The sequence below is a fragment of the Hemibagrus wyckioides genome, linkage group LG29 (assembly GCF_019097595.1).
Source record: "Hemibagrus wyckioides isolate EC202008001 linkage group LG29, SWU_Hwy_1.0, whole genome shotgun sequence".
NCBI classification, from domain to species: domain Eukaryota; kingdom Metazoa; phylum Chordata; class Actinopteri; order Siluriformes; family Bagridae; genus Hemibagrus; species Hemibagrus wyckioides.
In genome coordinates, this window is record NC_080738.1 from 19315554 (window position 1) to 19387642 (window position 72089).

Sequence of the window (72089 nt, forward strand, 5' to 3'; positions counted from 1 at the left end):
ATATTGATGTGTTTTAGCAGTTGAGTATTGTGTACGATGGTTTTATGATTAACTAGTGAATTGATGTGACTGAAGGAGTACATTTTATTCATTAGTTTTTCACGTTAATTCGATCTTTAGTCCGTTTAGTCAGTGCCTTTTCTAGGTGATTCTTAAAGTCATCAAATTCAGCCATTTTAGGTAACGGAATACATAACATTCAGCTTAAGCAAATAAGCTAATTTCCTGAAAGAAATGTGGAAGTATAAAATTTGTGGTCTTGTGGTTTCTGCACAATCTAAGCTACTAAAATATTATAGACTGCAGCACGTGCATTCTAGTGGTTATCAGAGATATCCTTGTACATATTCAAATTGTCCGTGTATGTTCAAGACATGGAATGCTTTACTTATTCTTTTAAGTTTAAATTATCCTACATGTGTAGAAGGAGAAGACAGAAAAAGGCCCATCTTTACTTGTCATTTGTGTGCATACAGTGGTCTGTCATCAGAAAGAGATTACTTTGCTCACATAAACAGTCATTTAAAGAAGAATGAAACTGTCAATTGCATGTTTTCTGGTTGTGATTTCTAGTCAAATGTTTATGGAACATTTAAATCACATAAAAACAGAAAACACAACCAACATTCCCTGAGTGATCTTAAGCCTGGTGTAGTTACCATCTCTGACCATTTACAGGAGCCTGAAGATGTTGACAGTGGTGAAGCCAGTGATAATTTTGTACATGATGTTTCCAGTGAAATGGCTGAAGACTTGCCTGATACGATTGTTCAGAATTTAGGTGCAATGTTATTAAAACTAGAACATCTTGTACATGTACCATCTTCAGCCATTGATGATTTTTAGGTGAACTGCATTACCATTTAAAGTCTGTGTCAGTGCCTCTCACAGTTGCCGGAGTACAGCATGTGTTTAAGAAACATAATATCAATGTTGATGAATCTGTCATGAATTAAATCATATCTACCATCATTACAGGTAACACATTGCATTCAGCCATAAGCAGAGGTGGTCCTTTATGTTCTGCCCATAAGCGCAAGCAGTTTTACAAGGACAATTTTAGTGTTATGAAACCTATTGAATTCTGTCTTGATGAAAAACAGACAAGCACCTTTCAGTATGTTTCAATTTTGAAATCTCTGCAGCAGGTCTTTACTAAAAAAGACATTGTTGACAAAGTTGTTGATAATCACAAAACAAGGACTAGTCCAGCGAGTTGTGAGAACCATTATTATAGATCATTTCAGGATGATACCTACTTTAAAGAAAATAATTTGCTGTCTGAGAAAGAATTGACAATTTCATTGACACTATATGCAATTGATTTCAGCAAATCCCGAAAGAAGCACAAGCTTTTTGCTGCTTACTGGATTGTGAGCAATTTGCCCCCTGGTTTCCACTCATGCCTTTCATCAATCTATTAGGCACTCCTGTGCAAAAGTGATGATTTGAGGAAATATGGGTATGAGAAAGTCTTTGAACCTCTCTTACATGACCTCTCAACATTAGAGCAAGATGGGGTATTCATTCCTTTTCTTGGAACCTTTCTTAAAGGTACTGTTTATTGTCTGGTGGCAGACAACTTGGCAGCTCATGGCATGGCTGGCTTTGTCAAAAGCTTTTCAGGAGAATTCTTTTGTCAATTTTGTTTGGGAAAGAGTTCAGATATCCAGTCAAAAGAAGTTGGGTCTGGTGCATTTAACCTCCGTAATAAAGATCTATATGAAGATCATGTGAAAACAGCACAGGAAAGTGGCACAAGGGTGACTAAATGATGAAAATTATTTTTGGGTGAAATATTCCATTAATACACGTGAATTCTGAGTATCTGTATCATTGTAATTGATTCTAAATCTAAATTTTATCTGCCCAGATAATTCACATCGACCATTGTTACTGCTGTGTACATTCCACCAGATGCTAATGCCAAGCTTGCAATGAAAGAACTACATGCAGCCATTAGCACACAACAGTCAACTCATCCAGATGCTGCTTTTATTGTTGTGGGTGACTTCAACCACTTAAAAACAGTGCTCCCTAAATTTCACCAGCACGTTTCCTTCCACACCAGAGGAAATAAAACCCTGGACCATGTTTATTCCAACATACCTGGAGCTTACAAGGCTACCCCCTCCCCCACCTGGGACAATCAGATCACCTCTCTTTGTTCCTCTCCCCCACATATTTACCACTCATCCAATGTGTGGGGGCCAACTGTAAAGACAAAGTGTGGCAAGTGGTGGCAGACTCTGAACTTCAGGACTGGTTTCAACACACCGACTGGAACATGTTTGCCCTGTGGTTACCACTTGGATGTTGAAGGCTACACTTCCTCTATACTGGATTACATTAACACCACGACAGACAGCATCACCACCCAGAAACAGATCACCATGTACCCAAATCAGAATCCTGAATAAAGAGGTTCACCTCTTACTGAAGGCCCGCAATGTCGCCTTTAGATCTGGTGATGCACAGGCCTACAGTACAGCCAGGGCCAATCTGAAGCGGGCATTAAGATGGCCAAGTACTGCTACAAGCTGAAGATATTGAAGAACACTTCTCCAACTCCAATCCCCAGCAGATGTGGCAGGGCATTCAGGCCATTAGCAACTACAGGCCCATCAACCCTTCACCCCTGTCTACTGATATCTCCTTTCTCAATGAGCTAAACAACTTCTATGCTTGCTTTGAATGGTATAATCTGGAGCCAGCAATCAAAATCGAGCTCCCAGCAGACTTCCAGCCACTCACACTTTCCACTAATGACGTCAGTGCAGTACTAAGCAGGATCAATGCACGGAAAGCTGCAGGGCCTGACGGTATCCCCAGGCACATCCTCAGAGCATGTGCTGGGGGGCTGGCAGGGGTCCTAAGAGACTTATTCAACCTGTCTCTAGCCCAAGTAATTGTGCCCACCTGCCTTAAGACCACCTCCATTGTGCCTGTACCAAAAAACTCCACTGCATCCTGCCTTAATGACTACCGCCCAGTGGCGCTCACCCCCATCATCACTAAGTGCTTTGAGCGGCTAGTCCTGGCAAATCTCAAATGAGTCAGCTTATAGAGAGGAGGTGGACCGTCTAGCTGTGTGGTGCGCTGCCAACAACCTGCTGCTCAACACTATGAAGACCAAGGAGCTCATAGTGGACTTCAGGAAGGAGAAAGGTGACACACACACACCTATTCATATCAGTGGAGAGGTGGTGGACCATGTCACTAGCTTCAAATTCCTGGGTATCCACATCTCCAAGGATCTTTCCTGGACTACCAACAGCTCCAGTCTGGTCAAGAAGGCTCACCAGCACCTCTTCTTCCTGAGGGCTCTGAGGAAGAACCATCTCTCTTCAGACATTGAGAGCATCCTGACCAGATGTATCAATGTCTGGTATGGGAACTGCACTGTGTCAGCCCAGAAAGCGCTGCAGAGGGTGGTAAAAACTGCCCAACGCATCATAGGAGTTCCACTTCCTAAGATTGAGGACATTTACAGGAAGTGTTGTCTCAGCAGATCACGCAAAATCATAAAGGACTTCTCTCACCCTGCCCATAAGGCTCTTTGCCTTCCTGCCTTCTGGGAGGCGCTACAGGAGCCTCCGGACCAAGACTAGCAGGTTGAGGAACAGCATTTTCCCCACAGCTGTTTCTTTGCTGAACTCTGCCTCCACCCGATCACACACACATTGACTGAACACATTATTATCAGTGTATATAACCTTTTTCTGTATATAACCCTTTCTGTGTAATCCTTCCATTGCATACATCTAAATCATTGCACCCATTGTACATAACTCCTTCTCTGAATACTGGTTACATATTTAATTATTATCATGGTATACAATACCTTCTTTATTGCACCACTATATTCATTTCCTCATTTGCACTCATTGCATTTACTCATTGCATTTACCTCCCTCTGTATACTGTCTATATACTGTTATATATACAAATTATTTATATATTTTTATATATTGTTTATATATGCAAATTATTATTTGTTTATATACTGATTATATATGCTAATTATTTGCACTGTGAAAATGCACTTCTGGTTAGATGCTAACTGTATTTCGTTGCCTTGTACCCACATGTGCAGTGACAATAAAGTTGAATCTAATCTAATCTAATCTAATCTAATCTAATCTAATCTAATCTAATCTAATCTAATCTAATCTAATCTAATCTAATCTAATCTAAAGGATACAGATGCACTCAGTACTCAGGACTCGATCCAGAAGACGGTGTTGGGATTGTTTGTTATAAAAGGTTCAAAAACTGAAGATTGCCCAGTAGATGTTGGAGTGGTATTGGAGGGTCTGAGAGTTCTTGAAGATCTCAACAATGTAGCGTATGCCACATCCATGCTGATAGGACTGATATATGCACTGAACTTTAGCTACCCTCCTGAACTCAGGTACACTTTTGAGGCACTGCAGAAGTTATTTCTGGAGCTATTTATGGTAACAAGCTATCTAATAAAGTACAAACACTGAAGACAAAGCTGCTCTCAGATGTGTTTGAGTAATTTGTTGTAATTTGTTACTTTTAAATACCAGGTTTCAGAAAATAGCAATACTTGAACATTTAGAAACATTGGTTTCATTCTTTCAGTTGTTTTATAAAGTTTTATAATCTTGTTTCAGTATTGCTACTGTATTATCCAGAGTTATTAATATTGCAGGCTATACCTGAATGGTGTCAGTAAACAATACAGTTTTGTAATGTTACAGTAATGTTTAATTGTAACTATTCACAGTTCTTAAATGTGCATGCTTGTTGTGCAAAGTGCATCTAATTTTCTTTAACATTAAAAAACTGTTTACGACAGTAATGCTTAGTTGTAATTATCCAGAGGCCTTAAAGTGCACACTTCTTTCAGTGAGCTTACATGGTGCAGAGTGCACCTATTTTTTTGTTTCAGTAAACATTCATTTTGTAATGTTACAATATTGTTTAACTGTAATTGTCCAAAGTTGTTCTTGAAATAAACAACAATGAAGTGCTTTAAAAAGAGCTGGTGTCTTTACCAAATAATAACAAAGCAAAACATTTTTGTGTGATGTAAATTGAAATAAAAAACCTTGTGTTAATGTAACTTGAACTAATTGGATCTTAAATGTTAATAAAAACTAATAAGGTTGTGTGGAACCACCGTCCATAATTTATTTGAGTACATTTAAAGTATAATTTTTTTGAGTGCAGACTGCTTTACTGGTTTTTGCTGGAATCTACTTGTGAATCAGGTTTTTCCCCTGCCTGCCATTTTTGCTCCATTACCTGGTTTATTAAACATCCTTTCTCTGCATATGAATCCTAGTAATCCTTCGTTACAACATATTTAACAGAACATTTACACTAATATTTTTTCTAATAAATTGTGATGGGAAAAACTATGCAGACCTACTTAAATATTAAGTGATCGCTTTATTGATATTTCTTACAAAATTTACAACCATAGCTGTGTCTGTCAGCAAAAAACCCTGTTAAATAAAGAACAAATTCTTTACCTTCTCTGCTGCAACAGACAACACAGACATTAACATCATTCTTTGGTTGTATTGCTCTGATATTACAACCTGCTTGTGTGTGAGAGTATAATAATCACACTTGTGAACAAGAAGCATGGTCCAGGGCATCAGATAGGGATTTACCTAAAAATTGACTTGAATTGCACTCATTTTAATGACTTTCGCTGAAACTACTCTGCATGCTCGGGCTGGCCATCCATACATACTCTGTTAACACACCATTTAAATGCTGTAATATTTTACACATGTACAAGGAGATTATTGCTAGCAGCAGACAGCAGCAACCAACCTAAACATGTCTATAAAATGTTCTATGATAAACATGATTGATTAATTATAAAGTTGACATCAGAACAGATATCAACAAATACAAAAAACATCAATAAGTACTCGTTTTTTGAAAAAAGTCATATTGATGCGTAATTATCTTTTCAATTTCCCAGCCATTCACCTTCATGAAAGACTATTCTTTGTCATGCTCAGTATGTGCTCTTCCCATAATTTTGAGTGACTATAAATTATTGTGATCACTGTGATTGGATTGAAAGTCACAACAGCTCAGAAACATCCTATTATATATTATATTTTTCATTTTAAACAAATGCAAAAACCTATGTACATGATGTATGATTTTACATCACTCACAGGTCTTGTCCTAACTGTCATTTCCATCATACAAACTGTCCTTCACAATTATTATATGATTATGACACCAGTGGCGTGGTTCAATGCACAGGATTACTGCAGAGTAATGTACACTGACCTGACAACAACAGAGAGCAGTGATGACTGGGTAAGGCTAAAAAAATTATCAGTAAGCCAAGGTATAACAGCACCTTTCTGGATCGGACTCTACAACGACATCAACAGTTGGTGCTGGTCCTTTAATGAACCACTGCAGAACACCACTTTTAGGAAGTGGGGTCCTGGGGATCCTGATAATAACTATGGCTATGAATCGGGTGGTATTATATGCTCCACTGGATATTGTTGGGATGCTAAACGCAATTATTTGAGACCCTTTATATGCTACAATGGTGAGTCAGTATCCTGATTTTGAATTGCTATTTTGGTTTGTTGTCTGGATTAGAAAAATTTAGGTTCTCTAGCATTTCTTGTGACTTCATTAAAATTTTTAAAAAATTTAATGAGGTTTTATGATTTTATATGATTTTATGTATTGATGTATATTATTTTAATTTTAAAGGCCGTGAAATTTTAATAACGAAATTTAGACACCATTACACATAAATTTAGTGTTTGGCAGTAACAAACTAAATGTAATACTTCATTCATTTTACTTTCTACTCCACTACATTATTTCTTGTTACTGGTATTAATATAAAAAAAACACAGTTGTCAAATTGCAGCACAGTCAGCAAACCGAGGTAAAGCACACATTATTTTTGACCTACGTAGCTTATTGTTTTCAATAAAATCAGCAAGCACAAACATTTCAGTACAGTACAATTGTAGTGTCAGAGCCTGAAATACTGAACCCTATGAAGAAAGAAAACCCTGACCCCATTCCTCCACATGCACACTCATGACCTGACCTGCAGGATTTGTTTGAAGATGTACAACAGAAGAAAGAGGCTTCCATATTCAGTTTCCTGCTCTGCCTCAGTGACATACGATTTTGTCTTACAAGCATTCATTTTCATATTTGCAAAAACATAGAGGTGAGCACGTCTTGTGATAATCATAATGACCATTTTCTTTAATATGAATCTAATGTTAGCCCACAACAGTGAAGGATTTTATTGTGTATGTGAATAAATCTGTCAGTTATCTTAATTATGCTGTGCATGACTAGTTACACTTTACTTAACTAAGTAAGCTAACATAATCAGTAACTCATGAACAGCAGACTATATTAACACTACTGATGTTTACCATCAGGAAAATATTGTGTTGAAGAGCACCACAGTGACCTGGAGAGTGTAGCCAGATGGAACCATATTCCACAAGAAAATGAGAAGCAAAAAAGCGCACCTTCATTCCAACAAGATTACAAGCTGACAGAAATTTTATTTAACCTACAGCATTTAAACTTTTAATCAGTAGAGGGCAGCAGTGGCAAAGTCTCCCAGTGAGGTTCACTTTTTCATTCCTTACGTAGTGAGCAATGGTAGGGAGAACATACTGTAGAGCTCCTTTTAAAACTGTAACCACCTTTAAGGGTTATATTTGTGTACCTTAGATTTCAGTTTCCATTATATTATTGTAAAGTCTATAAAACTTAATACGCAATTTTGAAACAGACGTTATTGCTTTACTTTAACGACACTGTAAATTGCCACATTAAGGACTGTAAATGACTAGAGTGAGCTATACAAATGCAAACCAGGGTAGTGTGGGGAGGGGGGACTCACTGATTGAGAGTGGGCTTATTACCCAAATGTAAACAAAATCTAGTGTAAAAAGCTCAGTCTTATTTTAATTATAGACTTTTAAATTTTTGCTTGAATTTTGAATTGAGATTTGTCTTACACCGTGTCCTAACTACACGCGACGTGATTCTGCGACACGTGATAAAATGTATCTTTTACATGTTAATCAGTTTTTGTCCTGACCAGACTAACCAGTTTAAGAAACTGTTTTTATTTCTGCACGTCGCGGCTGACAGCTCCTATACAGAGATCTCAATGAAAGTTCTGCGCATTATTAATATTATCTATCAAACATGGATGAGGAGAGACGAGGAGATTATAAATGTTTAATAGCAGAAATATATAATAAATCCCTCAAGTTTTATAAGGAAAGCCATAAGAAGTGGAGGGGTGTATCTCTCTATTCGTGTGTGCTCTTGTATATGTGTGTGTGTACTGCGATCTCTTCAGCTGCAGTATGAGAAAGCACACAGAGAAAAACCGTTTGAATGACTGTGTTTTGTGATTGATCGTGTTCAGTATGGACTCAAATTTTCTATCACTGGAATCATGTTGCGTCTCTTACGACACGGTCTTGGGGAGGCAAGACTAATTACCTTGTGCACCACTAAAAGATTAAAACAAACAAATAAGTGTGTGTGTGCGTTATATATAGAGCATTGAAAACATAGATTTTCTTTGTTTTGGTATGGTTGTGTTTAAATGTTGTCTTGTATATATATATATATATATATATATATATATATATATATATATATATATATATATATATATATACACGGGTTGGACAATGAAACTGAAACGCCTGGTTAATAATAATTAATTCATAAAAAAAAAATTCATTAGTATGGTGTTGCGGCCAATACAGCATCAATTGGTCTTGGGAATGACAGATACAGGTCCTGCACAGTGGCCAGAGGGATTTTGAGCCATTCTTCTTGCAGAATAGTGGCCAGGTCACTACGTGATGCTGGTGGAGGAAAACGTTTCCTGACTCGCTCCTCCAAAACACCCCAAAGTGGCTCAATAATATTTAAATCTGGTGACTGTGCAGGCCATGGGAGATGTTCAACTTCAGTTTCATGTTCATCAAACCACTCTGTCACCAGTCTTGTGTATTGGTGCATTATCATCCTGATACACGGCACCGCCTTCAGGATACAATGTTTGAACCATTGGGTGCACATGGTCCTCCAGAATGGTTCGGTAGTCCTTGGCAGTGACGCGCCCATCTAGCACAAGTATTGGGCCTAGGGAATGCCATGATATTGCAGCCCAAACCATCACTGATCCACCCCCATGCTTCACTCTGGGCATGCAACAGTCTGGGTGTTGCACACAACATTATGGGAGACATATCAGAGTTCAAAAGAGGACAAATTGTTGGTGCACGTCTCGCTGGTGAATCTGTGACTAAGACAGCAAGTCTTTGTGATGTATCAAGAGCCACGGTATCCAGGGTAATGTCAGCATACCACCAAGAAGGACGAACCACATCCAACAGGAGTAACTGTGGACACAAGAGGAAGCTGTCTGAAAGGGATGTCCGGGTGCTAACCCGGATTGTATCCAAAAAACATAAAACCACAGCTGCCCAACTCACTGTAGAATTAAATGTGCACCTCAACTCTCCTGTTTCCACCAAAACTGTCCGTCGGGAGCTCCACAGGGTCAATGTACATGGCCGGGCTGCTATAGCCAAACCTTTGGTCACTCGTGCCAATGCCAAACGTCTGTTTCAATGGTGCCAGCAGTGAAAATCTTGGGCTGTGGACAATGTGAAACATGTATTGTTCTCTGATGAGTCCACCTTCACTGTCTTTCCCACATCCGGGAGAATTACGACAAAAACAAATAAATGTGTTTTTTAAAAACAACCATACCAAAATAAAGAAAATCCACATTTGTTAAATGCTTTATCAATTCAGTTTATTTATCTAACACATTTAACAAAAGTCAAGTCAACTGAGCGTTATTGTCATTCCGCTACATGTAGGAACATACAGCGGAACAAAATGTTGTATATCTAAGGACCAAATTACACAACAGAAAATACTTTTTATTGTATACAACTAACAAAGTATAAAGCAAATGATTACATAAAGTAAAAAAATAGTACAACATTTAAGACAATAGTCTGATCCTAACAGCACTCCTAGTCCTCAACCATTGAACATAGTGGCATGACTACAGTATTTTTTTCTGTTGTTTTGCTTAAATGCACATTACAGGCAAATATACAGGCTCCACTGTATAGCTTAATGCTCTTCAAGCTCTTCCTGGTTACCACCTGGTTATGTGACGAGCCTCGGCCAATCAGGTGCTAGGTCACAGTGGCGTGGTATGTTCCTCCAATCACAGACAAGGTCACGAGTCAAAGCGTGGAATCAAAACATACAAACAGAGATGTTATTCTTTCCTGGAATTTGCTTACCATTTTCATTTTCTTCGCTCTTTACATTTTCTTCGCTGTTTAAAATGGCTAGACAAGGAACCGAAGAGGAAGAGGTGGCTGCACAATCCTAAAATCGCGGTAAGTCTAAATTCTTCTAACGACATCAACGTTCTGCCAAATGAAAGCAGGGGTTCATGCTTTCATTTGTCAGAACCAGTGTAAGATTTGTAACAAAGCATTTTTACTTGTATTTTGTAGGAGGCAGTCTGTCCGCTACACAACTCTGTGGAAACTGTAGGCACTATGACCCGGAGCACAGGTACGGATTAAAGATATGGGCTAACATGCACTATGTTGTTTCCGAAGCAAATAAACACGTTGTTTTAACTCCGTACTTTTTGCCTCCACAGATTAAGCTCAGCATATAATGAGACGGTCACCTCATTTTAGTGGGAGAACTGTCCATAAGTCCGGAATTGCGCGATGAAGGCCTGGAAAAAATGACTTTGTTGGTAAGTAATTTTCACTTCTCAATTTCAGTTCTCAATTTGTTGTTGTTGTTACATTTTGTTGTCACCATGTTGTTCTTAATTCTGTTTTTGCTATTTGTCTGTGTAGTTATGTTTGGTTTTAACAAACCCATTCACTTGTTTTTAGTTGTCTGCAAGACATACTATGAGACCATGCACAGAAATTTCCAGTACAGCCAGCCAGAGCTAGCAAGTGTGGCTGCAGCTAATAAGACCTCAGCCCGGAGTCGCCAGAGGAGGAAGAGGGTAAGACAGATTAGAAATAAATTTGTTTTACTTATTTCTGTTGCATTAGTATAAACTGTAATGATGTACATGTTGTTTATTATATGTAATAATTGTGTTTTCAGCTCTTGGACGCGAGGCAAAGTGTACTGGCTGCGGACGAAGTGGACTTCTGGAGGGGAATCACCGCTGATGATGTCAGATGAAGAAGACGGTGCCGTTGATGGAGTTTCAGGGTGGATTGTGAGACCTCCATCATTCCTCAGCCAGGAGCTCAGCAATCTGTGTGCTAAGCTGCAGGCGAGATTAGAACGGGAACTTTAAAGTGTGCAGCACTGCATCACCAGCGTCTGCGAAATGGGCTGCCGTCTAACAGAACACCACCACATACCTATGACCCCGAGGCAGCAAAAAGACATTTGATGCCAAACGTGATGCCATGAAGAAAATCTCTGGCTACTTTTTGTGTATTTATTTTTACTTACTAAACTTACATTTTATCAACATATTTCTCCCAAATGTCTGTTTTCCTAATATTTACTATTAGCCTTTATGACACCTATATTGTTATATCTTTAACGATTTGTATAGATTAATATATTATATTATATTAGGGCTGTCAATCGATTAAAATATTTAATCGCGATTAATCGGATGATTGTCATGAGTTAACGTGAGTTAACGCATGCGCTCTCTCTCTCTCTCTCTCTCTGCCTGTTTTCTGTCTTTGTTTATCTGCCGATTCTACTTCTTTGCCGGTTCCTGAGCACCACAGCACACTTACACTCATCCAAAATGCTCTCATTGCTTCAGACACGTCATGATGTTTATCCCAAGCCCATACACCCCATGGTATGGTTCCGACTGTGTCTGTCACCCAAGAACGGGAACTTCCCAGGCTGTGAATTGTCGATAACTGCTGGTGATTAGAGAAGTCATCAGGCATTCACGGGGATGAAAATTTGCATGTTGCAAATTTTCATGCAGTGACTATCAATCTGATGTTTAATTCTGTTTTATTAGTTATCACTAATACATTATTACAAATATAGCATTGCACAAACTGTCCTCATGACTGCATGAGCAATAATTTCAATATTGTTAATAAACATGCTTTTAATAACATCGTACAGTACAGTGGCTAGATACAGAATTCATATATACAAAACAACAAAAATAATCCACAGGTTGTAAAGTCCAAGGAAACAGGCACTACCTATCACTTCTCTCATTTCTTTATATAATTCTTGAACGCATTGTTTATCAGCTGTCTGACCTCTTGCAGAATAACCTCCATGATCCCAACCAGTCTGGCTTCAAAGCAGCACATTCCACAGAGACTGCCCTTTTGGTGGTCACTGAGAAACTACATGCTGCTAGATCAGCCAAGCTGTAATCTGTCCTCATCCTCCTTGACCTTTCTGCAGCATTTGATACAGTAAACCACAAGACTCTCTTGTCCACCCTCAGGAGTCTTGGAATTTGTGGAACAGCATGGGAATGGCTTGCTTCTTACATGGATGGTTGCTCATATCAGGCAACATGGAAGGGACTGACATCTGCCCATGCAAACTCTCTACTGGTGTCCCACAAGGCTCAGTATTTGGTCCTCTCCTTTTCTCCCTCTATACTCATTCTCTAGGCAAAATTATATCCTCACATGGGTTTTCATACCACTGCTATGCCGATGACAGCCAACTTATCTTCTCCTTCCCTCCATGAGCTCCCCTTCAGTCACTGCTTGCTACCTTGCGGTTATCATGGACAATCAACTGTCCTTCTCCTCCCATGTTGCTAATGTGACACGCACATGTTGGTTTCTTCTGTACATCAGAAGGTTTCAACCATTTCAATCCACACAGGCTACTAACGTGCTTGTTCAGTCTCTTGTCATTTCGAGAATGGACTACTGCAAATCTCTACTGGCAGGACTACATCTGAAGGCAATTCATGCACTGCAAATGATCCAAAATTCTGCTGCACAATTTCTCCCACAGCACCCCACTGCTGCATTCCCTCCACTGGCTTCAGGTAGCTGCATGCATCAGATTAAAGACACTGATGCTTGTCTACGAAGCCAAGAATGGACCAGCACCATCTTACCTCAAAGCTCTTATTACTCCTCTCACTGCACCTTGCTCCCTCAGATCCACTAGCACTGCTCAACTGGTCCCATCATCTCTCAGGGTAAAAGGTAAGTATACATCTAGACTCTTCTCTGTTCTGGCACCAAGGTGGTGGAATGAACTTCCCCTAGATATCTGTACAGCCAAGTCACTGTTTGTTTTCACATTGTGGCTGAAAACCTACCACTTCTAAAACAAAATAAAACAAACAAAAACTCAGTTTTTAGGCTGATGGTATCCTAAGTCTGTGACCTTTTGAAACAGTGTTAATGTATTCATTGATGGAGACTTCAAAGAACTTTTGTACATTACTCTGGATAAGAGTGTCTGCCAAATGCCAGAAATGTAAATGTAAAGAGTGCTGCCGGGTTCCACTCACTGCTGCAGTCCTGAAATCCTTCCCTGAAATCTCAAAAGTCAAAGAAGCTTTACTGTCACTTCAACCATATATACTGTAGCTGATGCAGTACACGGTGAAATGAAACAACGTTCCTCCTAGACTAAAGGTGCTACACATAACAAAAACAAAGTACAGGTGATGCAGATAGACAGAGCTAAAAACAGAGATAAGGCTAAGCTATACTTAAGGTGCAATCTTTAGAAACTAGACATACAACAGAAGTGCACAGGATGACAAGACAAGACAGTGCAGACAAACAAGAGATATAACACCGACTCTGTGCAAAAGGATAGTGTTGACAGTGAATGCAAATATTAAAGTGACCTGTAAACAGGATCAATGTAAAGTGTAATGTAAAGTGACAAATGCTTGCAAACAGGAATTTTGTGCGTGTGTGACTGTGTCCAGCACAGTTCAATTTCTCTGTTGAAAAGTTCAGTCTCTCTGTTGAGATCAGATCTCGGTTGTATGTGTGTGTGTGTGTCCGTGTCCAGCTCAGTTCAGTTCTCTGTTGAGATACCTGATTGCCTCAGGGAAGAAGCTGTTCAACAGTCTGGTTGTGCAGGTCTAAATGCTTTGGTACTTCCTTCCGGATGGCAGGAGGGTGAAAAGTGTGTGTGAGGGGTGTGTGGGGTGTGTAAGAGTGTGTGTGAGGGGTGTGTGGGATCATCCACAATGCTGTTAGCTTTGCGGATGCAGCGTGTGGAGTAAATGTCCATAATAGAGGGAAGAGGGACTCCGATGATCTTCTCAGCTGTCCTCACTATACGCTGAAGGGTCTTGCGATCCGAGACGGTGCAATTCCCAAACCAGGCAGTGATGCAGCTGCTCAGGATGCTCTCGATGTAGAGGTCCCTCTGTAGAAGGTGAGCCTTCCTCAGCCTTCTTTGCCACTGAAGCCACTGATCACACCCTTGGGGTAACCGTGGACAATCAACTGTCCTTTTCTTCCCATGTTGTTCAATTTGTCATCTGAAATTCAAAATACAGCTATATTACTTTTTTTTAACCTGCCTAGGTTGTTCAGCTAGCTGCATGCATCAGATTCAAAACACTGATGCTTGCCTACAAAGTCAAGAGCCAGTACCCTCTTACCTCAAAGGTCTTATTACTCCTTCCACAGCACCACGCTCCCTTGAATCTACTAGCACTGCTCAACTAGTCCATCTCTCAGGATAAGAAGAAGGTACATGTCAAGAGTTTTCCATTCTGGCATCTGGTGGAACTTCCCCTTGATGTATGAACAGCTGAGTCATGGTTTTCATGCGACAGATGAAGACCTACCTCTTTCTGAAACACTTAAACTACCTCGTATTTTCCCTGCTTCTAGAGTCCTGGCTCTTCAGCAAAGTGTTCTGGCAATGTAAGGCAGGTGGGCTTCCTGAGGTTGCGGAACAGAAGCATAAAATAAAATAGCATGAAAAAAGTATATAATTGAGATATCTCAATTTCTCAATCTCATCACCATATTAATCTACTCAAAAATTTGGACACTTGTCAGCAAAAATAAATGCAAGCATAAATTATATACCTGTAATATTAAAGTGTGAAGCTGCTATTTCTTCAGTTCTGTACATTTCAGATATTGACTATCAGCAACAGTTCTAATTTTTAACTAGCCTTGAATTCTGAAATTAAAATCTAAAAAAAAATAAGTATTTCATGCAGACCAGTAAAATAGATTTCAAGTGAGCTGATTTAGATAAAATTAAATTTTTTTGGACAAACGTTTTTGCCCTGATGTTCGATTTTGCACACTCTGTCCTGTCAATCATAGAAACAGCAACCAAGTACAACTCATCCATTAAGAATGGGGAACATTTTTTCTATAACATGGCTTTTTTAGGAGTGGAACATATATCGATTAATATTGCGTTATGTGCATGGTTTTGCCCATTAGAAGAAGAACTGAGGGTAAGATGCCTATTTCAATTTCTTCGCATAACCCTGCTGAGAAAGTTTAGGTCAGAGCACAGGGAGGGTTAAGGGCCTTGCTCAACTGATCAACAGTGGAGCTTGGTGTTGATGGAGCTTGAACCCCGAACCGCTGATCAACAACCCAGAGCCTTAACCACTTGAGCCACCACTGCCCCAGTGTGTGCACTGACATTAATATTAAATGTGCATGATCCCATCTTAGTGAATGCCACAAGTGCATAATGTACATTTTGTGGGCTGTGACATTTAAACTTGTGACGTTCTTCCAGAAAGGAGCGTTAGTTTTTTTGTTTGCTAGTAAAATCTATTCAAACAGGAGAGCTTCTCCCTGTCTCGATTCATGCCTTAATTCTTTCTCAGATTTTTTTCTAATGGCTGCAATAATATGTAGGTCCTTTGCATATGTATGAGTGTGATATAGAGTGTTTCTCTATTGTTCCTGTTGCTACCCAGTGCTGCTTTCTATGTTGTGAGAGCATACATCCCCAAAGGAAACCATTTGAATATTTTATTTTATCTGTGAGGTTATAGATAACTGGAACTACATTTGGGCAACATGCTTTTTAGTTACAGAGCAAAAAGTGAAACTGACTACAACTACTTTCTTTTTTCACAAGAGACAAATCAAATGGACCACAAACTGAGTGACAAATAAACCATACAGATCAACTCAAGAGGTTTTTGCATACAGTTTACTTGTGCTTTAGAGGTGTCTAAGTTCACACAGTAGATGTGCTAATATTCAATTCTACAGAATCAGAAAAAACTAGCAATTTCAGGGATTAATGATGTTAGTATATTATATTAATATTAAAGATATTAATGCAAGCAGAATTTATCATTAAAATACAGAAAACATTTAATATTCATATTTTTTCAATATAAATAATGTCATGTCCTACAATAGTCTTTATGCATGTTAATATAAAAATAGACTGTTGTTGTTTCTTTTTCAACTTATCTACATAAAGTTCCTTGAACCCTTTCTTTTTTTGTGTTGAAATTTAAGAATGACTGGTCAACATTTCCATTCTCTTTGCTTTTGTATAAATAAGGAGATTTGTGTTCCAACCAAAATGAAAATTAGTCTCCACCCCTTTTAAAGGTTCTACTGCATCAGTCATTTACCACAGAAGAGGTAAATGTTGAGAAAATGAAAGAGATTTTGTACTATAAAAGATCAGGAGCTACAACAAAAAAAACAGCCTTCAAATCTGACAAGTACTGTAACGCTACAGTTCTCTCTCAGTCAAATCCGCAGCCACTTGCCATCTACTGAAGTGTCTTAGGCTTATGTGTGATCAAAATGGCAAAAATCTCTGAAAAGTGATGAGGAAGCAGCACACAATGGCTACTATTTATAATACAAAATCCACCTCTGTTTGAATGGACATGTGACCTCTCATAGAGAGTACTAAAATCTGATCCAAAATCACTTGTTTATCTGGTTTAAGATCTGGTGAGTATTAAGCTATCTGTGTCCAGGAGTCCAACATTTGATGTACATTCTGGTAGCAAGGGACAGCAACCTCTATCTCCCTGTCAGGCACAAAAACAGCAGCCAAATACAACTCATAAATAATGAATGGGGGAATCTTTCTTTATTTTTTCTATAATGTGGCTTTTCTGAACACCCTATTCAGAGATTTTTTAAACAGAGTGGAGCATTTATTGATTATTATTAAGTTATAGTATGTGCAGGGTTTTGTCCTTTAGTGCACTGACATTAGGATTAAATGTGCATAATCCCAGCTTTGTGAGTCCCACAAGTGCATAATGTGCATTTTGTGGATTGTTCCATGTAGACTGGTGACTCTTTGCCATGATAAATATAGGGTACTTTGTAGAGGCAACTGTGAGGTTTGTCTCACAGTTTGTCAGACCAGGGGTCGGCAAGTTTGTTTGGATTGGGGTCAGTAGATAACAGGCCAGAAATTATATGGATTAATGACCATTAAATATTTGGCCTATGGATTGATGAAATTAAATTTAAATAGAAGAAGTCAACTTACTCATCAATGAATGCAATAAAAACGCATGAGAGAAATCGACTGACACATAAAAACATGGAGAATTTGATTGAGAAGCTGAGCCTGCTGGGCCTAAACACTTCTCTCTGCAAATGGATCCTGGATTTCCTGACTGGGAGACCCCAGTCAGTCTAGATTGGGAACAGCATCTCCAGAACCACCACACTGAGCACTGGAGCTCCTCAGGGCTGTGTGCTCAGTCCACTGCTGTTCACTTTGCTGACTCACGACACCACATCATCAAGCTCGCCGATGACACGACCGTGGTGGGTCTCATCAGCAAGAACGATGAGTCAGCATACAGAGAGGAGGTGCAGCAGCTAACAGCATGGTGTAGAGCCAACAACCTGTCAATGAACTTCGACAAGACTAAAGAGATGGTTGTTGACTTCAGGAGAGCACAGAGTGACCATTCTCCGCTGTTCATTGACAGATCTTCTGTGGAGATCGTCAAGAGCACCAAATTCCTTGGTGTTCATCTGGCAGAGAACTTCACCTGGTCTCTCAACACCAGCTCCATCACCAAGAAAGCCCAGCAGCACCTGTACTTCCTGAGGAGGCTGAGGAAAGCCCATCTCCCTCCCCCCATCCTGACTGTGTTCTACAGAGGGACCATCGAGAGCATCCTGAGCAGCTGCATCACTGCCTGGTTTGGGAATTGCACCGTCTCGGATCGCAATACCCTTCAGGGGATAGTGAGGACAGCTGAGAAGATCATCGGAGTCTCTCTCCATTCTATCAAGGACATTTACACCGCACGCTGCATCCGCAAAGCCAACAGCATTGTGGATGACCCCACACACCCCTCACACACACTCTTACACACCCCACACACCCCTCACACACACGCTTACACACCCCACACAGCCCTCACACACACTCTTACACACCCCACACACCCCTCACACACACTCTTACACACCCCACACACCCCTCACACACACTCTTACACACCCCACACACCCTTCACACACACTCTTACACACCCCACACACCCCTCACACACACTCTTACACACCCCTCACACACACTCTTACACACCCCACACGCCCTTCACACACACTCTTACACACCACACACACCCTCACACACTCTTACACACCCCTCACACACACTCTTCACCCTCCTGCCATCTGGAAAGAGGTACCGGAGCATTCAGGCCCTCACAACCAGACTGTGTAACAGTGTCTTTCCTCAAGCCATCAGGCTCCTTAACACCCAGGACTGAACTGTACAAAACTCTCTCTCTCTCTCACACACACACACACACAAACTCAGGACTGAACTGTACTAAACTCTCTCTCTCTCTCACACACACACACAAACTCAGGACTGAACTGTACAAAAATCTCTGCCTCTCACACACACACTCTCTCTCTCTCTCTCTCACCTGTGTGGACACACACACTCACACACACACACACACACATAACTTATATTGTTCGATACTTATTGCACTACCTCAACCACTGTGTTTATTACATCTACTGCTATATTTATGTTTATTTCTATTTTGCACTACCTCAGCCGCTGTTATTGTATTTTTGCACAATACATGTTGTCCGGTCCCAAGGTTGTACATCATCTCATTTTATTTAATTTCATTTACATTTCATTGCACATGTTCTTTTTCTTTTTTCGGCACTAAGTGTCCTGTGTTTTTGTGTTGTCTTTTTGTACTTATTGTTTTTGCACTGTCTTGTTGTTGCTTTGTTTGCACTTTATGTGGCTTGGACAAACTTTTGGTCCTAGCTTTGTGTTGTTTTTTGTGTTTGAACTCTATGTTGTATGTTTCTGTAGCACCAGCTCCTGGAGAAACGTTGTTTCATTTCACTATGTACTGCATCAGCTATATGTGGTTGAAATGACAATAAAGCTTCTTGAATCTTGAAATCTTGAATTGCATCAAAGTGACATCTGTAACACCAGACATAGAAAAAACTAGTGAAAGAGGGGAAATTCCAGTATTCACACTGAGTATTTACTCATTTACCTTCCTATAAGGATATATTTTGAGCCGTGTTATCTTTTTCTCAAATGAGCTGTCGATAAGCTTCATTCTGTTTATAATAAAGAAATTGTGCAAAATATGTGTGCTAAGCTTCTGTGTAGAACATGTATGTGAGTGTATGTGCAATGACGAGCAGCTGTTACCGCTGAGAGGACGAGACAGAGAGGACAGAAAGGTGCCATGCACGGTGGCTTGTGCATCTGAATGAATGTGTGTCAAAGCAAGACTTCAATATTAAATAGCGTATAATAAACATTTCTAGGTAGAGATTTCTAGGGTCCCCAGCTTTGCATGTATGCTATCCATGGGACCCACAGCCATATCATTTTCAAAATCATCTGGCGGGCCAGATGTTGCCAACCCCCGTCTTAGAGCTTAACACAACATCACTGAGGAGAAGTAGTTTTTGCTAGTAAAATCTATTCAAATAGAAGAGCCTCTCCCTGTCTTGATTCATGCCTTTAGTCTTTCTCAGATCTTTTCTAATGGCTGCAATAATATGTAGGTCCTTTGCATATGTGTGGATTTGAAATAAGTGTGATATAGAGTGTTTTCTCTATTTTTCCAGTTGCTACCTAATACTGCTTACTGTGTTGTGAGAGCACATGTCCCCAATGGAAACCATTTGAATATTTTATTTTCTGTCATTTATTTATTTTTTAAATATGTGAGGTTATAGATAACTGTAGCTACATTTTTGCCAGCATGCTCTTTAGTTGCAACTACTTTAGTTGTTTTCACAAGAGACAAATGAAATGAACCACAAACTGAGCCACAAATGAACCATACAGATTAACCCCAGAGGTTTTTGTATACTGTTTACATGTGCTTTAGAGGTGTCTAAGTTCACAATGTAGATGTGCTAATATTCAGTTCTACAGAATAAGACATTTCAGGGATTAATGATGTTAGCATATTATATTAATATTAATACTAGCAGAATATATCATGAAAAATACAGATAATATTTTTCATATTAATCCAATATAAATAGTACAAGTCATATACTACAACAGTCTTAATGCATGTTAATATAAGAATACACTTATCTAGAATCAAAATCACTTAAACTCTTTCTTTTGTTGTGATGAAATTTAAGAAAGACTGGTCATCATTTTCTATTCTCTTTGCTTTTCTTTAAAAAAGAAGATTTGTGTTCCAACCAAAATGAAAATCAGTCTCCACCCCTTTTAAAGGTTCTACTGCATCAGTCATGTACCATGAAAAAGCAGAACAGGTTTGCCTAAGAGATTTTGTACTACTTAAGCTATTCAAGAAAGAGCATCCTTCAAATCTGACAGGTATGGTTCAGTACTGGTGTGTTTTATCATTCAGAAAAAAAGGCATAAATGCATCTTATGTTTAATGCATAATTATCTTTTCAATTCCCTAGCCATTCACCATCATGAAGCCCTGCCTTTTTCTCCTGAGTATCACTGGTGAGCCTATTTTTTTAAACACTGTTAAATCAAGAGATTCTGCAAATGCATTTCCATTCTCACTAACACAGTCTCTAAATTGCTAAGAGTACTTTACTGTATGCATTTTGATCATGGGTATTTACACATGTATGTAAGCGAGTTACTTGAGAATAGCATGAGGAGCTATATATATATATATATATATATATATATATATATATATATATATATTTTTATATATATATATATATATATATATATATATATATATATATATATATATATATATGGAGGGGGGGTCACACTCGCTGCAGCAAGTGGAAACACAGAGGAAGATGCTTTATTCAGAAAATAAGAACATTTTGCAGGTGCAGTGGTGCTGAAGGCTGAGAAGGTGCAGGAGACTGTAGCCAAAGGAGGTGGAAAGTGTGTAAAGCGGCAAGAAAGCAAGACACCAAGGCAGACAAAGGAGCATTGGCTCAGCAGAATTAGGAGTGTTGTCTTCTTCAACTTGCTGACTCTGGAAAGTAGCAGAGAGAGAGAAAGATTACGCCTGGAACTCAGTCTCCTATCTCCTGTTAGTACTGAGCCTGGTTTCCTCCAGGAATTTTCTCCTGGAGGGTGAAGAGTTTCAGTGGCACTCCTGAATGATCAGTGAGTGGTGCGCTTTCAGCTTCTCATTCCACAGTGGCATATTTCTTCTCAGCAGGTGTTAGTTTGCGTGATATGTAGAGGACTGCTCCTCTTTGAAGTTCTGGTACAGGACGGCCCCTAACTCTGTTTCAGATGTGTTGCACCAGGTTTACTGTACTTCTTGAGGACAATAGAGCAGTGACAGACTTCCCATTCATTTCTATGGTGAGTTGTGGTTGTGGTGCACTTCTAAGGTTTGTTGGCCTGAGGTAGAGGAGTTAGGTCTGACTCACACAGGCATAGGCTCATCAATGGGTCAATGGCGGGTTGGCACTCTCTTCCACTTGTGAAAGTCCACCAGTGTTTTAACTGGAAACCAGTCACAGCGTACAAGAATATCCTCTTTGACATTGTCATAATCTCTGGCTTCTTCGTCAGAGAATGCAGGATAAGCTAGTTAGGCTTCACCACTGAACAGGGGAGCCAAGAGATCAGCCCACTCACGTTTTGCTTTGTCACCTGACCTACATGAGCTGAGAAATCACACAGAGCTTCATAGACTTCTGCAAAGAAGTGTTCCCATAGTGTTAGCCATGATGGCCAGGATAACTGTGATACTGGATAACAGTAAACATTATTAGAATTTTAGTAGAAGGTCTTTGATCACACTTCTTTCAGAAGTGAAAATTTTCATAAATTTGAGTAACACTTTAAACTGTAAATTACTGTGATCACTATAATTGGATTGGAAATCACAGCAGCTTTGGAACATAATAATAAAGATGGTATTTTTCTTTTCAAACAAAAGTAAATCCATATGTTCAGTAGATTTTACAATATATCACCCACAGGTCTTGTACCAGCTGTCATTTCCATCATGCAAACTGTCCCTCACAAGTATGATCTAATCATGACACCAGTGACGTGGTCCACTGCACAAAACTACTGCAGAGAAATGTACACTGACCTGGCAACAATAGAAAGTGACAATGACTGGGTAAGGCTAAATAAATTATTAGTAAGCCAAGGTATAACAGCACCTTTCTGGATCGGACTCTACAACGACATTAACAGTTGGCGTTGGTCCTTTAATGAAGTTCCACTGCAGAATACCATTTTTAGGATGTGGGGTGCTGGAAATCCTGATAATAACCATGGAAATGAATCATGTGGTATTATATGCTCTGCTGGGACCTGGTGGGATGCTAACTGCTATGATTTGAGACCCTTTATCTGCTACAATGGTGAGTCCTGATTTTGATGTGCTGTTTTGGTTTGTTTTTCTTGTTTTGTCTTGATTTAGATGCCATAGCCTTGTGCCTTTATTAAAAAAAAATAAATGTTTTATTTTTTCAAATGTTAAGTTGCTTAAATAGCATAGATGTAACCCAAGAATGATTTAGAAATTACATACATATATAAAAAATACTAAGTAGTTAGGTGGTTTTATATTTGGATGAAAATGAGACAAAAATTAAATTTTAACAACATTTAAAAAACACATTACCACATTAATCTTGTTTGTTGAATGTAGCAAACAATCTTGTGAGGCTTCACATCAGCCAATACGTCATACAAACAAACCCACTAGCTCGATTATTGAGATTTGAACAAACTGGCCATGACCAGCATGGACCATGAGCCTGAAAGTTTCAGTTTTATCATATGCCAATTCTGTAAGGTAAAATGGAATAACTGAATTGGACTCTCGAAAGACAAACCCAAAGTTTAAAAATGCAAATCATAATTTCTTAGTAATTGGTACTTCTTGCTTTTGCTTTAATAACAGTGTACACTCAAGCTCAAGCTCAACACTCCACAGTTTTGTGTAAAAACTGTTGATCCATGTTAGAGCAAATCCATGTGTCATCTGAACAGGCCCTTCAATGGAAGGGATAAGACTCAAAGAAAACCTAACTGGTTATACACAAAAGAACCTGATCAATATCACAAATTTGCTTCAATTTCAGTAGTGACCTATAAATATAATCTTAAATGCTAAATATTGTAGATTTTTTTATATCTTTTTTGTTATTCTAAAATTTTGGTTCTGATTATTAGAGCCCATTTTTAAAGAATTTTAACAGTTTTCATCAACCTTTTTTTCCCCCCAATTTCACAGGTAATAACAGTGGTGCTGACAGGTTTGTTGGGGTCACAAGTCCTATGCTGTCCTAGACTGCAGCTCAGGCTTACTGCAGAAAATTTCACACAGACTTGGCCACTGTGACCAGCAGCACAGAGAACAATCTGTTAAGCCAGGTTGCATCACAGATGAAAACTCTTTGTTTCTGGACTGGGCTTTATAGGGACACTTGGAAGTGGTCAGATGGGACCAAATTTTCAAATCTCCAGTGGACTTCTGGACAGCCAAATAACTTAAACAAAAATGAGAACTGTGGACTGCATTATAAACTATTTGAAGATGATACATGCAGCAACCTGCACATTTTCATGTGTCACACCAGTAAGTCCACTATAAGTCCACTATCACTATAAAGAGACTTTAACAAATAGTATGAAGTGACTGGCAACCAAGCTTTAATATGCACTTACAATGTATTAAGAATCTTAAAAATGCTTAATCAAGCTTTTCTCTGTGTATCTGTGCTGTGATCCCCACAGTACCACCAGTGAGGGAACAGCAGATAGTGAGGCTGCAGGTGAAGTCTGATGGAAGTGTGTTAGATCCTGCTGTCCAGTCATTCATTTTGGAAGTGGTAAGTTTTGCATGACCATTAATCAACCATGACCATTTAATATGTTAACCAAGTAGTCCTGCACTCAGAAATAGAATTCCTATTAAATGTCTGATTAATACTGTATATTGATTTATATTTAGTAGTTGGTGACATTCAGTAATTCAGTAAATAAATCCTGTTCTTTTCTGTAGATTAAGCAGAAACTGAAAGAAAATGGTGTGTCAAAGAACACTACAGTGACCTGGAGGATGCAGTCAAATGGAACCATCTTCCACAAGAAAAAGAGGGATGACCTGTAACACCTGTAATACCTTCATGCCAACTGACTGATTTTTTTTTTAAATACAGCATTTAAACTTACAGTCAGTAGGGTGCAGCAGAGGCAAGGACTAGGGCGAGCATTTTATTGAGCCAAGTTCCAGAACTGTTTGTAAAATGTACCCCAGTCAGGTTTACTTTTTCACTCCTGATGTAGAGAGCAATAAGTTGCTATATATAAACACATAATTGATTGCAACAAAAAGAAAAGGTTTATATTTATTCACTTCATTATTGTGTAACTTGAATTTGGATTATACTATTATAACCTCAGTAGGCATTTTAAGATCAGAAATTACTAATTTATTTACAGCAAAAATATTACTAATAGTAGCAATTGTTTTTAATGACTCAGTAATATAAATGTGTTTGTTTGTTTTGCTGTCATAAGGACATTTTTGTTTATTGTCTATACTACTATTAGTCTGGTTTGTAATTCTTATTAGTTATCACTAATACATTATTACAAATATAGAACGGCACAAACTGTCCTCATGTCTGCATGACCAATAATTTCTCTAATCTTAATAATAACATCCTACAGGAGCTCTAAATATAGAATTCATACATACATTATATATATATATATATATATATATATATTACTACAATCCTTAAAAAACCTGGTGCTAATCCTAATGATCTCAATAATTTCTGTTCCATTTCCATTCCTTTCATTTCTAAAATATTTGAAAAGGTAGTTGCAATACAGGTTCACACTCACCTCAGTGACAATAACCTTTTTGAATCATTTCAGTCTGGATTCCGTACTATACATAGTACGGAAACTGCTCTGGTGAAAGTTACCAATGACCTATTGTTGGCTGCTGATGCCGGCCTATTAACAATCCTTGTCCTGATAGATTTGTGTGCAGCCTTCGACACTCTCACTCGATTCTATTAAACCGTTTAACTACAATTGGCATCTCCTCCTCACATTTAAAGCACTTCATAATCTTGCTCCCCCTTTACTTATCAGAGCTCGTTCAGTTCTACACACCTTCTCACACTCTTTGCTCTTCTTCATCAAGGCTACTAGTTACACCCCCTTCCCACTTGACCACCATGGGTTCTAGAGCCTTCAGCTGTACTGCTCCACGTCTTTGGAATTCTCTCCCCAAAAAAATCCGTAACATAGATTCTCCAACCAAATTCACATCTCACCTTAAGACCCATTTATTCAGAAGCGCTTATCCTACATGATGTAAGGCTGCACTCAAGTCATTTGTTTTCTTGTCTTAAATTATGACACTGTTTCTTGTTTCATTAATATTGTTTTAATCACTTACTATTCAACGTTATCTTAATAAAATTTATCTTGTTTTATCTTTTATCTGAAGGCGACCTTGGGTGACCAGAAAGGCGCCTATATAAATAAAATGCATTATTATTATTATTATTATTATTAAATACTTAAATATCTGGTCAAAGTCAATATTCTCATGGGTCACCCTCAAGGTCTCAGGTTATCTTTGGTTTTGTGTTTTCCACCATGCCATATTCCTAAATTTTCTGCTTGATTCAAGGAACAGAATCAGCATGTCACTAACTAAATACTGAAATCCATTCTGTTCTTGATCTTTTAATAGTCCATCATTCCTGTTTTGTGATTTAGACTGCAGGTGAAAGTCTAATACAAAGTTTAATCTTTTTTTTTTAGGAAAATCATCTTTCTTATGATTCATACTGAAATCCATTTCTGCAGTTTTTAAGATTTCAGTTTTCAAGACTACATCTCTTTAGGTTTAAGCAGTTTCTGTTTTGTGAAGAAAGAAAAAACATGTTTCTTCGTTCAAATGTCCCTAAATATACCGTTCAAATGTCCCTTAATATACCAATCCAGGAACCACCCTGTAGAGAAGCCACCTGCAATTAATATTTTGACACAACAGTGGCAAGCATGTTGACTGCAATGATAAAGTGTGGAAGCTCCTATTTCTTCAGTAGTTGTGTACATTTCAGATCTTCACTATCAGCATGTTTTTCCAAAAAGCTTAACTACCTTGAGTGCGGATAATAAAATAAATATTTCATGAAAACTAGTTATTTCCCATGAACAAAGCAATATGTCCGTTTCAAGTCAGCTGATTTAGACAAAACCAAACAGCAGTGAAATAGCAATAGGGCTTAAAAGTGTATGAGCTAAACTTTTGTTCAGTTACACATCTACTGCTGTTTCCTCAGCCCCTTTTCTGGTTCAGGGTAGTGTTGAGGCTCTCCTGTGATAAGTCCTTTAAATGTCATTTTAAGAGCTTTTTTTCCCCATTCATGGAAAATATATAATAATTATTTACCTTAATTCAAATGTATCCAATATACAGCAAATAATATAACAATTATATACAACAGTAGTCTTTATGCATGTTAAAATAACAAAACTTTGTTTGATGAAATAATTTGAATTCTTTCTTTTTTTGTGATGAAATATAAGAACAACTGGTCAACATTTCTATTCTCTTTGCTTTTGTTTAAATAAGGAGATTTGTTTTCCAAACAAAAGAGAAATCCACATCTCTCTTAAAAGTTCTTACTACTGCATCAGTCGAATCTGTAGCCACCTGCACAAACTTTTAAAGTGTAATGCTCTCGTGTAGGTAATGAGCATAAACGTGCATTTGGCCATGGCCATTCACTTCTTTGCTGGACAACAGAGTGATATCCTAGTGCTCTAATAAGCAATTTAATGGTTTGAGAATTCTAATAAGTGAATATTGAGGCTACAGCTTAGAAATTGAATATTTAAGTTTTAGTTTAGAAAATTGAATATCGATGGTTTATCTTCAAAACAAAAAGTCTTTGGTTAAGCAAAGAGCCAGCAGCCCCTGCTGCCTATTGAAGTGTGTTAGGCGTGTGCGTGATTGAAAGGAAGCAGAACTGCTAATATTTATAATATAAAATACACATTAACAATCTGAGGGGGCATGTTTGAAAGGGTATGATGCTTCTGATAAAGAACACTAACAACAGATCCAAAATCAGTTGTTTAACTGGTTTCGGATCTGGTGAGAGTGAAGCTATTTGTGTACAGGAGTCCAAAATTTGCTGTACTCTCTGGTTGGAAGGGACAGCACACTCTCTCATGCTGTCAATCACAGGAACAGCAGCCAAATACAACTCATATTTAAAGAATGCAGGGTCTTTCTTTATTTTTTCTATGAATAGGCTTTTCTGAACTCCGTATTCAGAGATTTTTTGAACAGTGGAACAAATATTGATTATTATTGGGTTATTTGTATGGATTTGCCCTTAACTGCACTGACATTAGGATTAAATGTGCATAGTCCCAGCTTTGTGAATCCCACAAGTCCATAATGACAAACATTTTGTGGATTGTGCCATGTAGACTGGAGCTTAACACAACATCAGAGAGGAGCAGTCGTTTTTTGTTTGCTAGTAAAATCTATTCAAACAGAAGATCTTCTGCCTGACTTGTTTCATGCCTTTAGTCTTTCTCAGATATTTTAATGGATGCAATAATATGTAGGCCCGTTGCACATGTACAGTTCTGAAATTAGTTTAAGAGTGTTCTCTCTCTCTATTATCTATAATATACATTTATTTTAATAATAATATATTTATTTATTTTTTAAATCTGTGAGGTTAGAGATTCTACAGAAAGAAAATAAGAAATAAAAAAATTCAGGGATCAGTGTCACTATATAATATTAATTTCAGCAGAATCCATTATTTAAAATACAACAGTCTTTATGCATGTTAATATAACAATAGACTTTTTTAGATTTTAGAGCAATAGATTTATCTAGATAAAATGATAAACTTTCTTTTTTGTGATTTTTAAGAATGACTGGTCAACATTTCCATTCTCTTTGCTTTTGTTTAAATATGGAGATTTGTGTTCCAACCAAAATGAAAATCAGACTCCACCCATTTTAAAGGTTCTACTGCATTAGTCATGTACCATGGAAAAGCAGAACAGGTTTGCTTAAGAGATTTCTTGCTAAAAAAAATTCAGGAGCTACTATAGAAAGAGCATCCTTTAAATGTGACAGGCATGTATCAGTATTGTGTGTTTTTCATTAGTACTGCTAGTCTGGTTATAGTTTAATGGCCCTGATTTGCTTTAAATATACTTAAAATTATGTGTCAATACATCTTTAACAAAACAACCTTTACATTAATATTTATCTAAACAAATTTTGATAAGGAAGACTATGCTGATCTACAAAAATATTAAGTGGTCACTTTACTGATATTTTCAACTAAATGTTTCACTATTAAAAAACATAGCTGAGTCTCTCAGTGTAAAAACCTGTTAAATAAATAACAAATTCTTTACCTTCCCAGGAGTTACAGATGACATGGACATTAACATCATTATTTGGTTGTATTGCTATGATATTACAACCTGCTTGTGTGTGAGTGTATAATAATCACACTTGTGAACAGGAAGCATGCTCCAGGGGATCAGAGATTCATTCAAGTGAACACTGGGAATGAACCATCAAAATTTGAAGAATAGTATATCTGATGAGGATTTTGTAAACTAAAGCCAATATTCTGTATCATGATCATCACATATGAATACCTATGACACTTTCTTAAACTACACTGCAGGCTCAGGCCGGCCATCTGCACACTCTCTGTTAAACACACAGTTTTAATAGTTGTAAACTGTAATAGTTTACACATGCACAAGGAGTTCATTGCTAGCAGCAGACAGCAGAAACTGACCTAAACATGGATATCAAATGTTTTATGATACACCTGTTTGATTAATTCTAATGTAGACATCAGTATTGATATCAACAAATACCACAAACATCATTGGGTACTTATTCTGAAAAAAAAAAAAGGCATAAATGTTTAATACATAATTATCTTTTCAATTCCTTACCCATTCACCATCATGAAGCCCTGCTTTTTACTTCTAAGTATCACCAGTGAGTCTATTTTTTTTAAACGCTGTTAAATCAAGAGATTCTGCACATGCATTACCATTCTCACTAACACATTCTCACTGACCACTAAGATGAATGAGATTCACTGCATGCATTTTGATCATGGGTATTCATATGTGATGATCATGATACAGAATATTGGCTCTAGTTTACAAAATCCTCATCGGATATATTATTCTTCAAATTTTGATGGTTCATTCCCAGTGTTCACTTGAATGAATTCGCTTAAAGAGTCAATGGACCAGCTAGCTGGTTAACACTTGTTTAGGCCTCCCCTTGATGGCATCAATTTTCCTCCTCTCCAGTTCCCCTTATTTTTAGGCTAAGTCAACAATTTTTAAGAAAAAATAGCACTTACTTATAAGTGCCGCTTCCTTATCGGCTTCATTTAACCGCCACCTCCCAAGTTTCTTCCTCGGATCATCCTGACCTCGCACGCTGCCCTCCACAACAATGTGTAAGTATCCTGATCTCTTCCTCTATGTCATTCTGACTTCTCTCTACCTTCTTGATCTAAGTTAGATGTTCCTTTTTTAAAAAAGCCTTGCCATTATACTGCCTTGTATCCTTCCCTCTTTTCATTGCTGTGGTTACTGGTATTCCAATGCTATTGTCTCCCCTAGCCGCCTACCACTGTCATGTCACAGTAACCTGGCCTACTCTTCCTTTTGCCTTAGTGTATGTTCTCTCTTGCTGATTACATAGTCACACGATATGCCCTTCATTCATCTCATCCCATTCTTCCTTCTAGCTCAGTCAGCCCGCCGCCCTATCTTCCTTATCTAAGTCCCAGGAGTGCTCTGCGACACTATCGCCAGTATCAGCTGTCTTGCCTGGCCAATGAGCTTACTGGTTTCCTGGAACACCTATCTGAATCCTCTATTCCTGAGTCTCTTCACCTCGCTCACCATATGGTGAGAGATACCAACTGTCATGATCAGAGCACCCAATTTCACCACAAAACCTGTGATCAGTCCACTCACCTTCTACTGGCATTGGACACGCACAAACTCTCAAGGCATCCAGACTGAGGACTTCCCTATTGAGATCTTTTCTGATGATTCTTCCTCTGACACCTCTTCACCTTCAAGATTCAAGATTCAAGATTCAAGAAGCTTTACTGTCATTTCAACCACATATAGCTGACGCAGTACATAGTGAAATGAAACAACGTTTCTCCAGGACCTGGTGCTACGTGAGTATGCTACTGGAGCTACTGGAGCTACAACAACAAAGTTCAACACAAAACAACACCACAGAGCTAGGACAGAAGTTTGTCTTAGCCATGTAAAGTGCACAGTGTGCAGCTAGGTGCAAACAGAGCATAGAAAAGACAAGAATAGAATAGAATCGAATAGAATAGAATAGAATAGAAGTTTATTGTCATTGTACCATTTGCATGTACAACGAAAATTTAAAAGTGCCAACCAGTCAAAGTGCAGCAGTCATACATACATTCAAACAATTTAAAAAAAAAAAGTACTAATTAGTATATAAAAAAAAAATAAATAAGATAAAAAATAAATAAATAGGCACAGAAAATTGTTTCACATCTCATGAAAACAGTGTTTTTTGATTATTGAGAGTGGTAATGGCTGTTGGATAAAAACTGTTTTTTAGTCTGTTTGTCCTGGCTCTGATTGTCCTGTATCGCCTCCCTGATGGTAACAGTTCAAACAGATCATGTCTGGGGTGTGATGTGTCTTTGAGGATGCTTTGGGCTTTCTTAATACAGTGCGAAGAGTGTAGATCTTCCAGTGTTGGGAGAGGGCAGCCTACGATCTTCCGTGCCATGTTTATGACCCTCTGGAGCACTTTCCTCTGAGCCACTGTGCAGCTGGAGAACCATACGCCAATGCAGTAGGTTAGGATGCTCTCTACGGAGCACCGATAGAAGGACACCAGTAGTCTCTGTGTGACGTTGTTCTTCCTCAGCGCCCTAAGGAAGTAGAGTCTCTGCTGGGCCTTTTTCAGCAGCTCAGAGGTGTTTGTGCTCCAAGTCAGGCCCTCCTCTATCTGGACTCCCAGAAACCAGAAGTCAGCTACCCTCTCTATACAGTCCCCACTGATGGAAAGTGGGGTAATGTCCGTTTTTTTCCTCCTGCAGTCAATGATCAGCTCCTTGGTCTTTGTGGTGTTGAGGAGCAGGTTATTCTCCTTACACCACCATGAGAGCCGGTCCACCTCGTCCCTATACGCTGACTCATCCCCTCCTGATATGAGTCCCACCACCGTAGTGTTGTCTGCAAACTTCACAATGGTGTTGCTATGGTGAGCAGGGGTGCAGTTGTGGGTGTAAAGAGTGTAGAGCAGGGGGCTCAGGCTGAGGGCTGTAGAGGTGTGTCAGCCCACTCTGACCCTCTGACTGCGATCAGACAGAAAGCTATTAATCCACATGCAGGTGGAGTGTGGAAGCCCCAAGTCCTTGTCCACCAGTTTCACAGGAAGAATGGTGTTAAACGCCGAACTATAATCCACAAAAAGCATCCGGATGTAGCTCCCCTGCTTCTCCAGGTGGGAAAGTGCAGCATGGAGGGCTGTGGCCACGGCGTCCTCTGTGGATCCGTTTCCCCTGTAGGCAAACTGGTGAGTGTCGAAGCTTGGTGGCAGGAATGATGTAATGTGACTCCGGACCAGTTTTTTGAAGCATTTCTTTTCCACTGGTGTGAGTGCAACTGGCCGGTAGTCACTCAGGCTCGAGATGTGAGATTTCTTTGGTAATGGGACTATGGTGGAGGATTTCAGACACGGTGGGACAGTGGACAGGGCCAGCGACTGGTTGAAGATCTTGGTGAAGATTCCAGCCAGCTGATCCGCACAGTCTTTCAGTACCCGGCCAGGGACGCCATCCGGTCCAGCAGCTTTCCTTGGGTTCACGGACCTCAGCATATGCCTAACTTCCCTCTCATTGACTATGAGGGTTAAGCTGCTCAGGGCCTTGGGGTGTGGTGTGGCTGTCTCTGGTGGCTCCACCTCAAAGCGTGCAAAGAAGAGGTTTAGCTCCTCTGCCAGTGTGGCGTCACCCTCAGCAGCTCCAGGGTTGGTCCTGAAATTAATGAGATGCTGGACTCCCTGCCACACCTGCCTGCTGTTGTTACTGTCCAGATGGTCCTCGATCCTCCTCCTGTAATCCAGCTTGGCCTCTCTGATGCCTCTCTTCAGGTTAACTCGGGCAGCACTGTATTGCTCCCGATTTCCAGACCTGAAAGCAGTGTTTCTTTCTCTGAGCAGCCGCTTGACCTCCCAGGTCATCCAGGGCTTCTGGTTGGAAAAAACCCAGATGCGTTTGTCCACTGTGACAGTGTCTGTACAGTTCTTTATGTAGCACAGCACACACTTATGTTCAAACACCTCCCAGTCGGTCCTGTCGAAGCAGTCCTGCAGCTGCTGAGAGGCACCATCAGGCCAAGTTTTGATGGCTTTTGTGCTGATAGAAGCAGTTTTACAGAGGGGGGCATATGCGGGGATCAGAAGCAGGGACACGTGGACCTAGATGCTGGTGGAATCTAGGGAGTGCTGCTTTCAGGTCCGCGTGATTGAAATCCCCTGCTACTATAAGCACAGCGTCAGGATGCATGCTCTGCTGTTTACTAATACTCCCATGTAAAAGTCCAATAGCCGAGCAAGCATTAGCATCCGGTGGAATGTAAACAGCGGTTATTATGACTACTGTAAAATCCCTCAGAAGATAGATGGGCCTGCATTTAACAGTAATATACTCCAAGTCCGTGGAGCAGTGTCTGTCTACAATCACTGTGTTTGTACACCAGCTGTTATTAATGTACACACAGAGCCCCCCTCCTCTGCTCTTACCGGAATCCGCTGTCCTGTCCTGACGCTGTGTAGTGTAGCCTGCTAGCCCAATAGCCAAGTCCGAAATAGATGGTTGAAGCCAAGACTCCATGATTAACAGTACGCAACTGTCTCTCACCGCGTTGTTGGTAGCAATCTGTAGTCTTTGTTCGTCCATCTTATTTGCGAGGGATCTGGCGTTCACGAGAAATAGGCTGGGAAGTGGTGGTTTGAATAGCTTCCTTCTTAGCCTAGCCAGCGCGCCGGCTCTGCCGCCCCGCTTCTGCTTCCTGTCTCTGCGCTGCCTCACTGCTGGGATGGTAATCCACGGTGAGCCGCGGGTTCTCACTATGTCCACCGGGATATTATGCGAGCGGATAAACTCGGCTGTAACACTGCCTCCGGAGCAAATTCCAATTCTTAGGAGCTCACTCCGGCTGAAGATGGTATTGTGCACGAGATAAAATAGAACGTGTACACACATAGCCAAATAAAGCACTGACTGGTAGAGCACTGAGCCGCAGCAACTGTGTGCGCCGCCATCTTCCTTCCGCCACCATCTTCCTTACAATAAATACAAGAAAGACAAGAAAGAACACAGGACACTTAGTGCCGAAAAGAAAGAAAAGAACGTGTAATTTAATGTAAGTGAAATAAAATAAGATAAAGTGAAATGATGTAAAAAAAGTATTGTGCAAAAATATTGTGCAAAAATACACAGCAGCGGTTGAGGTAGTGCAAATAGAAATAAACATAAATATGACTATAGCAGCAGATGACAGGTAGAGGTAGTGCAATAAGTAATGAACAATATAAATTATGTGTATCTGTGTGTGAGAGAGACAGAGAGTTGATATACAGTTCAGTCCTGAGTGAGAGTCTGTGTGTGTGTGTGTGTGTGAAAGAGTGTAGAACAGTTCAGTCCTGGGTGTTGAGGAGCCTGATGGCTTGAGGAAAGAAACTGTTACACAGTCTGGTTGTGAGGGCCCGAATGCTCCGGTACCTCTTTCCAGATGGCAGGAGGGTGAAGAGTGTGTGTGAGGGGTGTGTGGGGTGTGTAAGAGTGTGTGTGAGGGGTGTGTGGGGTCATCCACAATGCTGTTGGCTTTGCGGATGCAGCGTGCAGTGTAAATGTCTGTGATAGAGGGGAGAGAGACTCCAATGATCTTTTCAGCTGTCCTCACTATCCACTGAAGGGTCTTGTGATCCAAGACGGTGCAGTTCCCAAACCACGCAGTGATGCAGCTGCTCAGGATGCTCTCGATGGTCCCTCTGTAGAACACAGTCAGGATGGGCGAAGGGAGATGGGCTTTCCTCAGCCTCCTCAGGAAGTAGAGGTGCTGCTGGGCTTTCTTGGTGATGGAGCTGGTGTTGAGTGACCAGGTGAAGTTCTCCACCAGATGGACACCAAGGAATTTGGTGCTCTTGACGATCTCCACCGAGGATCCGTCGATGGACAGCGGAGAATGGTCACTCTGTGCTCTCCTGAAGTCAACAACCATCTCTTTGGTCTTGTCGACGTTCAGGGAGAGGTTGTTGGCTCTGCACCAGGCTGTTAGATGTTGCACCTCCTCTCTGTCGTCGTTCTTGCTGATGAGACCCACCACGGTCATATCATCAGCGAACTTGACGATGTGGTTGGAGCTGTGCATTGCTGCACAGTCGTGAGTCAGCAGAGTGAACAGCAATGGACTGAGCACACAGCCCTGAGGAGCTCCAGTGCTCAGTGTGGTGGTGCTGGAGATACTGCTCCCGATCCGGACTGACTGAGGTCTCCCAGTCAGGAAATCCAGGATCCAGTTGCAGAGAGAGGTGTTCAGGCCCAGGAGACTCAGCTTCTCAATCAGCTGCTGAGGGATGATTGTGTTGAATGCTGAACTGAAATCTATGAACAGCATTCGAACGTAGGAGTCCTTACAGTCCAGGTGTGTGAGGGCCAGATGGAGGGTTGTGGTGATGGCATCGTCCGTGGAGCGGTTAGGACGATACACAAACTGCAAGGGGTCCAGCAAGGGTGGTAGCTGTGACTTGATGTGCCTCATGACGAGCCTCTTGAAGCATTTCATCATGATTGGTGTGAGTGCGACGGGACAGTAGTCATTGAGGCAGGAAACCGTAGACTTCTTTGGCACAGGGATGATGGTCATTGTCTTGAGGCACGTAGGGATGATGGAGCTGCTCAGCGAGATGTTGAAGATGTCAGTGAAGACATCTGCTAGCTGCTCTGCACACTCCCTGAGAACTCTGCCAGGAATGTTGTCTGGTCCAGCAGACTTCCGTGGGTTAACTCTGCATAGAGTTCTCCTCACGTCAGCTGTGGTGAGACAGAGCACTGGGTCATTAGGAGGAGGAATGGTCTTCCTCGCTGTTGTGTTGTTCTGTGCCTCAAACCGAGCGTAGAAGTCGTTCAGCGCATCTGGAAGGGAGGCGTCACTGTCACAGGCAGGTGAAGTTGTCCTGTAGTTGGTGATCGCCTGGATGCCCTGCCACATGTGCCGGGAGTCTCTGCTGTTCTGGAAGTGGCCGTGGATTCTCTGGGCGTGTGCACACTTCGCCTCTCTGATGGCTCGGGACAGTTTGGCCCTTGCAATTTTTAAGGCCACCCTGTCCCCTGATCTGAAGGCAGAGTCTCTCGACTTCAGGAGCGCATGCACTTTTGCAGTCATCCACAGCTTCTGGTTGGCGTGTGTTGTGATGGTCTTGGAGACGGTCACGTCATCGATGCATTTCCTGATGTAGCCGGTCACTGATGCCGTGTACTCCTCCAAGTCAATAGAGTCACCGTTGGTTGCAGCCTCCCTAAACATGTCCCAGTCAGTGCACTCAAAACAGTCCTGAAGAGCAGAGATGGCTCCTGCTGGCCAGGTCTTAACCTGTTTCAGAACCGGTTTAGAGTGTCTGACAAGTGGTCTGTATGCTGGAATCAACATAACAGAGATGTGGTCTGAGTAGCTGAGGTGGGGGCGGGGCTCCGCACGATACGCGCCGGGAATGTTTGTGTAAACAACATCCAGTGTGTTCGCCCCTCTCGTAGCAAAGTCCACAGTTCTGAGATTTACATGATTGAAGTCTCCGGCGATGATAAACAGTCCGTCGGGGTGAGCATTCTGCAGCTCACTAATAGCTCTGTACAGCTCACACAGAGCCTCCTTAGCATTAGCGCTGGGTGGAATGTACACTCTGATAATGAGAGTAGTGGTGAATTCCCGGGGTAAATAAAATGGTCTGCATCTAACAGTCACAAACTCCACTACCGATGAGCAGTAGCTAGACACAGGCACAGAGTCTTTACACCATTCCATGTTGATGTAAACACACACACCACCACCACGAGTCTTACCATACAGAGCTGCATTCCTGTCAGCACGAAACACGGTTAGCCCGGCTAGCTGAATGGCGGCGTCCAGAACTCTGTCGCTGAGCCACGTCTCCGTGAAAACAAAGACGCAGCAGTCTCTGAACTCACGCCATGTAGTTCATTGGAGTCGGATGTAGTCCAGTTTATTATCCAGTGAGCAGACGTTGGACAAGATGATGGAAGGGAGTGCTGGCCGGCCACAGTTGGATGTTAGCCTAGCATGGACACCCGCCCATTTACCGCGCTTCCGCTTCCTCGAACACCTCCTAGCTCTCCTGACATTTCCCCAACTTCTCCTGGTTTCATGCAGTTGCCTTACAGTACTCCTTCTTCTCCTGTCTATTCACCTCCAGTTTCTCCCACTGACTAGTCTCCCACTTCTCCCCAGGAGCCTGAAGTTCCTTCTTCTACTACTGACCCTCTAGTTCCACTGATCAAATTATGTAGGCTGACTGGGCTTTATCTACTAATGTTTCAATAAACCTTTTCCCTTTTCTATTTCCAGTCTCAGTGTGGTTATTATGCTAGCACGGTACTATTAATAATTCTGCATGATTATTATAAAGGCTATTCATGATTATCATAAAGGTTATACTTGATTATTATAGACTTGTATTAATCAAAGCCAGCTACTTAATCAATAGCTAAATAATCTTGATAGATACACACTACCTTTAGGTAGAATATTGCTAAATCAAAACTAAGTACATTATTTTTTAAGCTAAATTAAAGCTAGGTATATAATTCAAAGCTGGGTATATAATTTTTCTCCGACAAGCTGTTCAGACTTTTTTTGTTGTTTTACCTTGATTTTCTTATTTTATCATCACCTGCTTTTTATAAATTAAATGTCAGATGTACGTTGATCAATTGCATATGTTTCTTTAGTGGGAATTTTGCAAGTAGCTAAAAACTACATGAAAGATTGAATTATTGTATGTGCAAAAGTAAGTGAAGCCAGTCAAGTGGGTGAGAGATTCAGGTAAAACACATTTGGATGCTTAATTAATCAGCTAAGCAGACCAATCAAATGAGACATCCTTGGGTAAGTGGTTGGGGAACACTGATTAAAAGAGAGAGGAAACCAACCAATCCACTGTAGTGCCAAGAAGTCAAACAATGCCAAGAGGAAAGGAGATATCCACGGACATCAGGAAGAAAGTGGTGACAGCCCATCAATCTAGAGAAGGCTATACAAGAGATTCCAACTACATCCATCCACTGTAAGACAAATCATCTACAAATGGAGGGCATTCAACATGACCACAACTCTGTCTAGAAGTGGACGCCCATCAAAACTATCATCAAGAAGCACCAGAAAAATAATACATTAGGTAAAGGCCAACCTGCACATCACCTCTAGAGAGTTACAGACCTCTGGCAGCATCTGGGGTAAATGCACATGCATCTACAACCAGACGAAAATTGAACAGACATGACTTTTATGGGAGGGTTGCTAGAAAGAAGCCTCTGCTCTCAAAAAACAAAACTGCCTGTTTCAAACCAGAGGCTTTTTGGAAATCCATTCTTTGGACAGATGAGTCCAAAATAGATTTATTTGGTCATAATCAAAGCCACCATGTTTGGACAAAAGCCAACACTGAATTCCAGGAAAAGAACCTCCTCCCAACAGTGAAACATGGCTGTGGAAATGTGAAGGTCTGGGGCTGCGTTTCTTCCTCTGGGCTGACTCCATATCATTCAGGGAAACTTGAATTCTCAGACCTATCAACAAATTCTTGAAGAGAGTCTCTTGCCATCAGTCAGAGAGCTGAAGCTGGGCCGAAAATGGGTGATGCAACAAGACAATGACCCAAGGCAATTAAAAGAAAGAAGTTTCACACTGTTGATTGGCCTAGTCAGAGTCTGGATCTCAATCTAATTTAAATGATGTGGCTAGACCTGAAGCAGGCAGTACTGCAAGGAGGAGTGAGCAAAAATCCCCAAAAACAGATGTGAGAGTCTGGTCAGTGGTAACTGAAGACATTTGGTTGAAGTAATGGCTGCAGAAGGAGGTGCCAAAAGCTACCAAATAAAAGGCTTCACTTACTTTTGCACATCCAATATTCCAATCTTTAATGTAGTTTTTTGGCTAATTACAAAATTCCCTCTAAAGAAACATATGCAATTGATCAATATACATCTGACATTTAATTTATAAAAAGCAGGTGATGATAAAATAAGAAAATCAAGGTAAAACAACACAACATCTGAACAGCTCAAGGGCTCAACTTTCAAGCATGTATGTAAGAAGGTTAACTGAGAAGGGAAAGAGATGCTGTGTCATGGATGATGCTATGGGAACACTTCATTGTGGAAGTGTCTGATAAAAAGAACCTGATGAAAGTATATGGAGAGAACCAGCCTGCCACATCACAAATATCCTGGAGGGGAACACCTCTAGCTAGAGCACTAGAAGAGGCAATACCCTTATTGGAGTGAGCCCTAATACCCAGAGGCAAAGCCACCTGCTACAGAGGGACCATCGAGAGCATCCTGAGCAGCTACATCACTGCCTGGTTTGGGAACTGCAAGACCCTTCAGCAGATAGTGAGGACAGCTGAGAAGATCATTGGAGTCTCTCTCCCCTGTATTACAGACATTTACACCACATGCTGCATCTGCAAAGCTAACAGCATTATGGATGATTCCACACACCCCTCACACACATTCTTCACCCTTCTGCCATCCGGAAAGAGGTACCGATGGTACCAATCTGGTTGTACCTGCACAACCAGACTGTTGAACAGCTTCTTTCCTCAGGCAATCAGGTATCTCAACAGAGAACTGAACTGAGCTGGACACACACACACATGCACACACACGCACACACACATACAACCGAGATCTGATCTCAGCAGAGAAACTGTACTGTGCTGGGCAAAGACACACACACACAAATTGTCCTGTTTGCACGCAAATGTCACTTTACATTACACTTTACACTTTATATTGATCCTATTTACATGTGTCACTTTAATATTTGCACTCACTGTCTACACTATTCTTTTGCACAGAGTCGGTCTACATGTTGTTTGTCTGCAATGTCTTGTCTTGTCATCCTGTGCACTTCTGTTGTATGTCTAGTTTTTCTTGCACCTTAAGTGTAGTTTAGTTTTATCTCTATGTTTAGCTCAATGTTTGTCTGCGTCACTGTACTTTGTCTTTATGTGTAGCACTTTTGGTCCAGGAGGAATGTTGTTTCATTTCACTGTGTACTGCATCAGCTATATATGGTTGAAGTGACAATAAAGCTTCTTTGACTTTGACACCATGTGCCTCATAGCCCTGGGTGATAGGTCTCCATTATCCAGTCTACCAGGTGCTGCTGGGAGAGTAGATTACCACTGTTGCTGCTGCCCAAGCAGACAAAGTGAGAGGAGGACTTACACCAAGAGCTTCAGTGGTGAATGCAACCCCTTAGGGCCCCCTCAGGGGCCAGACTCAAAGGTTACAAATCTCAAGGTGGGGGTGTAATAGCCCCCGATTCTGAGAAAAGAGATCCCTCCTGATAGGAATCTCCCAAAGAGAACCGTCAAAGAGAGAAATTGTGTCCAAAAACTATACTTGGGCCACTAGCAGCAATCAAACTCGGTTGTAGCACACCCTGGCAAGGAATTTTGCAATTTATGACATGCCCCAAGAGTGGGACCCAATGTGAGAAACCGTAGTCTTGTCAACATAAGAATGGTACGAAGTCTATGAAACATAACCCTTATGACCCTGAACAGGTGTTTGCAGGGAGGAAAACACCTGCTCCTAAGCCAGAACTGAAACAGTCTCCAATGTAGCAGACCCAAAGGAACGATGCTGGCTGCTGCCACCATGGGGCCAAGTATGCTCTGCTCTTGGGCAACAAAAAGGCATTGGCCTAACTAAATGTCCTTCACAGCAGAAATGACGGACTCCACACAAGCGGGATACAGACGTGCCTGCATGGATGAATCCGAAACTACCCAAATAAAGTGGTTTTCTAAGATGGAGAAAGCATACAGTTCTCTGGGTTCAGCCTGAGGCCTAGGGAGCACATCTGGACAAACATGGTATCATAATGCCTGGCTACCATGTCTCTCAATTTTTCAATATACTTTATTTGTATAGTTTTTTTTTAACCATGGACATTGTCTTAAAGCAGCTTTAAAGTTACTATTTATACCTAACATTTATCCCTAATGAGCAAGCCTGAGGCAATGGCAGCAAGGAGAAATTTCCTGAGAAGAAACCTTGAGAGGACACTGGACAGTGATGATATAAACGTTGATATGTCCTTTCTTTAACAGCTCAAAGTCACAAGGAATTGTGCAACCAAGAGCTCATGAGGAACTATTAGGTCAGTGTAGACTCATTATAATCATCAGTAATTCCTTCCTGCCAAAAGCTGAGTAAGGCAACGGCAGTTTAAAGATGACATGATAGTCTCCAAGTGATTCAATCCACAGCAGTCCCCTGTGTCACAGGCTGTTCACCTAGATCTATCCCAGCAGCCACCAAGCAATGAGACTCCAACCAAAGGTAGAGCATCTGGATGGATCAGGCAAGTCCAAAAAGAAGAAGCGGTCACAATGAAAACTCAGAAGACTGGGAGCTTGGGAGTGGGATGTATAGCTTGAGAGAGAGAGAGAGAGAGAGAGAGAGAGAGAGAGAAATATTAAGTATGTTTGTGATCATGTGATGTAATGTTGAGGTTGGGTTTTTTTAATTAAGGGTTTTGATAACTTCTAGTTTAAAAGATTTAGGCACATAGTCAGTGCTAAGGGAAGAATTTTTAATTTTTAGAAGGAATTCAGTACCTACTGCTATTATCTGTTTAAAGAAACATGTAGGTAAGGGATCTAGTATGCAGGTTGATAGTTTTGAGGAAGAAATTAGTCAAACTAAATCAGTCTTTTGAAGAAGAGTAAAATATTCTAAGCACTGATCTGAAATAGTAATATTATGTACAGGATTAGATAAGTAAATACAACTGCAAAGTACAGGTACATAGCAAGGACATGCCATAGAAATTGTGCAAATGAAGTGCAGACAAATATGAACATCAATAATTAAGGCAATCAATAATAATGTCACTTAGTATGTGCATAGAAAAGTATGTGCAAGTTGTATTTACAGCACATCATGTGTAAAGAAAAATATAATTATATATTCCTGCAATATGCAAGCTTTATGTACATTTTATGTATGACACATATACATACACCAATTACGCATAACATTATGAGCACTGACAGGTGAAGTGAATAACACATCTCCACATCATGGTAGCTGTTAGTGGGTAGGATAAATTAGGCAGCAAGTGAACATTTTGTCATCAAAGTTGATGTGTCAGAAACAGGAAAAATGGGCAAGCATAAGGATTTAAGTGAGTTTTACAAAGGCCAAATTGTGATGGCTAGATAATTGTATCAGAACAACTCCAAAACTGCAGCTCTTGTGGGGTGTTCCTGGTCTGCAGTGGTCAGTATCTATCAAAAGTGGTCCAAGGAAAGAATTGGCGACAGGGTCATAAGCAGCCAAGGCTCACTGATGCATGTGGGGAGTGAAGGCTGGCCCGTGTGGTGTCAAGAGCTACTCTTGCTCAAAATGCTGAAGTTAATGCTGATTCTGATATAAAGCTGTCAGAATACATAGTGCATCACAGTTTGTTGCATATGGGGCTGCAGACCAGTCAGGGTGCCCATGTTGACCTATGTGCACCGCCAAAAACACCAATAATAGGCAGGTGAGCATCAGAACTGGACCAGGGAGGAATGGGTGAAGGTAATTTTCTGCCTGATATAAATTTTTCCACTGAAATAATTCATGAAGTCATTGATATAAATCCTCATCCTGGTTGGGAGAAATCACAGAGCGAGCTCCCAAAGTTGAAGTGGGGATCACAAGTTTCTCAACCCAGGGATGTGAGTCATCACCTGGTGTCACAAAGATGCCATGTTATCATTATAATATAGATGATATTTTTCATTTTGAACAATACTAAATTCATATGTACAGCAATATAACACAAGTTCCATCATACAAACTGTCCCTCACAAGTATTATCTCATCATGACTCATGACATGGTCTACTGCACAGGATTACTGCAGAGTGATGTACACTGACCTGGCAACTATAGAGAGCAATGATGACTGGGTTACATTAAAAAATTTATTAGCAAGCCAAGGTATAACAGCACCTTTCTGGATCGGACTCTACAACATCAACAGTCGCTGGTCCTTTAATCAAGTTCCATTGCAGAATAACTCTTTTAGAAAGTGTGGTCCTGGAAATCCTGACAATAACTATGGATGTGAATAGTGTGGTATGATATGCTCCACTGGATACTGGTGGGATGCTAAATGTAATGATTTGAGACATGCTAATTATATGCTACAATTGTAAGTCAGTATCCTGATTTTGATTTAATGTTTTGGATTGTTTTCTTGTTTTAAGAAATGATTTAGGTGTCCTAGCATTTCTTGTGACTTTAATTAAGAAATAACATACTCAACCTTGTTAAGTTTCTTAAATAGAATAGATATAACCCAAGAGTAACCCCCCAAAAATTACAGAAATATATATATACACAATATGTGGTTTTATATATGGATTCAAATGAGTCAATGATTTTAATTTTAAAACCTGTTGAATTTTAATAATGGCATTTAAACACCACTACACAGAAATATATACTATAGTATGTAAAACTTTGCTAAAGTATATTAACACATTAATCTTGTGTGTTGACTGTAGTGTGCAATCTAGTGAGGCTTCAGTTAACCAATTAATACAACATACAAACATGATTATTCATTAAAATGATTATTGAGATTTGATGCTTCCAAACAAACTGGCCATGACCAGCATGGACCACCTCTAAGCCTGAATGTCTCAATTATATAAATTCTATAAGCTGAATCTGAATAAATAAATTAGACATTACAAACCTTAAGTTTAAAAATGTAAATCACTGAATACTGAAATTAACATATTTAGAATTTTAAAGTACATACAGTGGGATTCAAAATAGAAAAAAAGAATCTTAAAAACATTTGCATAAATTCACAATTTCCTAGAATTTGGTATGTCCTGGTTTTGCTTTAACGACAGTGAGCACACAAGCTCAAAACTCCACAGGCCCTTCAGTAGAATGGATAATACTCAAACCTATTCTGTTTTTCCTGTTACACAAAACATAAGCTGATCAATATTACAAATTTGCTTCAATTTAAATAGTGACCTAGAAATAGAATCTCAAATATCAAGTACTAAAGATATTGTTTTTAATATCTTTTTTCACTTTTTTTATTTTAAAATTGTTTTCAGATTTTTGAACCTCAAAAGTCATATTCCACCGATCACAGATCTTATATATATATATATATATATATATATATATATATATATATATATATATATATATATATATATATATACAGGGGTTGGACAATGAAACTGAAACACTGGCCAATTTAGTGTTGGAGGTTTCATGGCTAAATTTGACCAGCCTGGTGGCCAATCTTCATTGATTGCACATTCCACCAGTAAGAGCAGAGTGTGAAGGTTTAATTAGCAGAGTAACAGCACAGTTTTGCTTAAAATATTGCAATGCACACAACATTATGGGTGACATATCAGAGTTCAAAAGAGGACAAATTGTTGGTGCACGTCTTGTTGGCACATCTGTGACTAAGACAGCAAGTCTTTGTGATGTATCAAGAGCCACGGTATCCAGGGTAATGTCAGCATACCACCAAGAAGGACGAACCACATCCAACAGGAGTAACTGTGGATGAAAGAGGAAGCTGTCTGAAAGGGATGTCCGGGTGCTAACCTGGATTGTATCCAAAAAACATAAAACCACAGCTGCCCAACTCACTGCAGAATTAAATGTGCACCTCAACTCTCCTGTTTCCACCAAAACTGTCCGTCGGGAGCTCCACAGGGTCAATGTACATGGCCAGGCTGCTATAGCCAAACCTTTGGTCACTCATGCCAATGCTAAACGTCAGTTTCAATGGTGCCAGCAGCGAAAATCTTGGGCTGTGGACAATGTGAAACATGTATTGTTCTCTGATGAGTCCACCTTCACTGTCTTTCCCACATCCGGGAGAGTTACGGTGTGGAGAAGCCCCAAAGAAGCGTACCACCCAGACTGTTGCATGCCCAGAGTGAAGCATGGGGGTGGATCAGTGATGGTTTGGGCTGCAATATCATGGCATTCCCTAGGCCCAATACTTGTGCTAGATGGGCGCGTCACTGCCAAGGACTACCGAACCATTCTGGAGGACCATGTGCACCCAATGGTTCAAACATTGTATCCTGAAGGCAGTGCCGTGTATCAGGATGATAATGCACCAATACACACAGCAAGACTGGTGACAGAGTGGTTTGATGAACATGAAAGTGAAGTTGAACATCTCCCATGACCTGCACAGTCACCAGATCTAAATATTATTGAGCCACTTTGGGGTGTTTTGGAGGAGCTAGTCAGGAAACGTTTTCCTCCACCAGCATCACGTAGTGACCTGTCCACTATTCTGCAAGAAGAATGGCTCAAAATCCCTCTGGCCACTGTGCAGGACTTGTATCTGTCATTCCCAAGACGAACTGATGCTGTATTGGCCGCAGAAGGAGGCCCTACACCATACTAATGAATTATTGTGGTCTAAAACCAGGCGTTTCAGTTTCATTGTCCAACCCCTGTATATATATATATATATATATATATGCAACAAAGTTGTAACTATTTGAAGATACATGCAGCAACCTGCACATTTTCATGTCTCACACTAGTAAGTCTAACATTATTAATTCAGAATCAGATTCAGAATCCTTTTAAAAGACAACTGTAACAGATTGTAAAGTAGATAGATAGATAGATAGATAGACAGACAGACAGACAGACAGACAGACAGACAGACAGACAGACAGACAGACAGACAGACAGACAGACAGACAGATAGATAGATAGATAGATAGATAGATAGATAGATAGATAGATAGATAGATAGATAGATAGATAGATACTTTATTCATCCAAAATAGTAAATTTACAACTTCCAGCAGTATCCACAAGCATAGGTAATAAGGTAAAAAATAAAATAGAAACACAACACAAAATACTAAGTACTAGAATTTAAGAGTAAAAAATATAACAAAAAATATAACAAATAAACTATAATAAAAACACTAAATACTAGAAATTTAAAGGAATAAGAGATAATAAGTAATGTGCAAAAACTAGAATTTAAAGGTAACAGATGACTGGCAACCAAGCTTTAATATGCACTTACAATGTGTTAAGTGTCTGAATGCTGAGTCAAGCTGTTCTGTGTGTATCTGTGCTGTGATCCTCACAGTACCACCAGTGAGGGAACAGCAGATAGTGAGGCTGAAGGTGAAGTCTGATAGAAGTATGTTAAATCCTGCTGTGCAGTCATCAATTTTAGAAGTGGTGAATTTTACATTAACCAGCCATAACCATTTAAAATGTTAACCAAGTAGTCTTGTACTCAAAAATAAGATAAAATATCTGTATATATGCTTGTATCCAGTAATTGACAACTTTAGTACTTCAATAAATAAATCCTGTTCTTTTCTGCAGATGAAGCAGAAACTGAAGGAAAATGCTGTGTTGAAGAACACCACAGAGAGCTGGAGGATGCAGTCAGATGGAACCATCTTTCACAAGAAAAAGAGGGATGACCTGTAACACCTGTAGCACCTTCATGCCATCTGACTGATTTTTTTTTTAACTGCAGTATTTAAACTTACAGTCAGTAGGGGGCAGCAGAGGCCCAGTAAAACTACTAGGACTTGCATTTTATTGAACCATGTTACAGTACTGGTTGTAAAATGTATCCCAGTCAGATTCACTCATTCCTGGTATGGTCATCAATAAGTTGACACATGCAACATGCAGGCTAGTACCTATAGTCAAGGCTGGAGACTAATGGATTGCAACAAAAAGATTGCACAGGGCTTCTGTTAAAACTGTAACTACCTTGAAGGGTTACAGTATATCAGCACAACCCTCCATCTAGCCCTCACACACCTGGACTATAAAGACATGTATGAATGCTGTTCATAGACATCAGTTCAGCATTCAACACAATCATTCCTCAGCACCTGATAGAGAAGCTGAGTCTGCTGGGCACTAACTTCCAGGTCACAGGTCATCTTTGGTTTTGTTTTCCACCATGACATATTCTTACCATTTCTGCTTGTTTCAAGGACTGAAACCAGTATGTCACTACTAAATAATGAAAGATGTTCTGTTCTTCATCTTTTAATAGCCCCTCATTCCTGCTTTGTGATTTATCCTCCAAGTGAAATCAATTAAAGTCTACTACAAAGTATAATCTTTGCTTGGACAATCATCTTTTTCTCATGATTTACACTGAATTCCATTTCTGCAGTTTTTAAGATTTCAGTTTTGACAGAAGACTATATCTCTTTGGGCATAAGCAGTTTCTGTTTTGTGAAAAAAAAAATCTGTACATCCCATGAGCACTCTACCAGGAATGTTGACCGGTCCAACAGACTTCTGTGGGTTAACTCTGCATAGAGTTCTCCTCACGTCAGCCAAGGATAGGCAGAGCACCTGATCATAGGTAAGAGGGATGGTCTTCCTGGCCATGGTACACTGTTCTGTACATTAAACCAAACATAGTTGTTCAGCACATCTGGGAGGGAGGTGTCACTGTCACAGGCAGGTGATATTTTCTTGTAGTTCGTGATCGGATCCCCTGCCACAAATGCCAGGAGTCTCCGCTGTCCTCAAAGTGGCCATAGATTCTGTGCTTGAGTCTATGCTTTGCCTCTCTGATGGCTCGGGACAGTTTGGTCCTTCCTGTTATTAAGGCCTTCTTGCCCATCTTGTAAGTCTCTGGTCTTCAGCAGCATGCGCACTTTTGCATTCATCCACAGCTTCTGGTTGGAGTGTGTGGTGATGGACTTGGAGATAGTCACATCATCAGTGCACTTGCCAATGTAGCTGGTCGTTTAAGCCGGGTACTCCTTCAAGTTGATAGAGTTGCCGATGGGTCTTTAAGCTGGAATTAGCGTAACAGAGATGTGGTCTGAGTAGCCGAGATGGGGGGGGGCACTGTGTGTCCTGTAAGTGAAAGTCTTTTGCATGGCACAGTTGAAGCAGGAGTTGCTAGATATTTCTGTGCAATGGTCGCCAGCTTGTCATGACTTTTGTTGTGTGCAGACCACCAATGTAGAGGGAATTGTTCAATTATTCTGGGCTTTGCTCTGTATCTAGCAAGAGGGCTGGATTCCAGTGATGATCCATAATATGACTCCATATCAGAGCCCATCAAGAGGAGACCAATTTTCTTCTTTTGTGGCTCTGATCCATCATCTGAGTAACATGGAGCCAGTTCCTCCTCTTTTAGCATCTTGTCTAATGTTTCCTAAACTTCAGCTCTTTCAGCTTTAGGAATGTATTTCAGGTTTTTGAATCTGGGATCAACAGCTGTTGCGATTTTGAGCCAAGCCATGTTTGTGTTTTCTTTGTGCTTTGTCATATCATCTTTGAACGCAACCTTATAGCACACAACATAAGCAGGGTCATCTTCTGGGACAGTCATCTTCAGGGACAAGTGGCAAAGTGCAGGTAACACAACAGAACAGGAAACATATTTTTAACCCCCAAGAAGTTCCATACCATTCCTGAATAATAAATACACAAAAACACACAATTAAAAGATTGCATTTGCTAACAATGACCTATCATTAGGTCTTCTTAGTTCATTTCAATGTCAGCATTTACTAATAAATTTTGAGAATTAATGTTACTAGTATTATATATTTACTAAACTATAAACAAAGATTGACAAACACTAAACAATAGTTTGCTAGTATTTGATTACTGTAGTTACTTATTTATCATTACTCACAATAATATTAATGAATAGAACCTTATTGTAAAGTGTTATTTACTCTCCTGCTTTACTTTCTGTTTTCTCTCTCATACACATGCTGCATTTGACATGAGCTATTTTCAAAATATACAGGACTTTTTTAATAGCAATCATAAAAAGCAATAAATATTGGCCAAACATAACATCACCAAATAAACTGAAGTACCAACCTGCATGGTTTCAGTAGTTTCTTTAGCCTGGCAAGTTTATCAAACTCTGTAGATGTTAGAAGGAATAGCTTGTGATTTTGATGAGTCAATGCTGCCATCAGGGAGTCTTTGTTGCATAGTATCCAGCTGACCATCTCGAGGGTGGAATGCCACCTTGTGAGAATGTCTTGCACTAGATTTTTCACCTAGGCCATGAGCAATTGCTGTGCTTTCAGGTCTATCATATTAGACAGGCTATGTTTGAAAAGACATTTCACTAAAATGGCATCAAAGCCGCCTTCACAAAGAGCTATGATTATTGCTCTTGTATGTATGTGCTAAACACGGGATATGTTCAAAAGGAAGCTATCTAGATGCAGCAATCATGTTTCTTGCACTGTCCGTACCAACAGTAGTGATTTTGCATCTCCCACTCCTTTGCCACTTTTATAAACTGTTTGGCGTAGGCCTTAGCAAAATGCCATTCTTCGCTTTTGTACCCAGTTTTGTACGCAGTTGTACCCAAGTAATTAAGCGAGCTTACCAATGTCCAGCAGTCCATTGTCAAAACAACACTTTTTGTTTGTGATAGCAGCTCTACTTTGCATTTCTTTCATGAATCCTGGACTTGATTGATGATCTTAATGGTAGCTCAGTCAGAAACGAGTCAGAAGCGTCAATCCTGATCACTTCTTTCAGGCACTGGTCAGCAACGATGTTGACTGGCAATCAACTTTGCTGTAGAAGTACTATGCCTGTCTAACATTTGTCTACTCAAACACCATGTACACTGATCCAGTGTGGGTTGTTGCACACTACTCCTCGGTTTGCTAGTAGAACCTGTGATGTGTTTTGCCTTTAAATGATATCTTAATACTTGGGTGAGGGTTCCTTCTGGAAGTTAAGAGGGGCGTTTTAGGTCAGGTCGCATTTTATGTTACAAATAGTAACTTTATAGTTACTATATACTATATAGGAAGCAGATTAAAACAAGCAACAAAGAAAGTAAACATGCAAAATTCATATTTAACATTTTCAGCTGTGAGTTTTCAATGTCATAACTTCATGGTGTGAAGTTTTATTACGTGTGATGGAAGCGGGAAGAGCACACTGCCCTGCAGGCAGCTGAACACGGAGCGCGAGCATCCATCAGGATACATTTAAAAAAAAATCTTAAAATTCTACAAATGCGCCCTTCTTCTACTTACGCACTTGTTTTGAGTGTAATGGATAAAACATATTGTGCCTAAAAGCTATTTTAAGCCATTGTTATAATATTACAGCAATATGTAAAAATGTGTTTATGGACTGGTCAAATGGCTCTAACATTTTTATGGCTCAGTTATTAATAGTTTTTACATCATACGCACTTGATCGTTACTGTAGCACTTATATATTATCTTATGTCACGTTTATATATTCTCTAAAACACTTCTAAATATGAAATATATCTACCTATCTGAACATGGTCTCTGTTTAATAATCACTGCGGCATCTTACTCCCGCAGCCATGTACTGTAAACTCGTGTGCTCTGAAGCTCGCTGGACCAAACAAGCAGATGCGTGTCCGCTGACCTTTGTTGCTTAAGGGTCGGTGCAAGTTTTTGATTTGATATCTTTTATTAAATGCAAAACTTCTGTCAGGGAAACCTGTTTAATGTCTGTAAGCAAAGACCTATCCACACCTATTCACATTTATTTGATGAAAAACTATAAGTCCACCTAGAGTATAAATTGTAATAAAATAACATTTAGTAAAATTATTACATGGATGCTACAGTATTGGCAATAAAAGCTTTCCCTTACTGACCCCTAACCCTACCCAGTAAATACTTTATTCTTAATAAAGACTCGATAGACTCGATAAGGATCGTTTGATCCTTATCTGCAATTATCTTGTCATTATCTTAATACCTCTCCTATAATGTGCTTTGCCAGCGGATGAGTTAACCTCTCTCCAGCGCTTATTTCCAGCAAGCGACAGAGATCATAAAATGTTTGAGAGCCACATTTTTGAAGTATATTGTTTATGTAGAGTTCAAATGTAAATAAAGTATTCATGATTTAATTATTACTCTTTTTCATGCTTGAAACCTGCATTGAACATAACTTACGTTATCGTCCGCCGTTATACATACAGTATAACCGTTATACTGTACTGTTTATATTGTGTGATTGCCTACATTAGTTTAACACTACCGTGAACTTCAATTTACAGTTAATTTCCTAATTTTTGTTTTCATTTTTCGTTATTGGAATCTTACTTCCCACATTCAACCGAGTTTAGCGCATTTCTTTGACATTAAATGGCATATAAAAAAGCTTTACAGGAGCCTCTGCCTACTACAGTAGTTTTGATATACTATCTGATTTAATTTTGTTCATTAATTGTTTCACAGCTTAAATACACTTTAATATACATAGACAGCAGGATGTTTGTTAGTGGATTAAAATAGGGGAAGTTTTACGATGTTTTTGAGGCGATCTCTTCGCCTTTCTTCCCCAAAGAGGTGCTAAATGTAATTTCCATGTAAAACCCGGTTCGAGCGGTGTTCAGACGATCTGAGAGATCTTCCCCCACAATGCTTCCCCCACATTGACTTTTAGGGGTGGGGAGGGTTTACTCTTATGAGTTAGATTGCCAGAACACGGTGCCGAATTCGGGGATAAAACTGTACAATACCTATACCTTTACCTGTATTGTACCTTTGTATGTCACAATCTACAGATGTGGCATTTAAAAATGAGCGCTTTTTCCCGCGGCATGCCGCGATTCCACCCACAGTGTGCGCGAGATTCTGCGAGTCGGCGCTTTGGTATTTAAATGCATGTGTTGTACTTCACAGAATTCCCACCAGGTGGCACATGGTACAACTCTGGCCAGAGCACATTATACAGTATAACGCAGTTCTTACATACATATATATATATATATATATATATATATATATATATATATATATATATATATATACTTTAATACATATATATGAGAATAATGTCATTATTTACATTAACGTGTTTGATGAATAATATATTAGGCCTATTTGTGTATAGTATTACACTTAATTACGACTTAATGCATTAAGCTATGTTGAGAATACGCATAAAAGTGAAACTTTACTCGTTGCATGCGCATCTACAATCACTCTGATTGGTTGGTGATTATTGTTTCGCGTGCAGAGAGCAGCGGAAAAAAGAATGGTTTATTGATCTACCTAAATAAATATATTTTAAAAATGTCAAAGAGACCGTCAAACATATTTTTTAATTTTTTAAAATCCACAAGAAAAGCTGATGGTGTGCCTGATCAAAAGAGATCCCGAGAAGATGGAACTGCACACCTTTTATCAAGATAGTGGGAGACAGAAGCAAAGCGAGTTACACCGGTCAGTAACGGAGGACGCAACCACGTCATCGGTGACAGAAACCTCCACTGATCAGATAAATGATACTGAGCACAGTCCTACTAAATCGCATATGGTAGCAGATAGCAGAAAGCATATGATAGCAGCATGGACGACGCTAGGCCATTTTTAGGTGGGCTAACATTTCTATGGGCCCCTAACATTTCTATTCAGCCCTCCTAAAATTCTGCCATTCTCCATAAACTCTACACCAGGAACGATTCTAGGAATTTCATTTAAGGGGGGCTCAGCCCCCAATGTGGGTATAATAGTAAAAAAAATAATAATTAATTAATTAAAATAAAGGTTTTAGTAACAGGGTAGGATGGTAAACTTATTGCAGCATTCCACTGTATGGCATAGATGTGTATAACACTTGAGTACTGAAAAAGCCAAATGAGTCTTCCTGATCACACACACACACACACCCACTTGTCCTCTGATCCTCGCTCTGTGACACCGCAGTCTGAAGAACGCGCTGAAAGACAGGGAGGAGCCGAAGAGCCGCCATTTTTATATGAAATTTAAAGGGGATTGAGGAGATCACCAATTTGTGTACAGTTTATGGAGAATCACAGAATTTTTAGAGGGGCTGATTAGAAATGGCCTAGCGAAGCCCATGCTCTGCACAAATTGGTGATCTCCTCAGTCCCCTTTAAATTTTATATAAAAACTCCGGCAGACTTTGGCTCTTCCCCGTCTTTCAGCGTGTTCTTCAATCCGCAGACCACGGCGTCACAGAACGAGGGTCAGAGGACGTGTGTGTGCGTGTGTGTGATCAGGAAGACTCGTATTTGGCTTGTTCAGTACTCAAATGTTTACCATCCTACCCTGTTAGTCAAACCTTTATTTTAATTAATTAATTTATTTATTTTTACTATTTACCCTCATTGGGGGCTGAGCCCCCTTTAAATGAAAATCCTAGAATCGCCCCTGGCAAAAAGTTAAATGGCTTCGACTTGGGGCTTAAATACATTCTAATGTAGCGGGCGTCAGTATTTAGGAACACATATCATCTGAAATATATGATCGATATGGAACAGAATAATACACGAGACCATTCAGCAACGGGTTAATGTTTATAATTGAGCTAGTGACGTCATGTTCCAGGAAAACTGAAGTTGTGTGGTTGGTGTCGGTCACAGCGGTGAGAGACTGCTGGTTTTGTTCCGGAAATTATTCATTTACAAATTAAGCACTGTTTGGGGGGCAATATCCAGACTTGAACCAGGACCGATTGCAATATTTGAAGGGATAATGGACCTGTCTTTCTTCGAGCAAGCTATCATAAAAGAAAACCCCGCCCAATTTAATCACTCAATAAAAACCTTAAAATAATAAAAACGTGGTCTGATTATATTAAATAAAAAATAAACATTACGCAGACTCTTCAGCTTTCTCATCATTTTGGTTAGAAAGTATTATACCGATTAAACTAAAGACTAGATTGTGACATACAAAGGTGAGTTATTGTACAGTTTTATCCCCGAATTCGGCACCATGTTCTGACAGTCTAACTCATAAGAGTAAACCCTCCCCAACCCTAAAAGTCAGTGTGGGGGAAGCATTGTGGGGGAAGATATCTCAGATCGTCTGAACACCGCTCGAACCGGGTTTTACATGTAAATTACATTTAGCACCTCTTTGGGGAAGAAAGGCGAAGAGATCGCCTCAAAAACATCATAAAAATTCCCTTATTTTAATCCACTAACAAACAGCTGTCTGGGTTAGTCTATGTATATTAATGTATATTTAAGCTGTGAAACAATTAACGAACAATATACTAATACTAATATACGTATACTAATACGAACAATAAATAATTATAAGAACAATACTGTAGTAGGCGGAGGCTCCTGTAAAGTTTTTTATATGCCATTTAATGTCTAAGAAATGCGCTACATAACCTCGGATGAATGTGGGAAGTAAGAGCGCACGAGTTTATAGTACTGTACATAGCAGCGGGCTGCGGGAGTGATATGCCGCAGTGATTATTAAACAGAGACCATGTTCAGATAGATAGATATATTTCATATTTAGAAGTGTTTTAGAGAATATATAAACATGACATAAGATAATATATAAGTGCTACAGTAACGATCAAACGCGTATGATGTAAAAACTATTAATAACTGAGCTATAAAAATGTTAGAGCCATTTGACCAGTCCATAAACAAATTTTTACATATTACTATAATATTATAACAATGGCTTAAAATAGCTTTTAGGCACAATATGTTTTATCCATTACACTCAAAATAACTGCATAAGTAGAAGGGCGCATTTGTAGAATCTTAAGATTTTTTTTTAAACGAATCCTGATGGACGCTCGCGCTCCGTGTTCAGCAGGGCAACGCGCTCTTCCCGCTTCCATCACACGCAATAAAACCTCACACCATGAAGTTATGACATTGAAAACTCACAGCTGAAAATGTTAAATATGAATTCCACACGTTTACTTTCTTTGTTGCTTGTTTTAATCTGCTTCTGAGAGAAACTCCGTGGCCAAGCACATCATTTAATGTGTTTGACTTCATGCAACAGTATTAAACTCATGCAATATAGGGACTAAGTTGTAATGTTTTATTTATAATGCCATATACATCAACGTGTTTGGAGTAATGTGAACAAGCAGATAAGTTATACCTACCTTATTATTAAAACAGGTAGATGCGCATGCAACGAGTAAAGTTTCACTTTTATGCGTATTCTCAACGTAGCTTAATGCATTAAGTCGTTTTATTAATACATTAATTTCACTATACACAAATAGGCCTAATATAATATTCATCACTCTAAACACGTTAATGTAAATAATGACATTATTCTCAAAATATTACGAATTTAATCCCGTATTGCTACGAATTCATGCAGCGCTTCGCAGACCGATCGGTTTATGACATCAAAGTAGCCTGCTGCAAGAACAGACTGCTCCGTAAGCTTTTAAATAGCTTTTGTGGTACTTTGATATCATACGCCAATTGCTCTCCGGAGCGCCACGTTATGTTGATCGATTTCAATGTACATGAAACACGACTGCCGCCTACTGGTCTCGTCTTTCCTGTGCGAGAGCGTCACTCGCAATGCCGCACAATGCCACAAGTCGTCGCGGGATTCCTGTCCCTCTGACGCGCATTCTTAAATGCCACATCTGTAGTCTTTAGTTAGTTTAATCGGTTTAATACTTTCTAACCAAAATGTTTATTTTTTATTTCATGCAATCAGACCACGTTTTTGTTATTTTAAGGTTTTTATTGAGTGATTACATTGGCAGAATTACAGATTTAACGGGATTACACTTTAGTTTGTGTTTTGTACAGCTACTACATTCCAGTATGTCCACCCTGATTTGTAACCACGACTGGAAGAACTTTAAACAGTCTATTTATGTAGTTGTTGCATGTAGTATCTTTTAGTTCTTCAAACCAGACCTTTTCGATGGCAGCAATTAAATCAGTCTTCGTAGTTGGTTTTGCTGTTAGATATTAAAAGATATTAAATATTTGACACTTTAGGCAAAATAAACTACAAAGTATTGTATCATTTGAGATAGCGTTGAGGTAAGTAACTTACGGAGTAATTTTGCGAGGATTACGTTTGCGTGATGTCTGTTCTTTGTAATGTCTTCTGATTGTGCAGAGTGTTGCGTGAACACCAATAGAATTCAGATGGCGATGTATCTCTCGAGTGGAACGTCCTGCAGATCTCATTCTGTCTGTCTGTTTGTCTGTTTATACGTTTGTTGTTTTCTTATGTCGTTTCTCATGTAAAGCTGCTTTGAGACAATGCTCTTTGTTAAAAGCACTATACAAAAATAAATTGAATTGAATTCTCCTGATGTCTTGGTAATGAATCTTGCTGATCTTGGTCATTTCAAAATGCCGTTATTGTGCATGTGGATACAATGCATTTATCCATAAGATTTCATGATGTCATTGAGGGCGTGGAAAATAAGTGAAAATGGGTTGGCGATATTGTACATCCATGTAACAAGTGCTACTTAGAGCTTAATGGGGAAAGGATAGAATAGCCAGGGTCTTGTGCAAAAGTCATGCTGGGTGATGATAAAAGTAGAAAGTCTTGTCCATTAACATTTATCAATAGATTATTAATTTTATGTCATGACCTGCAGGGAGACTGCATGGGTTGCAGATAATTTTGCTAGGGTGTAGCGACAGTGGCGAGTACTATCAAACTTGCACCTTGTGAACATTGGTTTGTGTAATTTATTAACATAAATAAACAGCACATGGCCTAAAATGGAGGAATAAAATAATACTTTAATTTTTTTTTTTAAAAAGTTAAAATAAAAAAATAAAAACATCCTGAGATTAAAGTCATTATAATACAAGATTTTACTAGTAGTTTTTCAAAGAAAATTCAAAATAAACAATATTGCTGGAATACAGTCACAGTATTTCGAGAATAAGGTCAAAATATTGTGTGTATCTATATAAATTTTGTGTATTATTAATATAAATATTTCATATGTGAATGTAGTGTATTAATATTACTGTCTTAATGTATTAAGCCACGTAGAGAATACGCTGAAAGTAAAACCTTGCTCATTGCATTTAGATTTTGAGCGCATGTCCCTAACATTGTCTGTTTTATTAATAAGGCAGGCTGCTTGTTCACATCACAAATATTTCGACTTAATTCTCGTTATATTGACTATATTCTCCAAATATTACAATTGTCCCGGGAAATTTGTTTATTTTTAAAAAAAAAAAAATTTAAAAAAAAAAAAGTAGAAAAACTACTAGTTTAATCTCACAATGTAATGAGTTCAATCTCGAGATGTTTTTATTTCTTAATTTTAGCTTAGCCCTAATCATCTGTTGTAGATATAGATTTATATAAAATTGTTTATATATGTATATCTATCAAAAATATATATGGAAAACCTAGGCCTATATCTGCATCGTCCAAGTGACTGAAGAAATGGTCCATTTTCAGAAGACTCTAGACTCGGAATCTCCAAAAGAGTCAACATCAATACAGGACTGTCGCCAGCATCGACCGGACCGTCTGTGGAGGTGGACTGATCTGTTGTCGGCGGACGTGACGGGGGTGCCTTTTCTTTCAAACGCTCTTCCAACCAGCCAACTCTTGCCTCCAAATTCAGAAGCTTTCGTGTGAATGCGGTTAACTTGTGCTTCAAAACTTTCACTATGGTGGGACAGTGGTTTTTAATCAGTGCAGCCAGAAGAAACCAACGTTAAGAGTAATTTTAAAACATTTATTACAGCATGGACATGTACATGAGTGCTTATCAGTGTTACAAAAAAAACAATTACATACCGATTTCTTTTGTACAAGCCGAGTAGTTGCTCTTGTTTTTGTGCCTGGACATGGTTTGTTCTCCTTTCCAGATTTCTGTAGAGACATTTTGATGGTTAACACAGAAGTACAACACAAACTGAACGAGAAATGGTGTAAATAAAAATACTTTCTTACCCTTTGTTTCTTGCTAGCGCAAACGGCGACTTTCTTATAGAATGTCTTTGCCTCCATGTCTGTTGTGAGATTAAATTTTCTAACAGTTTAGTACCACGGGTCGATGTGCAGCAACCAAATAAGTGACACTTTTACATGAACTGCAAATGCATACACTGTACATTGGCTAGTTTGATGCAGCATTTTATAGCTTAGGACTCCCGCCCCAAAAGATAGTGTGAATGTTTTGGTATTAACTGCATTTACAAAAAAAAAAAACGATTTACCAGTTGAAAAGACTGTGAAATGGTTAGGACAACCGCTTGATTGATGAAAAAAATTGTATCAAAGCCATTTGTACTTAGTGTGAATAGTATCTAATGCTATTCGAATTTGGCGTTAATAGGCATTAAATAGCTGTCTGAGGAAAAAAGCTAAATAGCTTTCAGAGATGCAAATACGGTAATGTTTAAAAAAAGTTAAAATAACAGTATTAAACTCATGCAGTATAGGGATTAAGTTGTAATGTTTTTTATAATGCCATATACATCAACGTGTTTGGAGTAATGTGAACAAGCAGATGTTCAAAGCAGATAGATACCTACCTTATTATTAAAACAGGTAGATGCGCATGCAACGAGTAAAGTTTCACTTTTATGCGTATTCTCAACGTAGCTTAATGCATTAAGTCGTTTTATTAATACATTAATTTCACTATACACAAATAGGCCTAATATGATATTCATCACTCTAAACACGTTAATGTAAATAATGACATTATTCTCAAAATATTACGAATTTAATCCCGTATTGCTACGAATCTCGTGATTTTTACTTTATTCTCATAGTGTTAACTTTATTCGCAAAATATTACTACTTTGTCACAATTTTATTTAGTTTGACTTTTTTTCTGGAATAACTACCAGTTAAATTTTGCATTATAATGACTTTAATCTCAAGAGGTTTTCCATTTTAATTTTTATCTTTGCACAGGCATCTTTAAAGTTGTACAAAAAAAGTTATGCGCAGATGGCAGGACAACACCAGCGCAATTAAGTATTTACAAAGCACACAAAAATACTTCGCAGCTTTACACTCACACAGTCACGGGTAAATTTATACATATTCATTTAAAATGTAAATATTATTATATATGTATTAAAGTATTAATATATATATATATATATAGAATAACTGTGTCTATTTCTTTCAGAATTTATTGTGGATGTTTTCTCACAATCACTAAATGTGCAGTTAACAAATTTATTGGACACTTTTTAACATAACGTGATAAATTACAAGCGTATTTAACAATAGTATGAAGACTACATAGCAAACACACCCCTCACACACTCTTCACCCTTCTGCCATCCGGAAAGAGGTACCGAAGCATTCGGACCCGCACAACCAGACTGTTGAACAGTTTCTTCCCTCAGGCAATCAGGTATCTCAACAAAGAACTCAGCTGAGCTGGACACACACACGCGCACACACGCGCGCACACACACACGTACAACCAAGATCTGATCTCAAAGGAGAACTGAACTGTGCTGGACACGGACACACACAATACATAACACACACGCACAAAAAAAAAACTGGACTGTGCTGGACATAGTCAGACACACACACACTAAATGTCCTGTTTGCACGCACATGTCACTTTACATTTCACTTTACATTTATATTTATATTAGTCTTGTTACATGTGTCACTTTAATAACTGCAATAACTGAAATCACTGTATACACTGCTCTTTCATTGTCTAACATTGTCTTGGTCTTTGCACAAAGTCGGCCTATATGTTGTTTGTCTTGTCTTGTCTTCCTGTGCACTTTTCTTGTATGTCCTAAAGATTGCACTTAAGTATAGTTTAAGTATAGTTTAATTTTTTTTTAGTTTAATTTTAATTTTTAAATCATAGTTTAATTTTTTTATCTCTATGTTTAGTTCTATGTTTGTCTGCTTCACTGTACTTTGTCTGTGTTCTGTGTAGCACCTCTGGTCTAGGAGGAACGTTGTTTCACTTCACTGTGTACTGCATCTGTTATATATGGTTGAAGTGACAATAAAGCTTCTTTGACTTTGACTTTTGACTGTGAGTAATTATACTGTATAATGTGCTCTGGCCAGAGTTGAACCTGGTGGAAATCCTGTGAAGTACAACACATGCATTTAAATACTAAAGCGCTGACTTGCAGAATCTTGCGACACACTGTGGGCGGAATCGCAGCATGCCGTGGAAAAAAGCGCTCATTTTTTAATGCCACATCTGTACATCTTATACATGTGCCCCCAGCATGGCTATCCCTTTAGCTACAAAAAATGACATCAATAAGAACATGTACAGTATAAAACAAATATAAACCAAGGAAATATTTACATTAAACAACTAATAAACAGAAACACTCTAACGATACATTTACACAATAAAAATTTGAAGTATGGCTTTTACAACTCTGTAGCTCCTTTGTAGATTTATCATTTTGAAAGAATTATGATTAAAACAACTTATCACACAAAGACTTTCTACTCTAGTTTCCCAATGGGTTAAATTTTGACTTGACCTTGTTTTCTGTTTTTAGATTTGGATTGTTTATTGTTTCTAATAAACTGCCCACCTGCACATTCTTCCCCTCTGCAGCCTTTTTATGGTAGAGAATACTTTGCTGCAACATGGATGTAGCAGGGCAAGAGTAGAGTAATGCCAGGAACACAATGTCAGCACCCATAGTCAAATCGATCAAAATGCCTTAAGTATGTGGTAAAGGCATGTCCGCATCATTTTCATGCTTTATGTGCAATAAGCACTTTAAACACAAGGTGGAGGCAGAACTAGTTTGCTAAGGGTTGTACAGACCTTCAAACATAAGCTACTTTTTTTAAATTATGTAATATTTGGGCTCAGTGATGGACACTGGTTCTCCTTCATACACTCTACCATAGGAAAGCTGATGCAGATATGGCAGCGAAATAAATCCTGATTTTAGGTTAGTATGACCAAAATGATCATTTTCTACAGCAAGTCATAAAATATTTAAATTCTCACCCAATGCAGTTTGATTTAAAATTTTAAAACATAAACAACGAATATGTATTTCAAACATTAAAAAAGACATTCTACAGACAAGTTCAAACCATCCCACAGTCCTGCCCAGTCAAGTGCTTTATCTTGTGGGTGATGGTAGCTTAAGTGGTTCAGGCTCTGAGTGGTTAACCAGAAGATCAGGGTTCAAGCCCCAGCACTGCCAAGCTGCCACTGTTGGACTCTTGAGCAAGGCCCCCAACCCACCCTACTCCAGGGGGGCTGCATCATGGCTGACCCTGTGCTCTGACCCCAACCCAGAAGGATGGGATATGCAATGAAAGAATTTCACTGTGCAGTAATGTATATGTGACAACTAAAGACTACTTAACTTGTGCAAGGCTAGTTTGGGTTTAGAAAGGTTGGTTTGATTTCAGCAATGGCTCAAAAAAAGTAGACAATGTGCTTCTTTGATGACTGATCATCAGTGACTGATAATACACTATATTGACTAAAGCTTTGGAACACCCCTCCAAATCACTGATTGGAACCCACTTACCATTGAAAAGTGTTCCAATCACTTCCATGGCCACAGGTGTATAAAATCAAGCACCTAAGCATGCAGACTGCTTCTACAAACATTTGTGAAAGAATGGGTCACTCTCAGGAGCTCACTGAACACAACCGTGATAGGTTGTCATTTCTGCAATAAGTCCATTTGTGAAATTTCATCACTATTAAATATTCCACAGTTAACTGTTAGTTGTATTATAACAAACTATAAGCAATTGGGAACAACAGCAACTCAGCCACAAAGCGGTGGTCCAGGTAAATTCACAGAGTGTGGTCAGCGTATGCTAAGGCACAAAGTGCACAGAAGTCTCCAACTTTCTGCAGTCAATAGCTACAGACCTCCAAACTTCATGTGGCCTTCAGAGCGCTTCATGAAATGGGTTTTCATGGTCGAGCAGCTACATCCAAGCTTTACATAACCAAGTGCAATGCAAAGGCTGAAATGCAGTGGTGCAAAGCACGTCACCACTGGACTCTAAAGCAGCGGAGATGTGTTCTCTGGAGTGATGAATAACGCTTCTCTGTCTGATGATCCGATGGATGAGTCTAAGTTTGGTGGTTGCCAGGTGAACGGTACTTGCCTGATTGCATTATGCCAAGTGTACAGATTGGTGGAGGGCGGAGTATGGTGTGGGGTTGTTTTTTAGGGATTGGGCATGGTCTCTTAGTTCCAGTGAAGGGAATTCTTAATGCTTCAGTATACCAAGACTTTTTCATGCACACAACTTTGTGGGAACAGTTTGGGGATGACCCCTTCCTGTTCCAACATGATTGCACACCAATGCACATAGCAAAGTCCATAAGGACATGCTTGAGCGAGTTTGGTATGGAGGTACTTAACTGACCTTTGGGACAAATTAGAACGGAGTCTACAAGCCAGGCCTTCTTGTTTATCAGTGCCTGTTCTCACAAGTGTGCTTCTAGAGGACTGGTCAAAAATTCCCATAAACACAGTCCTAAACCTTGTGGAAAGCCTTCCCAGGAGAGTTGAAACTGTAAACCCTACAGATTACTAATGGGATGTCATTAAATTTCATATGAATGTAAAGGCAGATGTCCCAAACTTTTGGCAATATAGTGTACATCTACTTCAAAGGACCATTTGCATTAATTTGGTTAACCTCAGAACCTCCAAGTCCTGGACAAACACAACGCAAATGAAAGTTTCAACAGAGAAAAGGAAAATTCAAGAAATGACTAAGCATGTACAGATTCTCTTATCCCATCATGAAAATGATTAAAAGAACTGAATATTTTACAAATAATCAATTAGCTTAATTATATAATTTCTTCCTTGATTATTTATAGATGTCTAACCTAGTATTAGATTTTCACAATCATAATTTGCAGGAAAATTTTAGAACCCTTTCTGAATTCCTAGCATATATTATACTTTTTGTGATGTATCTTATTATTTCTGTGCTAATTTTATACTTATTACTCTGTATTTGTATCAAGACGTGTGTTGCTTTATTATATTCTATTATCAAATGAGATGCCATTCTGTGCCACCCAAAAATGAGTATACAAAGTGTTGGTATGAAGCTTGTTGGGTATGAAAGCATTTTGTACAAATCAAATGCTGTACTTTTTGAACAGCAAGCATGTTATTAATGATGAAATACATTACATACATTCAAAAAACCAAACGCAAATAAAGCTTTCACAAGGATTTACTGAGTTCTACGATGAGAAATTTGATTTGTAAACCTTGTGAAGGGATGAAGCTTATATTTTGTTAGAAATATCAGGTCACCATCATCCCAAACAATGACCATCCCACAGTGCACCAGTAAATCCATCATTAAAAATGATAAGAATCAAGCAAGGCTTAACCAAGACTATGTGTGCAGGTAAAGTGGGGATTAGTCAGAGAAAAAGCCATAAGGCCAAAGGCAAGTCTGAAGGAGCTTGAGAGATCCACATCTCTCATGGAAGCAGCTTTTCACAGGACAACCATTGCTTGTAAATGCCATAAAATTCCAGGTTGTAACACAACAAATTTTGTAAAAGTTCCAAAGTGGGTGAATACTTACCTAATCTTCTCTGTAAACATTCAGTTTAAGGGAAAGCTTTTATCAGTAAGGAGGAGACATTTATTTCCTTCAACAGTTTTCTATATGTTGTTTTCTCCGTTGAGTCTCCTAAATTCAAAGCAGTCTATTAACTAATAATGCATACACTTACTAAAAGTTACCTTACATTATCATCCTAACTCAGCTGAAAAGACCTGAGATTATCTGAAATATTAAAATGAACAGTTAAAGGGGATCCCATATATATTATGTCAGAGTGCAAAAGATGAGTAGGTAACTTTAAATGGACTCTGTATTACAGAAATCCTAATGCAAAATTCAGAAGCTTAGGAATGCATGATCAGGTCACCAACCTAAAATTGAGAATAAAATATCAGTATAAAACCTGTAATTCCCATCTTCAAAAGTCTTTCTTCTTAATCGCCTGCCAATATCAAAGGTAGACTAAGGACAATCAATGGGTATTTCCATCTTCTACTTTTGTTTAAATAAGCAGACTCATACCCTATGCAAATCAGTTTTCCACATTGTAAATTCCTGCCATTGTTTAATCTCTGTGGATGCTTAAGAAAGGTTTGAATAAGAAATCAGAAATTTCAAGAGTGCACACCCAAGTTAAGACTTACAGAAAGTCTGATGCTGACAGCAAAGATCAGAAACCTAAAGAGCCACTGAAGAAACAACAGCCTTCAAATCTTCCTTTTACAGGTATGTGCGGTGAACTCTTCTTATAATTTAGAAATTTTATCTTGGTTATGTCTCTTATTTCTCTAGTACTTAACTTGATTACACTTGGTGAGAAGGATATTCTTATATTGTAAGCAGCATCTACAGTGGTCAGGAGTGCTATACAAAATGAGGATAAAGTGGTGAAAAACTGTTACCTTTAAAAGTATTAATGGTACGAATTACTAAAAGACAGTAAGACTGTTTTATACAATAATTGTGCTACATACTCAATACTTTATACTATTTATAGTTGTATTTTATGAATATACTATATTTCAGTTAAAGTTATGTCACTGGCAAATTAAGATACACAGAGATTTATGGCAAAAATAATATTAATAATAATAATAAAAATAATCTTATTCTGGGTTTTGTTTATTAAAGGTTTCTTAACTACATTATTGTGAACTTGAACACTGTTGACACCCACAGTTACTTGTCCATCATGAAGTTAAATCTTGTACTTTTGTGTCTCATTGGTGAGTTGTTTTTTTGTTTTTTTTACATTTCAAAAAATATCTTAGCAATTGAAAATATCATAGGAAAGGTTTTCATATTTTAAATTCTGAGATTATTATTTAACAAATATAAGACCATAAAGCCTATTTATAAACATATTTACTACCTTTTAGCTTAAAATTGCTTTCTATATATTTTTGATTTGTTTACAAATACTCTTTGCCTCTATTAAAGATATTTTTCCTTGTCATGATATTTCTGCAGCAATATTTCTGGTAATAAATAAATACAAAATTCAAGATGGTATCACTTAGCATTCAATTTACATATTTACATTTGTTTATGTCATCAGCTGTTTGGCCAATCATGACAGCTCAACCCATCTCTCTATGACACTCCTTGGTTATTTGCTTGTCTATAGCAGAAGAGTCTCCACATCTATCTTTTTGACAGACTATGTTTATCCTGTTTATAAATGAAATTATCTGTAGGGCAATGTAGGGCATTATTGTGACTCTAGTGCTCTGTCTAAAAAATAATACACTACTGCCAACAGGTAATGTGCCAATTACCCTGTCCACTGTTGCTCACAAGTACCATCTGATCATGACGCCAATGACATGGTCAGAGGCACAGAGATACTGCAGAGAAACATATGATGACCTGGCTGCAATTCAAAGTTTCAATGACTGGTTAAGAATAGCAGCAGAAGCACTGAGATATTTTATGATTTTCCCTGCCTGGATCGGACTATATAACAACATAGATAGCTGGCGTTGGTCCTATAATGACCTCCCACTGAATAACATAACCTTGAGAAACTGGCTCTTTTCTGAGCCTACTAATGGGAATCAAGCATGTGCTGCTCTTGACTGGACTGGTTACTGGTTGGATTTTCCCTGCACAGATCTGAAATCCTTTATCTGCTACGATTGTGAGTAGCCATGATATAAATTTCCTTTTTTCTGCAACAATTTGTCAAATTTAGGATTTTAGCTAGTTCATTAAAATTGCCCATGTGCATCACTAGCCATGGGATACATATTTCCCCTATTACATTAACATTTTATTTAAATATTTTTCATGCTCATGAATGCTTTTCTTTGAGACATTATAAATGTCACATTATTTAACATTTTCACTCCAAATATCCAAATTAACACACACACACAATGTATACGGCAGTTTAATACTAAGTACTGTGTGGTTAACTATGCTATAGATCTGTTAATCTGGATAGTGTGAAAAATGTTGTAGTAGTTCATTTCAATACTAAATTAGTTAATTTAATTTCAATTCAAAGTGCTTGTGTGAAAATTGAAATAAAATAGGATATGCATATTGTCACAAGTAATATGTTTTTTTTAATTATTGCTATTTTACAGCTAGATTCAGTGGTTCTGGCAGATTCATCTCCTACCCGCTTCCTCTCCTGAACTGGTTTGGAGCTCAGGCTTATTGCAGAACAATTCACACTGATTTGGCCACTGCAACCAACTCAGTGGAAAACTCTGAATTACAGAAACGAGTGTTTTTCATGACCAGTTTTTGGTTTGGCCTATATAGGGACACTTGGACATGGACAGATGGGACTATAGCTTCAAACATTCCATGGGGGCTTTTCCAGCCAGATAATCTATTTGGCGCACAGAATTGCGGAACGTTTGCTGTTGGTCTGATCAGTGACGAAACCTGCAGCAGTAAATTTGCTTTCTTTTGTCACTCCGGTGAATACTTTTTCCATGACTATTTAATGAAATTGTTTAAAAGCAGTACATTCATTATGGTTTTAGCTTTCATGCTTTCATTTTACTTTCATGTTTTCTTGATTCCTTAACATCACCTAGTTCACAGCAGACAATTTTACAACAGAGAAGAAAAGGAGAATACTTTTGTTTTCTGTCTCAAATGTGGCACAAAATTAATCTTTATGCAGTATAGATATAATTTTATTATAAATCTATTATAAATTTAACCTTGTGATTTATTTTAACGTTATGTGCCTTGTCACACTAGCTATAAATTATACTGTAAAGCTCAAATACTGTAAAGCTCAAGTTTGGTGAGGGTGCAGTGAGGGTGACACTGGAATAAAAATAAAGCACATTTTGTCTTGTTTTTGCACTGAACTGTGTGTGTGTGTGTGTGTGTGTGTTCCACAGTTCCACCAGTGAGGCAACGGCAGATAGTGAAACTGCAGGTGAAGTCTGATGGGAGTGTGTTAGATCCTGACATGCAGTCATCCATATTAGAGCAGGTGATTCAGACAATAAATGATCCATTCAAGTGTCTTTTCACAAAGGCACATGCTACTGCCACCCACCAGTATGCAGCCTGATCCTCAGTAATATGAAATGAGATTTAGTACTCAGATACTGAATTTCTGTTTTTCAGATCAAGCAGAAGCTGAAAGAAAATGCCATGAATATGGCGAACATCACAGTAACCTGGAGGGTACAGCCAGATGGAAACATCTTCTACAAGAAAAACAAGGACGATCTGTAACAATTAAATGTTCACTCTATTTTAAACATATAACCTTTCTCTAAAGCTCAAATAATGTAAACTAGAATCTAAATCAAGCTAGAAAGTTAGTTTTTACATTTTAGTACAGTTTAGCTGGTTAAACCTATCTAACTGCTTTATCTGAATTGATCAATTATACATAACTACATTATTGTGCTGTGATGTTTAGTAGGTCGGTAGATTTTCTTATGCTGGAAGTTGGACATGTACATTCTGAGAACGAATGCAGTAAATATCATACTCAATTCAATTTTTAATGTCACTTTTTAATAATATGTGCTACATATTATTATTCTGTAGCTAGTTATATCATTAAATAAAAAATATATTCTAACTGAGCATTGTTTTAAGATTAAGTCAATTAATTTACTTAGGAAATGTGTCTATCTGTGGTAAAATCATGTCTATCTGAGGTGAAAGCACATCTCTACTATTTTAATGCTTCATGTGAAATACAGTCTTTAACCTGTTGGGAACAGAACACAACCCAACAACTGGTCAGTCAAGGATTGTGCTATAGTCACATTTAGAATTTTTTGTGAATGAGAGAATGTAAATGAATGAATTATTTCATATCTGTGTGCAGTAACTGTCACTGGTTCCCCTTCACCCAGTCTCTGTTATGAAAGTAGATAGTCCTTATAGAGAGAAACACTGATATATACATCCAAAATTATCGTTTTCTAAAAGAAGTTGATAAATTACTGAAATTCCTTTCATAAAGCTTTGTCATACAGCAAATTCATTTTCACATGGTGTATGAAAAAACATCCAAAAAAGTTTGCTTTTAAGAAGACGGTTTATAATTGTATTTTAGAAGCTACTGTCCACACGTCTTATGATGTGCTAATTAAAATACTACAAAACAATTAAATGCATCATAAGACTTACCATCAGCACCAGTTTTACACACAAATACAAAAATATTTTCTTAATTGGACAATACTGCAGACACAAAGCTGAATGTCTTTGAGAATTTATGTGTATTTGTATTATGTCCAGATAAGGCAACCCTAAACACTGTGTTCTTTCTGTACAACACAAAATAATATGCTAATTATTTGAAATTTAGAGAGGGAGAATATTCTTGGTTCTTTTTTTGTGTGGTTGGTGTTAAAAGTTAATCCTCATAAGTGAAATATGTGATCCCCATGTTTGTTACATAAATGTCCTATAAATGTCCTAGTTACAAATTCAGCAAATGTTATACAGTTTATTTATAATCAAACTTTTACTGCTCTACACTGCATAATTAATATCTTCATTCTGTCTAAAAAATATTACTAATTAAATAAATGTGAATTTTTCTTAATAAACTGTTCATATGTTTTTGTATGTTGTGGAGTGTTATGCACTTAAATTAAAATTAAATTAAAATAATTTAACACACTCCAAAAAAACATGAATTTGGGCTATTTAAAAGATAACTGTACCTGAAACATTTCAGCTGGGTCAACTCAGTCTGATACACAAGCATCCAAAATTTCCATCCAAAATACTGCACCTAAAAATGAATACACATAGTGTAAGTACAGATGCAGAGAATGAAATTTCTCTAAGCACTGCTAAGCATGTTTAATACAGGAAATAAGAAAGCAAACAAACAACTGAGAAGAAGAAGTGTGCTCAAAAGTGTACTGACCTTTATTTGCACAAATCCAAATCATCCATAAATTCACAATTTCACTAAACAAATGTTGCCCCTTTACAATGAAGTTTACTTCCCCTTGGCTTATGTGTCTACAGTTATACTATAGTACTATAATGTACTATACGAGTACTATAATATTATAGTACAATAATCCCCCATTTATGGCTGGGGGTATGTTCCAAACCCACCCGTGATAAACGAAAATCCGTGATACACGGACGCCACCCCCAAATGTTTTATTTTTACTGTTTAAGCCGTAAATGACCCTCCCACACTCTTTAAACACACACAGAAAACATTCGCAAGCATATAGCGAGATGAATTTTGGGTAAATTCGTAGAAATATCACCTTTATAGTGAGTACTGTATGTATGTATGTTCCTTGCCAGAAGCATTAGGTGCAGAGTGTTTGGGCGACAAAATAGGGCTTACAGAAAAACCGTAAAAATACAGTGTACACAGAACAACACTAAACACTCAGGACAGTGACACGCGAAAAACTGGGATGCTGGAGAATTCTACTTCCCTTTCCCCAACTGCATGCATAGCCAGCAGCTAATCACAACTGTGATTAAATGAATGAGGCATTCCGATTGGCCAAACTCATTCCTCCAGCCCTACTGTACTTTGATTCTCAGCATCCCCGCACCGGCTTTCCTAAACAACACTATGCTGTACAGTATTTGAAATATTATCAACATTTTACTTTATTTTAATTAATGTTTATATTTCAGACTTAATAATTATATTTTTATTAATAAATTACCTTATTTAAACATAAAAACAATTCACTATAAGGTTTGCAGTTATACCAGGAAAATAGTTATGTTTCAAATAAAAATCCGTGATATACCGGGACCGCAATATATCAACCACGATATAGAGGGGGATTAGTGTATTATAGTACTATATAAAGTACTATAATGTTTTTCTGCTTTATTTCCTCTGAAGAGACAAGTATTGCAGATATAACTGAATATCTGCAATACAAATTAATTAATTAATTAATGCATTTGGTTGTGATCTCAAGAATTGATTGTTATTGGTCACTGAACTTTTTTTTTTTTTATTTTATTTATTTTTTTTTTTTTCTGTGTAATATGTCCTGTTACCTAAAATGAGTCTGGCTCTCCTGAATTCTATTAACTCCTTTACAGCTATATTTTGTGACGTCACTTCACGGTAACTAGGTAACTATAATTAACTTTATAAACACAATTCAATGCTTTATTAAAATTCAAAGCTGACCGCTGAAGGACTTTCTCCCGCCACTACACAAGATGGTCGCGCGATACGTCACGCCAGTGGAGTGACCTCCGCCGACCAATCAGAGCGCGCGACGGTTTAACTGAAAATTCTAGCGTCCGGCGGCTAAACATATAAAAAGCCGGATACTTTTTCCTGAGTGTCCATTTTTAACATGACGCGTGTTAAACTAAAAAATATATATAATGTGTGAAACCTTTGCAGATAAATTTATCATCCTCAATGAAAGCATTAGAAAACAATCAACGCCGTAAACAAACATTACCTCACTAAAGCAGACATTTTGTACTGAGTCACGGACCAAAACTAATAACCTGTATCTAAATAATCTACACTTCACATCATATACAGAAGATTATAAAATAAAATATTTTAATGTCCATTTTTTTAACAGAACAGATTACTGTGAAGCAGTCCGAACTAGCAGTTAGCTTTCCGACACGGAAAAATCGACATTATAACAAAATAATAAATTCTAGTTAAGGGTTTGCCTCACTAAACAGTTCCATTTTATACCGCAATATTTTAATCGCTGGAAAGTAAAAGTTTTTTTTATATATTATTGTGTTTTAAAAGCAAAATGTACGCACCTGAGACAGCCAGACATTTCACTCACGATGCTCCTGACAGAATCTTCCAGATAGTTCTAGTCACGCGCTGCAACCGAATCCCGATTCTTTTTAAATGATTCTTTGAACTAGATCACATCTATATATCTATATCTGTCTATTAGACTGCACATATTTGGTACACAAGGTTAATTTGCACAGTTAAATAAAGAAAGAAAGAAAGAAATATTTAAATAAATAAATAGTACAGACAAGCAGTGGTTCATATACTGGTATAACATTATGACCACTGACAGTGATGTGAATAAGACCTGATGATCTCCTCATCATGGCACCTGTTAGTGGGTGGGATATATTAGGCAACAAGTGAACATTTTGTCCTCAAAGTTGATGTTAGAAGCAGGAAAAATGGAAAATTTGAGCGAGTTTGATGAAGGGACAAATTGTGATGGCTAGACCACTGGATCAGAGCATCTCCAAAACTGCAGCTCTTGTGGGGTGTTCCCGGTCTGCAGTGGTCAGTATCTATCAAAAGTGGTCCAAGGAAAGAACAGTGGTGAACCAGCAACAGGGTCATGGGCGGTCAAGGCTCACTGATGCCTGGCCCGTGTGATCTGATCCAACAGACGAGCTACTGTTGATCAAACTGCTGAAGCTGAAATCAAGCTGAAATATGCAAGTGATCCCAAACTTTTGAGCAGTAGTGTAGATAGTCAAACATGTACTGCTTTAGCAAGCATTAGTTTGCACGAGTGCATAAAGCCCTGGCATGTGAGGGACTCTTGAACATCCTGAAAGTATTATTATAATTTCACAATTGTGCATATTTTGCATCTGTGTCTACATCTCTGTTTGTTTCTCACCTGATGATAGGCTTCGGTACACTTCTGTGTATATACCTCCCATGAACACAATATACACACAATTTACATTATTGCTGAGTACTTGTTGCTGTTGTTGTTACATTAGAAACTGTAACAAAAGTCATTGCTTATATATTTTTTTTTATTTTTAACCTTGCAAATGTGTTTCCTTAACTGCTTTTGTTTAATGCAGACCTTGACATGTAAAAAGACACCTCACATGCTCTGACACAGATAAAACAAGCTACGCACATTAAATGATTGAAATAACATTTCAATCAAAAACAAAAGTTTTTCCTGTAAAAATCAGTGAGAAGTCTTTATCAAATCAATCAACAACTGAAATAGACTCATTTATATTTTAAAGTTGTTAGTTTGCAAGCCACTGATTTTAGTGTGTATTCAGTAACTATAATATCAAACCTGTTGTAAGAAATCCTGGACTGGACTCCCATCTATATTTAGCATTTAGCAGGTTTGTTACAGACTTTGGCCACAAGGTGGCAGACTGAGCAAACAGCAAATCATAAACACCTCATAGAGGATTGTGATATAGGCAGAACAAGGAAGGTTTTAGTCTGTTGAGATATTGACTCATGACTGCAGGGTGACACTGATATGGACCAAATGATCATTTTCAGCAAAAGTTAGCAATTTACATGAATTCCTTTAATATATTTTGTTCATTTTATGTAAGATCTCATCAATTAGTTAACAAGATTGTTTTTGGAGGATTATTTATGCTTGATTTCCCCACATCACTGAGAA

The 72089-nt window shown here is 38.6% G+C and overlaps 2 protein-coding genes and 1 long non-coding RNA gene across 6 annotated transcripts; all 3 read left to right on the forward strand.

The window, feature by feature from the left end:
• Positions 1–10710: 10710 nt before the first annotated feature.
• Positions 10711–14070, forward strand: LOC131349346 (uncharacterized). Its single transcript, XR_009204064.1, has 3 exons — positions 10711–10828; positions 10974–11092; positions 11197–14070. It is a non-coding gene; the product is annotated as an uncharacterized LOC131349346 (long non-coding RNA).
• Positions 14071–20786: 6716 nt separating this feature from the next.
• LOC131348952 (L-selectin-like) lies at positions 20787–23897 on the forward strand. 2 transcript variants are annotated; one of them, XR_009204005.1, is made up of 5 exons: positions 20787–20877; positions 20970–21015; positions 21366–21855; positions 22482–22874; positions 23753–23897. XR_009204005.1 is itself a non-coding variant. In XM_058384201.1 (4 exons), exons 2-4 carry the CDS (start codon positions 20982–20984, stop codon positions 23806–23808), a joined length of 483 nt encoding a protein of 160 aa, XP_058240184.1. In that variant the 5' UTR covers positions 20787–20877; positions 20970–20981; the 3' UTR covers positions 23809–23897. The 2 variants fall into 2 exon arrangements, 1 of the variants encoding a protein (XP_058240184.1); XM_058384201.1 differs by lacking the exon at positions 21366–21855.
• A 39896-nt stretch (positions 23898–63793) lies between these two features.
• On the forward strand, positions 63794–68249 carry LOC131349303 (macrophage mannose receptor 1-like). Of its 3 annotated transcripts, none has more exons than XM_058384896.1 (6): positions 63815–63966; positions 64372–64466; positions 65003–65380; positions 65832–66173; positions 66609–66703; positions 66841–68248. In XM_058384896.1, the coding sequence occupies exons 2-6, from the start codon at positions 64433–64435 to the stop codon at positions 66949–66951; spliced, it is 960 nt and encodes a 319-aa protein (XP_058240879.1). In that variant the 5' UTR covers positions 63815–63966; positions 64372–64432; the 3' UTR covers positions 66952–68248. The 3 variants fall into 3 exon arrangements, with proteins under 3 accessions (XP_058240878.1, XP_058240879.1, XP_058240880.1); XM_058384897.1 differs by having other exon boundaries at positions 63864–63966; positions 64420–64466; XM_058384895.1 differs by lacking the exon at positions 64372–64466 and having other exon boundaries at positions 63794–63966; positions 66841–68249.
• The last annotated feature ends 3840 nt before the right edge of the window (positions 68250–72089 follow it).

What these genes read in the sequence shown, in the direction of transcription:
- LOC131348952 (XM_058384201.1), top strand. Translation starts at nt 20,982, where the DNA reads ATGAAGCCCTGCCTTTTTCTCCTGAGTATCACTG. An exon ending in TTTTCTCCTGAGTATCACTG is followed by an intron (nt 21,016 to 22,481) that starts GTGAGCCTATTT and finishes TATCACCCACAG; the next exon opens with GTCTTGTACCAGCTGTCATT. An exon ending in ACCCTTTATCTGCTACAATG is followed by an intron (nt 22,875 to 23,752) that starts GTGAGTCCTGAT and finishes CCAATTTCACAG; the next exon opens with GTAATAACAGTGGTGCTGAC.
- LOC131349303 (XM_058384895.1), top strand. Translation starts at nt 63,819, where the DNA reads ATGCTTAAGAAAGGTTTGAATAAGAAATCAGAAATTTCAAGAGTGCAC. An exon ending in TTCAAATCTTCCTTTTACAG is followed by an intron (nt 63,967 to 65,002) that starts GTATGTGCGGTG and finishes TACTGCCAACAG; the next exon opens with GTAATGTGCCAATTACCCTG. An exon ending in TGCTTTCTTTTGTCACTCCG is followed by an intron (nt 66,174 to 66,608) that starts GTGAATACTTTT and finishes TGTGTTCCACAG; the next exon opens with TTCCACCAGTGAGGCAACGG.